This window comes from Neoarius graeffei, chromosome 3 (assembly GCF_027579695.1).
Source record: "Neoarius graeffei isolate fNeoGra1 chromosome 3, fNeoGra1.pri, whole genome shotgun sequence".
NCBI lineage: Eukaryota > Metazoa > Chordata > Actinopteri > Siluriformes > Ariidae > Neoarius > Neoarius graeffei.
The window spans coordinates 103,425,777-103,497,865 of NC_083571.1; the positions used below are offsets into that span (position 1 = coordinate 103,425,777).

General features: G+C 40.5%; 3 protein-coding genes across 3 annotated transcripts; all 3 read right to left on the bottom strand.

Annotated features, from left to right (window-relative positions):
• Positions 1-11,989: 11,989 nt before the first annotated feature.
• foxc1b (forkhead box C1b) lies at positions 11,990-13,868 on the bottom strand. Its single transcript, XM_060916119.1, has one exon. The coding sequence runs from the start codon at positions 13,555-13,557 to the stop codon at positions 12,298-12,300; it is 1,260 nt and encodes a 419-aa protein (XP_060772102.1). The 5' UTR covers positions 13,558-13,868; the 3' UTR covers positions 11,990-12,297.
• Positions 13,869-21,887: 8,019 nt separating this feature from the next.
• On the bottom strand, positions 21,888-24,685 carry foxf2b (forkhead box F2b). Its single transcript, XM_060916120.1, has 2 exons — positions 23,466-24,685; positions 21,888-22,561 (listed from the first exon to the last, which is right to left on the bottom strand). The coding sequence occupies exons 1-2, from the start codon at positions 24,364-24,366 to the stop codon at positions 22,371-22,373; spliced, it is 1,092 nt and encodes a 363-aa protein (XP_060772103.1). The 5' UTR covers positions 24,367-24,685; the 3' UTR covers positions 21,888-22,370.
• Positions 24,686-37,858: 13,173 nt separating this feature from the next.
• On the bottom strand, positions 37,859-39,184 carry foxq1b (forkhead box Q1b). The gene has a single exon (XM_060916121.1). It carries the CDS (start codon positions 39,101-39,103, stop codon positions 38,225-38,227), a length of 879 nt encoding a protein of 292 aa, XP_060772104.1. The 5' UTR covers positions 39,104-39,184; the 3' UTR covers positions 37,859-38,224.
• Between the last annotated feature and the right edge of the window lie 32,905 nt (positions 39,185-72,089).

A 72,089-nucleotide genomic window follows, 5' to 3' on the forward strand; every position in this document is an offset into this window, starting at 1 on the left:
AGTTATTATTTTTATTGTAGGCTACATGCCCGTGATAGAAAGAACTAAATTGGGTCTATTTCCAAAAACATAAACAAATTAGTAATTTAAACCGCAAACCCTTAACAGGAGAAAGTAGATCCAGTACACTCGCATGTTAATGTCTTGCAAGTTTCAGATCTGACCTTTCACTCCTGCACGCCTTCATCTTGCTGTTATGAGTTAAAACTCCATTCTATAGGCCACAACCTATATTTTTTGCTGGGGAGGAAATCACTCATTGGCCTGTGATAACAATTTACCAAGATTACATTGTTCTATAAAATTAAGAGCCACACTAAAGGGCTCGCGTCTCTGATTGGCATCACTCTGTTGTAGAGTTCTAGAACCTATAGCCATGTGGGTTCTCCTAAAGGAATAAACTGAGGAACTATAGACTGTACATTCTCATCTCATCTCATTATCTCTAGCCGACTGTACACTGATTTTTTTTTTTTGCCCCAGTTTTCCTTGTGGCTGCCCTTGGAGTGGTACATTTAGGTCTGAAGGTGTCAAACCATGGCCCGCCACAATATATATATATATATGTGTGTGTGTATATAGGTTGTGGTGGGCCATGAGAAATCACTCATTGGCCTGTGATAATTTATCAAGATTATATTGTTCTATAAAATTAAGAGCCACACTAAAGGGCTTGTGCCTCTGATTGGCATCACTCTGTTGTAGAGTTCTAGAACCTATAGCCATGTGGGTTCTCCTAAAGGAATAAACCGAAGAACTATAGACTGTACATTGATTTTTTTTTTTTTTTGCCCCAGTTTTCCTTGTGGCTGCCCTTGGAGTGGTACAGTTAGGTCTGAAGGTGTCAAACCATGCCTCGCCACTATATATATATATATGTGTGTGTGTGTGTGTGTGTGTGTGTATATATATATATATATATATATATATATATATATATATATATATATAGGTTGTGGCGAGCCATGAGAAATCACTCATTGGCCTGTGATAATTTACCAAGATTATACTGTTCTATAAAATTAAGAGCCACACTAAAGGGCTCGCGTCTCTGATTGGCATCACTCTGTTGTAGAGTTCTAGAATCTATAGCCATGTGGGTTCTCCTAAAGGAATAAACCGAAGGACTATAGACTGTACATTGATTTTTTTTTTTTTGCCCCAGTTTTCCTTGTGGCTGCCCTTGGAGTGGTACATTTAGGTCTGAAGGCGTCAAACCATGGCTCGTGCCAGTGATCTCGGGTTACCGGAGGGTCACCGAGCCTCGCCGTTTCCCCCCTGTGCGTGTGTGCGCGCGTGCTCCCCTGCCTGTCTATGAGCACAATCACGCCCTTGTGTTCTGAAGGAAATGCGTGTCCGCTTGAGCTCCATCCCAAACCGCACACTACTGCACTAAATAGTAGTCTGTCAAACGCCGGCTCTGCTTTTGGACATATGGCATTAGAACCTGTGGTTTTTACCTCCAGATCCTCGAGTCTATAGCATTAGACTGTCAAAACATTTCTTACAGGCTACTTTACATGCAGGTACAATTTTGTTGCAGCCTTAAAATAATATAAATTTACCCTTAGTGGTAAAACAGCTGTCTTTTGGGTCTAATTGTGTACAGAACACAGAAATATGAGCTTTAAATCTGCACTAAATACCTGCTCTTCTATCTCAAGGTACACAGTTAATTTAGTTACAGTGATGGAAATCACAGCCCACTATGATCAAACTTATTATCGAGATTTTATCATAATTAGACTGTCTGACTGATTACTGGAAGACTGGAATTGAATGGTTTTAACCCAAACCTCAATAACTCAAATACAATATGTTGAACTTGAAATTAATGTGTTCTGTCAGTCGAAAATGCAAGGATTAAAAAAATTTAAAAAAAAAAAACAACAAAAAAAAAACATCCGTTGTGGCTCTAATACATGGGCCAATCATAACTGTAGTTACACACTAAAATAAGCAACATTATTATTATTATTATTATTATTATTATTATTATTATTATTATTATTATTTGGAATACTTGTTCATTAAAAACCTTCACTAAGAGGCTGTGTAAAATTTATTCTTAAAGTTACAGAGGTCCCTGGCTGTTAAAAAAAAAAAAAAAAGTCTTAGAACAGTTACCTTCGAGTACCATCTCAACAACTAATGTTTCATATTTCACAGGGTGTCCAACAAGTCAAGAACCAAAGAAAGGAAAAGTACATAAACTCATAACCGACCTAATTCTGTATTTATTATTTACAGCCTTGCTCTGTGTTCACCCTAGTGCTGTGTGTGTGTGTGTGTGTGTGTGTGTGTGTGTGTGTGTGTGTGTGTGTGTGTGTGTGTGTGTGTGTGTGTGTGTGTTTCCCTTGGATTTTGTTCAACATATTCCTATAAACTATTCCTGTATGCTATATTCCCAGCTCTAATACTCCCCTGTTCCAGGCTTCCCGAACCCCCTGTAGTCGGTTATCTGAGTGTCCCAGCAGCGGAACCATAACTGTAACAGAACAGCCTCAACACCACAGAGACCGAACAGTAAGAAACACACCGCTGTGTTTAAGGTTCTTCTATGTTCTTTACACACAAACAGCTTCATAATGGCTTGTTTTTTGTTTACATGACTATCCTGTTTTGTCTAAAGGAGCACCTTCTGTTATATTTGCTATAATGTAAAACGAATTTAAGTGAAAAGGGTTATATTATAGTTTCTGGGAGGGGAAAAAAGAAAAAGCTAAACAAAAGAAAATAAATAATAGCAAGAACAGTTTGGAAAGAAGTTACTGTTTAAGATATTGTTTGTATTGCAGTGAGATTTGGTTTAAACTGCTATTGTTTAGATATTTTTCAGGATGAATAACAATATTACACATTATACATCACCTGGCTATTTTACTGTGCTTTTTGAAATAATGAAAGAACATCTGTGAAACCGAGCACACCAAATGTGCATCGTTCTGAATGTGCTTTATGTTGCCCTAAGGGTGCCCAAACTTTTGCATTCAGCTGTGTAATAATAAGTGGGTAGAGTAATAACACGTTTCCTAAACGATGTGTCTCTCAAGAGACTCGTAGTCCAAGTTCTTGGAAGAGGCGTTTCACATCAGCCTTTTTTTTTTTTTTAAATTAGAGTTCGAGTCCCTTCCTTTAGGGAAAAGTGCTCATGGGCTCTCGACGGAGCCTCGAGTCTGTAGGGTTCTGTTTATGAAACCGGGTTAAACCCAGAGTCGCGTGTTGCGGCCTGATTAGAAGCAGACACCAAAAAACAATACTATTCCACTGTGTTCAGTCTGCAACACACACACACACACACACACACACACACACAGGTGCAGGGGCCACAGAACAGAGTGTGTTCAGACTCTGAGGGTCTGTATGGCTCCGTTGTGTGTCGGTTCTGGAGCTTGGGCATGTGACAGTGAATCGTTCATATGAAACCAAACCGATAGTTATGATAGTTAGTTAAAGCCAAACCGCCAGACGTAATCAGGCTACATAAGAAATAGTCTCCCAAATATGGCAAAGCTGTCTTGGCGTCTGGAACACCCACACATGCTCAAGGTCGAGCCACCTACTGAGATTTTGCACAGAAAGAAAGAAAGAAAGAAAGAAAGAAAGAAAGAAAGAAAGAAAGAAAGAAAGAAAGAAAGAAAGAAAGAAAAATCAGGTTGCCATTAAAATATGTGTCAGCTAGTTGTAGGGCCACACAAAAGGGCCTACAACTGTGTGTTTAGATCACACAACACAAGTGGTCTCGGTCGGCCTGTTGTAAAAATCAGTGTCTGTGTTCTCAAACGTATTTATTAAAAATTATTTCATTAACTCTGTAACATGTAGGGACAAAACGAAAAGGGGAAAAAACTGAAAGAAAATCAATAAAACAAAAATGATATCATAAAATGATAAAATGAAAGTATCAGTGGTTGAGTTAGTTAGTCAGTTAATTAGTTACTGAGTTAGTTAAAAGCAGATATTTACACTTCTTTCTTTCTTTCTTTCTTTCTTTCTTTCTTTCTTTCTTTCTTTCTTTCTTTAAGGCACAAAGTGGATTATTCAGGTTTACAGATTTTCTCTCTGAATATACCAGATTTCTGGCTGGTTAAAGAGAGCCCAAATCCCTGTTCCTAATTAAGTCCAAATTAATCATTCATCATTTGAGCACTTATGGAAACCAAACCTTACAGCAGTAACTCATTGTATACTATCAGCAGTAACTCACTGTGTACTATTATAACAGCAGTAACTCACTGTGTACTGTACTAACAGCAGTAACTCACTGTGTACTATACTAACAGCAGTAGCTCACTGTGTACTATACTAACAGCAGTAACTCACTGTATACTATACTAACAGCAATAACTCACTGTATACTATATTAACAGCAGTAACTCACTGTATACTATACTAACAGCAGTAACTCACTGTATACTATACTAACAGCAGTAACTCACTGTATACTATACTAACAGCAGTAACTCACTGTGTACTATACTAACAGCAGTAACTCACTGTGTACTATACTAACAGCAGTAACTCACCGTATACTATACTAACAGCAGTAACTCACTGTATACTATACTAACAGCAGTAACTCCCCGTATACTGTACTAACAGCAGAAACTCACTGTATACTGTACTAACAGCAGTAACTCACTGTGTACTATACTATCAGCAGTAACTCACTGTGTACTATACTAACAGCAGAAACTCACTGTGTGCTATACTAACAGCAGTAACTCACTGTATGCTATACTAACAGCGGTAACTCACTGTGTACTATACTAACAGCAGTAACTCACTGTGTACTATACTATCAGCAGTAACTCACTGTGTACTAAACTAACAGCAGTAACTCACTATATATACTATACTGACGGCAGTAATTCACTCTGCACTGTACTAACTGCAGTGACTCACTCTATACTATACTAACAGCAGTAGCTCACTGTATACTATACTAACAGCAGTAACTCAGTGTATACTATACTAACAGTGGTAACTCACTGTGTACTATACTATCAGCAGTAACTCACCGTGTACTGTACTAACAGCAATAACTCACTGCGCACTATACTATCAGCAGTGAACTCACTGTACACCTTACTAACAGCAGTAACTCACTGCGCACCACACTATCAGCGGTGACTCACTGTGTACTATACTAATGGAAGTAACTTACTGTAGGGTCATTCCATGCCAAATCAACAAATATCTGACAAATTTATGCTCGACCATCTCAGACTTCAATGAAATTTGGAGGGCTCAGAGATACTATTAAAAGAAGTTAATCCCCAAAATTTGAGCTTCCTATCTCCAACGGTTTCAGAGATACAGGCATTTGAATTTTTCAATTTTTTGCATTTTGCTCAAAACATACATATTTCAAAGTGCAATATAATCTTTATTATGCAAGATAGAAACCTAAAATTTTGCACAGAGAGACTCAATGTCCTGTACTACAAGGTTCAACTTAGAATTTCAGTGGTCATTGTATATTAGATGGTGATTTTAACAAGGAAATTAAAAAGACAAATTTGCATTTTTTGCATTTTTAATTCATTCTGGAAGCTTGCCTGTGGCAGTAATGCTTAAACTAAGAATGTTATTCAAATCTACACAGAAATATCTACCAATTTCAGTTTTACCAAGTCTCCACTATTCCTAGTTTGTCTGTAATAGGGTTTTGAAATTCGCCGATTTCTAAAACATGCCATTTTCAGTAGCATGGATTCCAATGTGGGATAGCAGTTAGGAACTTGTAAATTTTTTTCAGTAATCTCCTAGACCCATATTTTATATTTCCAAGTTTTTGTTCTGTGTCTCTCAAGTATTTCTGAGCTACAGGTGTTTAAAAAATCCATTTTTCAAAATTCGAATTTTTGATATTATTTCCATTTTATTGATGATTAAGGACTGATAAATACAACTTATATATATATATATATATATATATATATATATATATATATATATATATATATACAAGTTATATATAAAAACTAAAGAAGTCAGTCATTTTTCATATAAATCACTTAACTTACAATTTCTGTTGTATGTTAGTTTATGGCAGTCAGAATCTTTCTTTAGTCCAATTCCTATAGAACAGGGAGGAAGTTCAGCCATTTCTAGATGTCTAAGAACAAACTCATTTATACTGATCTCAAATTGAAAGCAACTACAATTAAATTCCCTAGTCAACTATTCAAAATATCCAATCCTTGCAAACACATTCAGTTAATAACATTGGTAAATTTTCTCAGTGCTCTGTATTACAATGTATTTAATATAATCCAAGCAATATAATGTTATCTGAACAAGTATGCAGTTTACAGACTCTAAAACTATAAGATATGAGCCACCTGTTCTGGTATCAAAGGTCACCTATTGTGCTGTGTTGATACTGATAAGGCTGGCTGTTGACTGGTACACAATAGCTGGTCATTGATTGCTAATGTTACACAGTCTTAGATTAAAATCAATTTACAAATAATTAATACTGAGCATTAATTGAAATTTTATTTAAAATTGAGGAAGAAACATGTCTCCTAACCTACTTGAGCCTTATTGAAGCATTTATTAACCCTCAAATATCAGTTATATGAAAATATATCAAAAATTCGAATTTGGTGAAAATTGATTATTTAAACCCCTGTAGTTTAAAAATACTTGAGAGACACAGAACAAAAATTTGGAAATATAAAATATGGGTCTTGGGGATTACTGAAAAAAATTTACAAGTTCGTAACTGCTATCCCACATTGGATTTCTTGCTACTGAAAATGGCATGTTTTAGAAATCTGCGAATTTCAAAACCCTATTACAGACAAACTAGGAATAGTGGAGACTTGGTAAAACTGAAATTGGTAGATATTTCTGTGTAGATTTGAATAACATTCTTAGTTTAAGCATTACTGCCACAGGCAAGCTTCCAGAATGAGTTAAAAATGCAAAAAATGCAAATTTGTCTTTTTAATTTCCTTGTTAAAATCACCATCTAATATACAATGACCATTGAAATTCTAAGTTGAAGCTTGTAGTACAAGACATTGAGTCTCTCTGTGCAAAATTTTAGGTTTCTATCTTGCATAATAAAGATTATATTGCACATTGAAATATGTATGTTTTGAGCAAAAAACAAAAAAATCGAAAAATTCAAATGCCTCTATCTCTGAAACTATTGGTGATAGGAAGCTCAAGTTTTGGGGATTAACTTCTTTTAATAGTATCTCTGAGCCCTCCAAATTTCATTGAAATCTGAGATGGTCGAGCATAACCTCTTGTTGATTTGGCATGGAATGACCCTGTATACTATACTAACGGCAGTAACTCACTGTATACTATGCTAACAGCAGTAGCTCACTGTACACAATACTAACAGCGGTAACTCACTGTGTACTATACTAACAGTAGTAACTCACCGTATACTATACTAACAGCAGTAACTCACCGTGTACTGTACTAACAGCAGTAACTCACTGTATACTATACTATCAGCAGTGACTCACTGTAAACTATACTAACAGCAGTAACTCACTGTATACTATACTATCAGCAGTGACTCACTGTAAACTATACTAACAACAGTATCTCACTGTGTACTATACTATCAGCAGTAACTCACTGTGCACTATACTATCAGCAGTAACTCACTGTAAACTATACCAACAGCAGTAACTCACTGTGTACTATACTATCAGCAGTAACTCACTGTGCAATATACTATCAGCAGTAACTCACTGTGCACTATACTATCAGCAGTAACTCACTGTGTACTATACTATCAGCAGTAACTCACTGTGTACTATACTAACAGCAGTAACTCACTGTGTACTATACTAACAGCAGTAACTCACTGTGTACTATACTATCAGCAGTAACTCACTGTGCACTATACTATCAGCAGTAACTCACTGTGCACTATACTATCAGCAGTAACTCACTGTGTACTATACTATCAGCAGTAACTCACTGTGTACTATACTAACAGCAGTAACTCACTGTGTACTATACTAACAGCAGTAACTCACTGTGTACTATACTATCAGCAGTAACTCACTGTGCACTATACTAACAGCAGTAGCTCACCGTGTACTATACTCTCAGCAGTAACTCACTGTACTCTCAGCAGTAACTCACTGTGTACTATACTATCAGCAGTAACTCACTGTGTACTATGCTAACAGTAGTAACTCACTGTGTACTATGCTAACAGTAGTAACTCACTGTATGCTATATTAACAGTAGTAAGGTCCAGCTTTAATAAATCCCCAGCAAGTGGTCTTTTTTTGTTTTGTTTTGTTTTGTTTTGTTTTGTTTTGTTTTGTTTAATGTGATCATGGCACTTATAATATTGTCTCCGATATGAACTTCAAATTTCATCTTTCTTTTCAGGCTGGTTTGTTGATTTTAGATCATTTTTGATCATGTCGTCTCTGATCATTGCATCACACTTCGAATTTCTTACTCGCGCAACAGGCTCTTTTATTTTATACAAGTCGAAAAACACAGTGAAACATGACATGCATTTTTTAAAACTCTATCTATCTATCTATCTATCTATCTATCTATCTATCTATCTATCTATCTATCTATCTATCTATCTGTGCATAAAGATATATAACGAATGCAGGTCTCTTAGTTGTCAGTAAAATAATAACCAGCAACTTTTTAATCGAAATTCATGAATAAATAATTATTGCTTTTTTTTTTTTTTTGTCCGCGACTGGAATAAATACCGTTCATCGACATGCTTCGTCTTTTTTAAATCATGTGCAACCCGGAGAAATGTTATTAGAAGAAAATAATCGATGATGCAATGCGGCTTATTATTATTATTATTATAATTATTATTATTATTTTCAGGTGTAATTGTTGTTTTTTTAAAGCCCGGGTGTATAAGGACAGCCGACTCTCACTATTCACACAAGGGTTTAAAGCTGGTCTCGGTCGGCCTGTTGTAAAAATCAGTGTCTGTGTTCTCAAACGTATTTATGAAAAAATTATTTCATTTACTCCATTAACTCTGTTATATATATATATATATATCTGTGTGTGTGTGTGTGTGTGTGTGTGTGTGTGTGTGTGTGTGTGTTACAGAGTTAATGGAGTAAATGAAATTATGTTTATATATATATATATATATATATATATATATATATATATATATATATATATATATAAACACTGGACACACCTTAGCACTTTTCTGTGAAGATCTATATAGTCGTATGTATATAGTCGTACAATTTCCTGGGAATATATATATGTGTGTGTGTGTGTGTGTGTTACAGGGTTAATGGAGTAAATGAAATTATGTTTATATATATATATATATATATATATATATATATATATATATATATATATATATATTCCCAGAAAATTGCACGACAAAATTTTGGGTTACATTCTGATCAGGTAACATGAATGAATGCAAGTCGTGGCTTTGTTACAGAAACTATAAAGCTGTATAGAACACACACTGTACTGGTTGAACTATATAGATCTTCACAGAAAAGTGCTAAGGTGTGTCCAGTGTTAGGAAATAATCTGGTGGTGACAGTGTGTGTGTGTGTGTGTGTGTGTGTGTGTGTGTGTGTGTGTGTGTTTCAATATAAAAAAATAATTTGTTAGAAAATTAAAATAATTTAACATGACTACAGTTTCACGACGTGTTCTGCCTCTGAGATGAAAAATACAATTTGTGTGTGTGTATGTGCGTGTGTGTGTGTGAATAGATCTGAAAGCTACTTTTAAACGATTTATTGCTCTCTCAACTAACAAACAGACTAATGCTTAGAAAGTTGCCTATAAATAATTTGGGCTGCTGTATGATGAACAGGCTGCACTGATACCGCCTCCGGGCCTGTTGCTGCGCGAGCATGTGGCTGAAGAGCGTTTGGCACGTGAACTACCGGAGGGCCCCGTGTCGGTGTCGTGTTCCGCTCGCGCTTCACTCAGGCCTAAAACTCTCCAACGATCACAACAAAGACACTTTTCACTGCCACGAGCCCTCATCACTGTCCCTCTCTCTCACCTGCACTGCACAAGCCTAGCAAAAGAGTGAAACAAAAAACGAAACACCCAGCTGAATCTTTCTTTCCTTTGATTGATTGATTGATTGATTGATTGATTGATTGATTCTCATCATGCAGTTCCCCGGTAAACCTCTCTATAAATTACGTGGCCGACTGCACAATTTAACAGCAACCGGACGTGCACGTGCGCACTGGAGCAGAAACCGCGCATGACGCTGTGTTTATGGCGCAGTGCCGCAGTGCCCGCTGGGGTTTAGTGCGCTATAAGACAGAACTGCACTCGCCGTTTATGTTGTCCAACTACATGTGCTTTAGCATGTAATCGCAGCCTACTTTTATGTCACGGTTTGTTTAAAGTTTGTTAAATAACGCAAAAATGAAGTTCAGATGTGACCACAGGGCGCAGAGCATGTGAGCTGCTTTGGGCCATGATGCTAAAAATAGACCTAGCCTAAACGCAGTCATATGATTGGGCTAATTACATTCAGTCCCCACATTAGAAAAAAAAAGTGGTGGCTTGGTGATTCAGCACGAATTCGTAGCATAACTTAAAAGTTTAGGTTTATACACGTGTCTTGTTGAACCCGACTTACTTTTACTTCCATCTTTGGATTATTATAATATTAAACAGTTGTGTGTGTGTGTGTGTGTGTGTGTGTGTGTGTGTGTGTGTGTGTGTGTTGGGTTCTTGGAGGCCCTACATGACATTGTAGTAAAGCACCACGAACATCAAAACTATTTGGGGGTCTTGATTGGGCCTGGGTAATTTTTGCAGTCTGTCAGAAATAGACCTAAATAAATAACATCAATGAAACGAAATGTTTGTGACATTATTATTATTATTATTATTATTATTATTATTATTATTATTAATAAGATAGCCTTTAGTTATCCCAAAAGGGGACATTTACATTGCGGCAAAATATATAAAGAGAAATAGATAAGGCAGTGAAGGAGTAGTGCAAAAGTACTAAAAAAAAGGATATATATAAATAAGAAATAAACTACAAATTTTGAGATAAAAAAATTAACAAATTTGCATAAATTAAATAGTTAACAAAGGTGGTATTGCACGTGTAAGTATTGCACAGGTATTATTACCAGTATTACCCAGGTAGTATCGCACAAGTAACTTCCGGCGCCCCTTGAGAGTGGCAGCCAATTACAGCAGCTCCTCTCTTATTATTATTATTATTATTATTATTATTATTATTATTATTAAGATAGCCTTTTATTATCCCACAAGGGGAAATTTACATTGCAGCAAAATATATAAAGAGAAATAGATAAGGCAGTGAAGGAGTAGCGCAAAAGTACTAAACAAAAAAGGATATATATAAAATAAATAAACTACAAATTTAGAGATAAAAAAAATTAAATGGTTTGCAGATTTATAGTTAACAAAGGTGGTATTGCACAGGTATTATTACCAGTATTACCCAGGTAGTATTGCACAAGTAACTTCCGGCGCCCCTTTTAGAGTGGCAGCCAGTTACAGCAGCTCCTCTCTTATTATTATTATTATTATTATTATTATTATTATTATTGTGATGATAGTCGTATAAGACCAAGGCCAGGTAATATAAAGTTTCTACAATAATAATAATAATAATAATAATAATAATAATAATAATGTTTCCTAATGAGTTTGGTCCTGGTGTCATGACTTGGTGTATAATAATAATAATAATAATAATAATAATAATAATAATAATAATAATAAACAGAAAAACGCTTCTATTTGTGTTCGGTTCTGATGGTGCCACTGACAGGTGATAAGGGATCAGAAACATGAAATTTGTGAATCGTGTAAAACGTGATACAATCCTTTGGGGCGCATTATTGCAGGTTGTAAGAAAGAAGGAAGGAAGGAAAGAAAGAAAGAAAGGCGAAAAATCACTCGATCGTTTTACTTCAAGAGGAAAGGAATTTATTTAACAAATAATATATTTCGAGTATTTTTTTTCATTTAAAAATCGCATATTTTGTACACAGTTTGGTTCTGTTTTGTATAAATAAGATTAACATTTGTTTGAAAAGTTGGTCCATCTGATTCTTAATGAAATAAATTAATCTAGTGATAGAGATAAAGTCCTATTGAGGCGAGAAAAAAAAACAGAAATCTTACACATGTTCAGGCCTTTCAGTCCGGAGCTGCTTGAGCCCCCTGTACTCACCACGGTTTGGTTAAAAAGCTTTGTGTTAAATTATTTCAACTGGGATAAAAACTGCGAGTGTGTGGGCCAGATGTTTTGGCTCGGGTGATGTTTGGTCAGAACTTGCTACAATCATAGACGAAAGTTCCCGAGGCCCGGTAGAGCGGCTGAGTGGCAGAGAAAGGTGTCTGACAGCCTCCGTCGCTTCCGGCCGCCGGTGAGGAGTTGAGCGCGAGCCGCTGAGCCTCGAACGCGGCGTGAAAGCTTGCTTGTTGTGTCCCGTAGCTCGCGCCGAGCTGCGCCGCTTCTGCGCTCTGATTGAGGTACCACGGTGCGAGCCGACTCTGTTGCACGTGCTGGTTCTCTTGGCTCGCGTGAGAGGACGCGGCGACGCTTGTTGCGCTCGTGTAATCCGGTAAGGCTTCGTTCCCGCGGTCACCAGCGTACATGTCGCACTGGTAGACGGCCGGCTGGCCGCACGGAGGACTGTAGTGCGCTGGCTGTGTGGAGGGCGAATAGGCAAGAGGCACCGAGCTCGGTAAAGCAGCGCGCGAGGCGGGCAACTCTGCAGCCTGCGGTGGTGACCCACGGAGCCCGGCGATTATGCTATCCATACTGAAGGCCTGCTGTGCCGTTTGCGTCTGTGGGCTCCCGTCGCACCCGGCCACACTGACGCTGTCCGGGCTTTCGGTTTTCGTCACCGAACCGAGGGCCGGGGTGCCAGAGCGCGGGGGCGTGCAAGCTCCGTTCTCTGTCTTTATGTCCCGGAGTTTGACCGGCTCCTGGTGAGAGTCGCGAGCGTGGGCCCGGGCCTCCTTGCCTTGAAGCTCGCGCTCCTCTCGTTCCTTCAGTGCGTCCTTCTTCTTAAAGCGGCGCCTCCTGCGCAGGAAGCTGCCATTTTCGAACATGTTGTAAGAGTCTGGATCGAGAGTCCAGTAGCTGCCTTTGCCCGGTTTCTTGTCGTCGCGTGGCACCTTGACGAAGCACTCGTTGAGAGACAGATTGTGGCGAATGCTGTTCTGCCAGCCTTGCTTGTTCTCCCGGTAAAACGGAAACCGTTCCATGATGAACTGATAGATCCCGTTCAGCGTGACCCTTTTATCCGCTGAATTCTGGATGGCCATGGTTATCAGTGCGATGTAGCTGTATGGAGGTTTGACCATCTCTTTGGGCTGCTGAGTGGCCGCATAGGGGCCATAAGCGCGAGCCATGGCACCGGGGTACTGCTCGTGCGCTGCGTGAGAGTACATACTCATTGGCGCAGGGATGCCGGTATAACCAGCGCCGTTGGCAGCCCGGTAGTAGCCCTGCTCGCCCGTGATATACGGAACAACACCCAGAGAACTGGGGCTGGACGCAGGGTAGCGCGCGTGCATTGTGCCCCTCAGTTCACGGTACTAGAGCGCGGACCTGGCCACAGTTCTCCCAGCTCCTCTCCCAGGATCCTCTTCTCAGTACCGTGGTCGAGTTTTGCTCAGATCATCCAAAGTCCACTCTGTCTTCACTTGCCTGGATTTGCAGTCTTTGTAGCCAACAGATCACCTTCCAGAGTTAAAAATATATATATATATATATATATCCTGAAACATCTATCTGTCATTGAAAAGTCACAAACTTATGAACTTTCCGTCACTTCAGAGAAACCTTTTGGACCGAAAACTTCATCCTTGGCTGTTTTGCCTGTGTGAGTGCTCCTCCCAGAGAGCAGCCCGTGTCCAATGGGCGTTCAGAGCTGTTTATGGAGCTACAGGATCAGAGTACTTTTCACCCAGTCCATGGAGGCAGGACACTTCATCAAGTCTGAAGGTGTGCGTTCACCTAAACACTTCATGCGCGCACGTGTTGGGATGGATGATAAGAAAGAAAGAAAGAAAGAAAGAAAGAAAGAAAGAATACAATATAAGTGATACGGTTCAACAAGTCAGTGTGCTATGAGTCTTCATGTGTTCACAATCTCATCCCAGTTTCACTATCAGAGAGTGTGAGTGTGAGGTGGCAGCACTATGGGTTTTGTCTCTACAGCTAATTTCACTCCATGCAGCTGCAGTGGATAATCTCATCTGGATTGCACAGCTGTATAGTGATTATAATCGGTTGTATTATAATCGATGCTTATATGAAGACATATATATATATATATATATATATATATATATATATATATATATATATATATATATATATATATATATATATATATATATATATATGACTGTGTTGCACTGTCGAGGTGCCAGAAGAGGATGAACTCTCAAAGCTTCCTGTGGTGTTTTTGGTTGTCATTTTATTTGTCTGGAGCCTCATTTTGAAGACTCTAAAATGGTATCTACTGTACAGACACGGTTGATAGAGATGATCAGGTCACGGCTCGATCTGAGCATGAGGAAGGGAAATAGTTTGTTTTATGGTTGTCATTTTATTTGTCTGGAGCCAAACTGGACTCATTTTGAAGACTTTAAAATGGTATCTACTGTACAGACACGGTTGACCTGTTGCACATAATTATGGATTGGCTTGAGTGTAGTTAAGGGTTGATATTGTTATTAAAAGCCCAAAGGTGGTGGGTGGTGGAGCATCACCTGAAACTGGAGGCTAATAATTTAGATCAATACTTTTATTTATTCTAGCTTAATAATACTATTCTCTAATACTCTACCCTATTAGACCTACTAATCTCTGTCATGTCCGAGATCTTTAATTAGGACTAAACTGATATGTATTTATTTCTCAATTTATTCTGAGAGAGAGAGAGAGAGAGAGAGAGAGAGAAGACTATAAAGCTGCTAAAATATTGGTTCTTGCTTGGAAGAGCTTGGAGTCAGACCTCCAGCTTTCCTCCATCAGGGTCGTTTAGATGTTATTTTTTATCTTCAGCATAACCTTCATCCTCACGTTGAACAAGAAACACTCTTTAAACGGAATGCTGTGAGAAATTGTATTTAGTTTATACTTTAAAACAAGAACTTGATGAGTCTTAGGGTTGCAGGTCCGATGTGTACAATCCCGCTCTGTCATTGGCTGCCCCCTCGTGGCATATATAATGAGCAATATAGAAAAAAAAAAGAAGCAAGATGGAAAATTAAGATGATGTATGTAAAAATGAAAGAAGAAGTAAATAAATAAAAACATGTATGCACATGCCTTTAAAACAAGCGTATTATTATTATTATTATTATTATTATTATTATTATTATTATTATTATTATTCGGTTTCTGCTGTATGAAACCTGGCCAGAGCACGCGCTAAAAATAACATCTAAACGACCCTGATGGAGGAAAGCTGGAGATCTGACTCCAAGCTCTTTCAGTACCTTTTAAAAAGCATTTAAATATTCACTTAATATAATTTTTCCCCCCCGTAAATTAACGATTATATTAGAACCGTCTCTTAATAAGAGTGTGTCTGGTCATAATTAAAGGATTGAAGTTTTTAATAATTGTCGAGTTTAATTAAATAAACACGACATATTGTAATGTAATATAAATGTTTTGAATAAGGTCTTATCTTCTCTTATATATATATATATATATATATATATATATATATATATATATATATATATATATAAGAGATAAGAAGACCTTTATGATCCCACAGTGGGAAAATTTCCTGTTTGCAGCAGCATAGTTGATAGCAGCAGAAAAGGACATTATCAAGCCACACAAATATATATATATATATATATATATATATATATATATATATATATATATATATGCACACACACATACGTTAAAAAGAAAAATATATATATACCTAAGATAAATACTAAATTAGAGGAATTATGAAGTCGATGAAACACACTTATTGCACACATCAGGTGGTCATAATTGCAAAAGATAAAACAGAAAAATACAGAAAAAAACAATGCAACAACTATTGACAGACATACAGATGTGAGTCTACTGTGAGCATATTTATTTATGCCAGTGCCATGGAACAGCTTTTCTGTAAGAAGACTGAAAACAGAGTAGAACACTGGAGCAAGCTCCTCATTTTAATGTAGATTTGATGTCTGTATATTATTTTCTATTTCATGTTCATCTTTTCGATTTCAGTTTAAACTTTGCTCACACACACACACACACACACACACACACACACACACACACACACACACACACACATATATATATATATATATATATATATATATATATATATATATATGCACACACACACGCACATTAAAAAGAAAAAAAAATACACCTAAGATAAATACTAAATTAGAGGAATTATGAAGTAGATGAAACACACTTTTTGCACACATCAGATGGTCGTAATTGCAAAAGATAAAACAGAAAAATACAGAAAAAAACAATGCAACAACTATTGACAGACATACAGATGTGAGTCTACTGTGAGCATGTTTATTCATTTATTTATTTGTGCCAGTGCCATGGAACAGCTTTTCTGTAAGAAGACTGAAAACAGAGTAGAACACTGGAGCAAGCTCCTCATTTTAATGTAGATTTGATGTCTGTATATTATTTTCTATTTCATTTTCATATTTTCGATTTCAGTTTAAACTTCCTGCTACTTTGCATACGAAGCACATTTCTGCCTCTGTTTGTAGTATTTATTTGCTCATGTGTATTATTTTCACAAATACTAAAATGCTAACTCTGTATTAGTAAAGGTGTTCGGCTATCTCCATTGTTCTTTAATTGCAGACAAAACTACTACTATTCATCTGTTTCTACACAATAATAGTAATAATAATCATAATAATTAGTAGTAGTAATAGTAGTCGTAGTAGTCATTAGCTATTATTATTATTATTATTATTATTATTATTATTATTATTATGTTTAAATGCACAGTAATTATCTAGTGGAAAAACTAGGGCTGGCAGCAAGAAGCTGCCTTAGCATTCTTGTACTCTTCTGCCGAGCCCAATAGTATGGCCTTCTGCATTCTATTTGCCTTGAGTCCATCATGGATATCTTCCAAATATCTCTCTATCCTGTCTGTATAGCTAATTTTTTTCCTTGAAAAAGTGATTAACAAAATAACAAGGAATAATTTTTGTGAAGCAAATTCTGAAATATGTACCTTAGCAGTCTAGTGCCTGACCAACTATCTGTCTATAAGTAATAATATATTTGTAAGTAGTAAGTTGTAGTAATCATCTATAACATAATCTACATAATATATACACGCACCTACCCTGGGTGTTACCCTGTCATTAGCTACTACTACTACAACACACACACACACACACACACACACACACACACTGAACCCTTTGTTTGACTTGTTTTCTGACGTCTTAAGGTTCATTTCCAAGGGTTCCTCAATTTATGCAGTTTCCCTAAAGCATTTTAGTTTGTTTGAATCCCTTTCAAACACAGAAACCCCTTGACATTTAAGAGTTGTAGTTAGGAGTTTTATGTCAGTTTATGATATATTTTTTAGCTGGTTATGACCACATATAGTTTTGTTTTCAGCTCTCGATATCATCAGCGAAACAAGTAGTCCTCAATCCAGAAGGATCCCTCAGCCAGCTCCTAAATTTAGTATGTTTTAGCTCCAAACAATCCAGAGCCAGATAGTTTTAGACCGAGCTTTTCAACTCCTGTTCTAGGGAAATTTCAAAACATGCAGGCATTTGTTCTTCATGGCTGGAGTAAAGAAGAAGAAGACTTTATTTATCTCATACACATTACAGTACAGTGAAATTCTTTTCTCCTTTTTTCCTCTCATATCCCAACTTGTGAAGAAACACTGGTCAAAGTTCAGGTGTGTGAGGAGCAGAGTAGAAAGCTGCTACCTGGCTGTGATCTAATTCACCACACTTTGGCATGACCTCCTTCTTTTAGCAGCTTTGGATTTGTTTTCAAGCCTGTTTGTTCTGAAAGATTAAACAGTAAGAAAACTGGGGATGATTTTAACGCAGGTCATTTGTAGCACCTTTAACTCTCTTTTTTTTTTAAAGAAGTATCTGGGGGTTCAGTGTTGGTTTTACTAATTACACACTAGGCCACCTTTATTAAAGGTGAATAATAATGATTAGTTGCAAATATAAGCATTAACTTGAACAGTCTTGCTCTTTAAAATTTTGATAAACTATTATTCACATTCAGCCCTGCGATGCAGAGCATTTTTTAACATAGTAATGGCCAGATTTGGTCTCCTAGTCAATGCCAAACCAGCTTCACTGGGAGACCAAATTTTAAACCAAGTTATGTCTTATCATTTGGTTCAATCAGTTGCAATTAATTAACTAAGTACCATGTAAGTATACATTTAACAAGGAAAACGAAGATCTATGTTATAAGATATACACACAAGATCATGTTCTCATCTCATCTCATTATCTCTAGCCGCTTTATCCTGTCCTACAGGGTCGCAGGCAAGCTGGAGTCTATCCCAGCTGACTACGGGTGAAAGGCGGGGTACACCCTGGACAAGTCGCCAGGTCATCACAGGGCCGACACATAGACACAGACAACCATTCACACTCACATTCACACCTACGGTCAATTTAGAGTCACCAGTTAACCTAACCTGCATGTCTTTGGACTGTGGGGGAAACTGGAGCACCCGGAGGAAACCCACGCGGACACGGGGAGAACATGCAAACTCCACACAGAAAGGCCCTCGCCGGCCACGGGGCTCGAACCTGGACCTTCTTGCTGTGAGGCGACAGCACGAACCACTACACCACCGTGCCGCCCCAAGATCATGTTGGTTAAGAAAAACAAAACTAAAATTTGGTTACTGAGATGGCTGATGTCAGAATCCGATGTCATTACCGTGTAACTTTGAGTGTCTTTGACATAACATTTGTGCTTGGTAATTGCTCTTGATAGCTGTGTAGTCACTGTAGTGTGTTTGTCTGTATGGTGATTGGTGAACCATTTTGCATCACAGAATATGCCGCAGCGGTGCAGCCACATGGACTCTGGGGCCTGTGATTGTATTGCCCAGACCAGTTGGTCTCCTAGTGAAAATCCTTAAAAAATGCTCTGCTGCAATGACCTGGCGACTTGTCCAGGGTGTACCCCGCCTCTCACCCATAGTCAGCTGGGATAGGCTCCAGCTTGCCTGCGACCCTGTCGGACAGGATAAGCAGCTACAGATGATGGATGGATGGATGGATGGATGGATGGATGGATGGAAACAAATTCCTTGACTGAAGTGACTTTAACAGCCTATTGTTCTTACAACTGTCTGACACAAGGTGGCAGTGTAATATTCCTGAAAGTCCAAACTGCATCCCAACGCCACCAAATCCTCATGTGCACTAGTGTATGCTTAAAGTCATATGTTGTGTTTGAAATGACATGTTATATGCTCTTCTTTTATTTTATTAAATTCGAGACATTTATGGTGTGTGTACAATTTATTACCATAGTCACTTACAAACAGGATTCTTTGATTGTTTTTCAAGGATTTTAAAAAATTATTATTTAAAAAATAGTTAAGGATTCTGATGTTTCCTAACAACTCTTTCTGATAGAGAAGCACTCTGTTGTAGGGTTTAGAACCTAGAACCTTTCAGAAGGATAATGTTTTTAAGAGTACATAGACCTAAAGCTATTTCTGGAAATGACTGACGAAAACTTGGCAATAATTTCTACAGGAGACTGGGTATTACTGTATTTATATTTCACTTCTGTTCCAAAATAATGTATTGGGCCTATACCTGCATGCCCTGTTTCTGAAGCTAGAAGTTTGATATTCCCCCCCCCCCCCCCCCCCCACCAAAAGTTTTAAAGCAGCCTACTCAATATATTTAAAGAATTTATTAAAAATGTTTATGAATGTTCAGAACATGAAATTACTCCATGCTGTAATGTGGACATAAAGACTCCTTTCCTTTGAACTAGTTAAGAAAGAAAGCAAGAAAGCACAACTTTATTCATCACACACTTGTGAAATTCCTCTCTGCATTTAACCCATCTGAAGCAGTGAAGACACACATGCCCAGAGCAGTGGGCAGCCATGCTAACAGCGCCCGGGGAGCAGTTGGGAGTTAGGTGTCTCGCTCAAGAGCACCTCAGCCCAAGTCAAAGTCTCTTCCCACACCATGTGGCACATAGGGCGGCACCGATCTCTGTTTCCGTAGCCCTCAGCTTCTCACCTATTACATAGGGTTACAGTGGGGGGCTAGTCCTCTGGTAACCGCGAGAGTTTGACTCCCCACTCGCATCTGTATTGCAGCATGCCTTGCCAGACGGTACCATTTTTATGATGGTCTTTGGTATGACCCGACCATGAGTAGAACTCGCGATCTCCCGATCAAGAGGCAGACACGCTAACCACTAAGCCAACTCGCAGCACCTCAGCCCAAGACCGTCCCACATTAACCTAACCGCATGCCTTTGGACTATGGGGGAAACCGGAGCACCCAGAGGAAACCCATGCAGACACACGGAGAACATGCAAACTCCACACAGAAAGCTCCCTATTAGATACTCCCTATTAGACAGACAGAACTGAGGATGCCTTTTGGACGAGAGGCGAAACGTCTTCAAGACTTTTCAAGCAAGTCCAGTTGCTCTCTTCTACCAACCACAGATTACTATGTACCTGGATGACTGAGTATCTTCACAGATATGTTTCTACGCACTTTGGGATGAGATCCCTTCGACTGGTGCGGAAGTATGAGAGGACTTCCAGAAAACTGGCAGACATCTTAGCCAGAGAGGATCGTTCATTTTTGTCAACCTGGAACGACCATCACTGAACAGAGGTGGGTGTCTATGACATCTATCAGCCACCTACAATGCAGCCATCAGCATTCTGATTCGGATTCTATGATGATCCATGAGAGGATAAATACTTGATACTCCCTATTAGACAGACAGAACTGAGGATGCCTTTCGGACGAGAGGCGAAACGTCTTCAAGACTTTTCAAGCAAGTCCAGTTGCTCTCTTCTACCAACCACAGATTACTGTGTACCTGGATGACTGAGTATCTTCACAGATATCCACACAGAAAGGCTCGAACCCAGAACCTTCTTGCTATGAGGCGACCGTGCTAACCACTACACCACCGTGCAGCCCAAGGTTTAAAGTTTATTTATTCCTGGTAGGTACAGTGATATGTAGGCCGAATGTGGCAGTGTATAATTATTTTTCTCATTTTTTTTTAAACAAAGGAATCAATAAATCAAACAAACAAACAGCAACAGAAGTGTGAAGGTGCAGTGGTAAAATCTGGCCGCTAGATGGCAGTACAACATCACAGTTTGTTCAACACGTGTGGCTTCACAAGTGAATTTTCAAATCACAAATGTGGAAGTATATGTCAGGGTTTTGTTTCTATCCTTCTAGCAAGATATACCTAAAGTTTACATGCAGGTTTTTAGCAAAGGATTTCATTTCAGCTTTTTCCTGTTATATCAGTGATGTGATAAAAGCAACATGTGATAAAACATGGCATGTCTCCTTCAGTAATAACTTCTGTTTTTTACAGTTATTGTAGCTTTCCATTTCCGGTTTATTATTATTATTATTATTATTATTATTATTATTTGCTTTTTATAGAAACTTCAAGTGATGATCAGGCGATAATTTCTAAACTACAAGAACTAAATTGTTAGCTATGATATAATTTTACACAGCTTAATTGAGAATCTCATGTTAAATGTCATTTCTGTTATATTAATGTAATTTATAACAACAACAACAACAACTTTATACTATACATTTTATTATAGAATATACAATTAGAAGGCAAAGCAGCACCACACACACACACACACACACACACACACACACACACACACACACACACACACACACACACACACACACACACTCACAAAGTGACATTATAGTGATGATATCTGTGACCGTTTTCTGCAAGGACTGTGCGTTTACTCAAATAATAAATCTTTGGTTAGGAGATCTCCACTCAGTTCTTCCTCTGCTCAGTTAGATCATCTGACAATGTTATCATCTAACATCTAACTTAGATGTTTCCCCTGCCCTTAATACTTGTGCCATGGATGAAATTATGAATGAACAGAACAAAACAGAATATGTAGCTATAGCATAATACAGAGTTACCTCAAAGCAGCCTGATAAACATCATTGCCTCCACTGGACAAGTCAAAGAAGGATTAAAAACAAAACACTAAGGGCTTGCTAATAAACCGATCGGTTGGCTTGGGTGTGTTGGACTGCAGGATCTTCAGGTTCAGTCTGTAGACATGATCATTTGATGACCTCCTTCACATTACACAAGGCTTGATGTCCTGCTGAACACTCGGGTGAACATGCTGCTGCTGACTGTAATGGGGATGGTGATGAGAATAATATCCACTAGCAGACGGATGGAGAGATCCGAGTCCACTGAGATTTAACATAAAGTCCTTCCGTTCATCCACAGGAGTGGAATGGGCCTGATAGCAAGATACACCCACTGCAAACAAACAAACAAACCAATGCAAATGTGTACAGCTAGATGCATTGGCTTCATAACAGATTTTGTAAAGCAAAACTCATCTAAACGGTGCTGTGTTTTGTTCAAGCAACATACTTTACTGCATGGAAAACCAGACATTGGCACAAGTTCACGTGATCTTAAAATGTCATTATACTTGTACAGTATAGGCAGAAACTAATTGAAACAATGGGGCCATTAATGGAAATCCATTTTGTCAATTTGTTACTTAAATTTGCTTTGAAATTAAATTATTGGGTGTACTGAGGGAAGAATTAACAGGGTAGATATGAGCTAAGTGTCTGTGGAAATGATGTTATTTTGTCCAGAAAATGAAAACTTATTTTCAGTAGCTATTTTTTTTTTATAATTACAGCAATGACACAACAAAACCTATCCAGAAATGAGCAATATTGAGGACTATTTTGCTCACTTTTTCTGATCACTAAATTAGATATACAGTAAATCATGGTTCTTTATATATCTGGGTTATGAATGAATGGGACGGAGGGAAGAAAAAAACTTATAACAGTTCTAGTAAAACGTTTTATAAAAGGTTTCTCTGTTTGTAGACTACAAAAACAAGCAATAAACAAATCCCTCATTTTCAGTAACTCGCTGTAAAGACAGTACTGACACCAGAGAAAGCACAGTACTGACCTTATGAGGTCGGTCTTTTATTTATTAAAACTGTTGTATTCACATGTGGTTCGTGTTCTTAACTGGATGATAAAGAGTGCATTCCCATTTTTTTTTTACAATGAATAATAAGTTATTTGAAAAAGAAAAAAAAATACAAATTATTGTGCATTACTTAAAGTTGCATATAATTTATGTGTATTTTTATTTACATAAAAAAATGTGTTTGGATCATATAACCTACTTGTCATGTCTGCACTGTGTCTGCTGCTTGGCTGCAGATAGGTTTGTTCCATGGAGTAGGATGAAGAAAATGATGGTGCACTTTGCTGTTGTGTAGAGGACCCTGGACTACCAGGGATATGAGTGCGCTTTAGGTAATGAGATGAAGGCCAATGGTGAGCTGTGCCAGAATACTGAGAATGGCCTTCAATCGAGCTCCCCGGAGGGCAAGAAGAGACTGGGCTACTGCTGTTTGCCCCATAGCTTCCATTTGCCGGGAGTGGACAGTTGGCCATGTGTCCATAATGGCCAAGTTTCAGGGGTTCGAACCCGCCACCAGACACAGATCCTGACATGACGTCCAGGTTGTAGCTATTAGCGTGACACGCTGGAGATTGCAGGTCAAAGTTTTGGGGTAAAATGGTGGAAGTGAAGCCGAGGCCATTCATCATGCGGTACATGGGCTTCAGGACTTCACATTTTCTCCGAAACCCCCTTGGTCTCCGCCGGAAGGAGCCTTCTTCAAACATGAACTCACTCGCAGGATCTATGGTCCAGTAGTGGCCTTTCCCAGGGCGCCCGAGACCTTTGGGTAACTTAATGAAGCATTCATTCAGGGATAAATTGTGTCGAACGGAGTTCTTCCATCCCTGGTAAGAGCCTCGAAAGAAAGGGAAGCGCGTCTGGAGGAACTGGTAAATCTCGCTCAGGGTGAGACGCTTTGCCGGTGCGCTCTGGATCGCCATCACAATGAGCGCAATATAAGAGTAGGGTGGCTTTTCTGGACGTCGCATCCCCGAGCTGTTCTTTTTTCCCTTGCTGGGTCCACTACCCAGGCTTCCAGAGCCGGTCGGAGTGTCCATTAATCCAGAATCCGTCCTCATAGTGGGGCTGGTGGACTCCAGAGAGCTCTCAGTGGCCATCCTGTTCAGCGCAGAAGCTCAGGTTTGGCACAGCTGGCCACAGGAGACGAAGCAAACTTCAGCAATGAACAGCAAATCTGTTTATTTTACCTGATCTCATTGAAATCTTTCAAACGCGTGGTGCGTCATTATTAGTTGGAGAAACCTGAAGAGTCAGAGGGGGAAGGAAAAAAGAGACAGACGAGTAGAAAGAGTTAAGCTGGACATCTTCGTATCGTTATCGTTATCGTATGATTCGTATCGTTATCGCGTGAAATGGGTTTGCTGCGCTGATGTTGAGCAGGATATCCATAACCCTCTTCTGAGAAAAGAAATGGACAGTTCCCAAGGCCCTTCAACTAAACAGACCTCAGGAGCTGAAGGATCAGTAACTCTGGAGCTTCCCTCCTCCTCCTTCTCCGCCTTCGTCCGGGGCACCCCCCAACACACACACACACACACACACACACACGTCCCCGACTCACCACCCTCTCAAACTGCTTCATCCTTTGTCAAACCCACAGCAAATAGTTAAGCCAAGCACAGAACCCAAATAACAAATATTACATCATGTTACTATTTTCAATATTATTTTATGCTCGAGTAAAAAGTGTGTTACGCATCACTATAAACAGCCCAGGGGATATATATATATATATATATATATATATATATATATATATATATATATATATATATATATATATGTGTGGAAGAACTCAGTAAAAACACAATCTGGCCACCATGAGACTGAAATGCTGGACTCTATCTGTTTCACAGGGTGGGACAGAATGTTGATTACAAATGATTTTGACATGAGTGAAAACAAGCTTTTTCCAACAGGCTCATGGTGAGAAGCGCACACACACACACACACAGAGAGAGAGAGAGAGTATCCACACTTCAGTCCGGAGGCTAAATCAAGTCCCCTGGGCTTCACATTTATTAAATAAACAAAATCTCAATTAGGGGAATCGACAGAATAATCACCGCCTTTTGGAAATAATCATCATCTCAAACGCACTCAAGTGTGACAGTGTGAACGATCACTGCACTGATAAGGGAGTAGAACCTATGATATTTGAGCTACACATGCTTTCTGGGGAAATTCCTTCCAGACAAAGAGTTATTTTATTCAAAAAAATACATCTAAACATTTCTTTACACATCAAATTATTATTATTATTATTATTATTATTATTATTATTATTATTATTATTATTATTATTATTATGTACAGCTAGAGTCTACAAATAATTTGATTTTAGTTCATGGATCTACAATAGCCCTAAATACAAGAACAAGTAAATGTACATTCAAATGTATGAAGTTTCAAAACTGTTCACATTTCCTGATACCAATTTTTAAAATAATAATAATAATTGTTGTTATTATTATTGTTGGGGCAGCATGGTGGTTAGCACTGTCGCCTCACAGCAAGAAGGTCCGGGTTCGAGCCCAGCGGCCAGCGAGGGCCTTTCTGTGTGGAGTTTGCATGTTCTCCCCGTGTCCGCGTGGGTTTCCTCCGGGTGCTCCGGTTTCCCCCACAGTCCAAAGACATGCAGGTTAGGTTAACTGGTGACACTAAATTGACCGTAGGTGTGAATGTGAGTGTGAATGGTTGTCTGTGTCTATGTGTCAGCCCTGTGATGACCTGGTGACTTGTCCAGGGTGTACCCCGCCTTTCGCCCGTAGTCAGCTGGGATAGGCTCCAGCTTGCCTGTGACCCTGTAGAACAGGATAAAGCGGCTAGAGATAATGAGATGAGATGAGATGCTTTCTGGGGAAATTCTTTCCAGACAAAGAGTTATTTTATTTAAAAAATACATCTAAACATTTCTTTACACATCAAATTATTATTATTATTATTATTATTATTATTATTATTATTATTATTATTATGTACAGCTAGAGTCTACAAATAATTTGATTTTAGTTCATGGATCTACAATAGCCCTAAATACAAGAACAAGTAAATGTACATTCAAATGTATGAAGTTTCAAAACTGTTCACATTTCCTGATACCAATTTTTAAAATAATAATAATAATAATAATTATTATTATTGTTGGGGCGGCACGGTGGTTAGCACTGTCGCCTCACAGCAAGAAGGTCCGGGTTCAAGCCCAGCAGCCAGCAAGGGCCTTTCTGTGCGGAGTTTGCATGTTCTCCCCGTGTCCATGTGGGTTTCCTCCGGGTGCTCCGGTTTCCCCCACAGTCCAAAGACATGCAGGTTAGGTTAACTGGTGACTCTAAATTGACCGTAGGTGTGAATGTGAGTGTGAATGGTTGTCTGTGTCTATGTGTCAGCCCTGTGATGACCTGGCGACTTGTCCAGGGTGTACCCCGCCTTTCGCCCGTAGTCAGCTGGGATAGGCTCCAGCTTGCCTGCGACCCTGTAGAACAGGATAAAGCGGCTACAGATAATGGATGGATGGATTTGATGGATTTGGATTTGAAAGGCACTTTTACACGATTCCTCACTCACCCTCCTCCTGAAAATTTCACAAAGTTTTATTTTGATCATCTAGATCAGGTTTAGCCTCCTAATGGAAAGTCTTAAAGGAAAAGTTAGCCTACAAGAAAAGGTCTGATGATCACTCATACTGATAAAGAGGTAAGTTGGAGATAAATTAAGACTGAGTGGGTTTTATTCCTTTCTGTGAACAAGCCACTAATATATTTTCTTAAAAATACACTTGAATTTATATTAACTGTTAAAATGGATGGTTAAAAGTGGTACACTAGGTCCATGTCGGGGAGAGTGGGGAGACTTGGGACAAGTTTTCAGCTTTTGTAGATTGTGTGAAATTCTTTGCAGGTAGCGTCACATTCATATTGTATTCGAGAGTGTTTCTCAGCTTGTCACATATCCTGACCTTCAGGCTTCATTTTCTCTGTCATTATTTTTTGCAGGGAGACATGAGACACTGATGGGCGATGTGGGACATTATGTTGGAAGACTTGGGACATAGTGTGGAGACATGGAACAAAAATTAAATACCTCAACCTACGTGTTTAATTTTTATTTATTTTCAAAACTTGTAACATATGAGCTGTATGAACACACGATGCTGGTACAGCGATAGAAAAATGTCAGTTTACTCAAAATCTGACTCGACAAAACAGTTCCATTCTCAAGAGGGAATGAAATAAGCTCAATCCTCATGCAGGGACATGCCCACATTTTTAAACAATTTTATATTTGTAAACCTCTAGAAAAAAAACTGGAACATGAACTGTCCCAACTCTCCCCATCTGACCATTAAAAAAAAATCCCCAGAAAAAAAAATTCCCCAGAATTTAAGCTTAATAAATTATATTCTATATGATCAGGGCTTTGAACCAGAATTTTTTTCCTATTGGTTCGTTCCGAACAGAAACGGAATTTTAACGTTTCCTGTTTTGGGTTCCACCATTAAATAGACGTTCCCGAACTGGTTAGAACAAAAAAATTTCGTTCCCGGAACGGTTAATTACGTTCCCTGTCAGCTGTTTAACAAATGGCTATAAAATTATGTCTCTGTCTCATCCAGCTTAAGCCAAATGTAGGCTAATTCTATTACAGCCTTCATTATAAGACAAGAAATAAGACAAGAAATAATTCAAAACAATTATTATTTCAAATGTTGGCGATTTGGATTCTCAGTATGTCTTCCCATCTACACAAACAGAAAAAGTGCCAAAAATGAAAGATAATTCGTTTAGTGTGTTACCAAAGGCTAGTCAGGCCCTATGCATTGATAGGCTAACAGAGGTTAACGTCATTTAATGTTCGCGAGCCTCTCATTAACGTGGACAAATATATTGATATCGTGTTTGAAATTGACGTTTTTGAATAACGATATACTGCAATATTTACCTCTTATTTAAGATGTGAAGACGTGATAGTAGTCCACCCTCCCGCTCTCTCCATTCAGTCAGCGAACGTCACACAGGAAGTGAACCCCAGCGGGTCATAGAAACTTGCGCAGGAGAAGAATGGCTTTTTTATTTATAGGCTACGGAAACTTTGAGGAATGAAATAAAATTTGTTTCTGTTCCATGTGAAATAGAAAAAGTTCCTGGTTTTCGTTTTCGTTCCTTGAACCGGTTCAAAGCCCTGTATATGATAACTTTGGGCTACATACCTACCAAATCCTAAATTCCTAATAAATCCTGAATTCACCAGCATACATGACACCAAAGAATAGAGGTGGACTGAAGTAGAAAATATAAGTTTTGGTTGACAAAAATATTGAACTGCACACACTTTACTGCAGTGTCCAGCTTCAAGGCTCTAAAGGAAGTCAGTTACTCTAAGGGGAAACGTCTAACTTCTGATGTAATCTCAAACCTGATTGGTTGAAATTCATTTATGGGAATACAAACTGTCCCAAGTCTCCCTGCTCTCCCCTATACGTATATTTACATAGAAAAAAAATGCTAATTCTAAAACTCACTGATTGTCCTCTTGGGAAACCAGAGAGAACCAAACAACTATTTCCTTATCAGAAAAAAAATTTAATTATAATTATTTTAGAAAGATAAGAATCTTTGAAGGTTTTTCCCCCCCTAAACTATGTATATTCCTGGGGTGGCACAGTGGTGTAGTGGTTAGCACTGTCGCCTCACAGCAAGAAGGTCCTGGGTTCGCGCCCAGTGGCTGACGAGGGCCTTTCTGTGTGGAGTTTGCATGTTGTCCGCGTGGGTTTCCTCCGGGTACTCCGGTTTCCCCCACAGTCCAAAGACATGCAGGTTAGGTTAACTGGTGACTCTAAATTGACCGTAGGTGTGAATGGTTGTCTGTGTCTATGTGTCAGCCCTGTGATGACCTGGCGACTTGTCCAGGGTGTACCCCGCCTTTCACCCATAGTCAGCTGGGATAGGCTCCAGCTTGCCTGCAACCCTGTTGGACAGGATAAGTGGCTACAGATAATGGATGGATGGATATTCCTTGTCTGGATAAAGGGCACAAAGTATCTCAGGATAATTCTACAATCGCCATGACCACAGTTATGAGTAAAGGCTTGTGAAATAAACAATGTGCAGTAACACTGTTTTCTACACGGCTCGATGAGGATGTGGATGAAACGTTCGCAGATAGAGTTTTTTGGGTCATTTTCCGCCGCCCGTGGAGCCTCTTCCTCCCCCGCTGAGTCCCGGATGTACAGTCAGCCTGAAGGAAGCTCAGCTCTGCGCTACTGTACTTTGAAGCTACAGCTACTGACCAAGACAAAGACTCACCGGTGCTCCCTTACGCACGGCACTATTGTAATGCACACTTCACTATCTTGAACATAGCAAATTTTACTTACGACCTGTCTTATCTATGGCGTGTTCTTTGCATTGCCTTGACCATTTCTGTATTTTGGGTCTGAAGTCCATGTGAAGTGTAATTCCACCCTGGTTTGCCCTTACAAAAAAGAAGTTCATTCAAGTGTGCGTCTAGTATACTTCTTTTAAACTAAAAATAAGACAGTATGCTTACAGTTTACTTTTTATTTACTTATCAGAGATATACTTAATAAAGTTATACATAAGTATACTTGGCTTATACTGAAAAGTATATAGAAAAGTCGAAGTATATTAAGCGTATACTTAAACTTTTGATCAAGATATACTTAACAAGAGTGTAATAAAGTATTAAAATATCTGTGCATTATGTTTAAGTGTACTTGCCCTGTAGTTGTGCTTAGCCTTTTGATAGTAGCCTATAAAATACTTCTTTTCACACATATTGGCTTTTTTGTGATATACGGCAGCATGTTTTAAATCCTATCTTTTAAACCCACATGTGGTCAGCTCTGGGGTGGAATCTTAAGGTACAAAACACTTAAGTTGTCTACTGGTAGTGTGCATGAGGTAAGGGTTAGAGCTAGAAAATTAATAGTATACCTAGAAGGGTAATTGCAGTATACTTCAAAACTAAAAAGTGGACTAGATGTATATAACCAGTAACTCATACAGTAGTATATTTCCAGTATGCTATAAAGTATACTTTTATGAACTAAAAAGTGGACTAGAAGTGTGTAACGAGTAAACCAGTAGTATATTTCGAGTATACTACAAAGTATGCTTTAGTAAACTAAAAAGTGGACAAGAATTATACAACAAGTAAACTCATAGTATATTTCCAGTATACTATGAAGTATGCTTTTGTAAACTAAAGAGTGGACTACAACTATAGAACTAGTAAACTATTAGTATATAAGTTTACTTGTGGTATACTTGCAGTACAAAATAAAAAAATACTAGTTGTATACTCAAAGTTTACTTCCCTTAGACTTAAAGTATACTTTTTATAAACTAAAAGTGGGCCAATTTAGTCCCAAGAAGTATTAGATTAGTTTACAAGTATACTGTAAGTACATTGATATCAGTATACTTGGTACACAAAAGTATACTTAATGAAATATACTTTAACTTTACTTAAGTATACTTAATAAAATGAACTTGACTTCTTTTTGGTAAGGGTGGCTTGGTTTGTCAGCCATGCACCTGGAAAACTGGTGCATTAGAATTAGAATTAGTTATAGTGAATGAATTGAGTCAGATGTGCTTAAAATACACAAATATGAAAATGTGCACAACATAAGGAAGTCAGGAGTTGAGTCATGGCTTTTACCCCAAGTGCAGATCTGGGTCCTGAAACTTGGTTTTATAAACATGTTTCATGAGACACAGTTTTAACCTAACTGGACTGAATTCCCAAAAAGTATAGATTTTCTCTTTTCTACAGAAAAGTCTCCTTTACTTTACTGGGCCGTGATATAGTTTGTTAAGCATGTTAGCTCATACTAAACATCTCATCTCATCTCATTATCTGTAGCCGCTTTATCCTGTTCTACAGGGTCGCAGGCAAGCTGGAGTCTATCCCAGCTGACTACGGGCGAAAGGCGGGGTACACCCTGGACAAGTCGCCAGGTCATCACAGGGCTGACACATAGACACAGACAACCATTCACACTCACATTCACACCTACGGTCAATTTAGAGTCACCAGTTAACCTAACCTGCATGTCTTTGGACTGTGGGGGAAACCGGAGCATCCGGAGGAAACCCACGCGGACACAGGGAGAACATGCAAACTCCGCACAGAAAGGCCCTCGCCGGCCACGGGGCTCGAACCCAGACCTTCTTGCTGTGAGGCGACAGCGCTAACCACTACACCACTGTGCCGCCCATACTAAACATGAAACAAAAAAATGCCCACAGTTATTGATTATGGATGTTGCTTGGAGAAACTTATTTGTTCTTAAATATAAAAATAAGTTATGTTGCAGTAGTCTACTTTCTGTATAATATATTCGTTTTGCATCATTTTTTAAAATATAAAAACATTTGACTATAGCACATGATTATGAATGACTGTTATGATTAGGAAGGGGTAAAGCATGGGTAAAACAGAGAAGTGGCATTTGCAGACTTTCTGGGATATTTTCACTGGCCCTGTTCATTCAAGCTGACTTTGCATTCATAATTCTAGTTCTTTATTCAAGTTAAAGTGAATAAATATTCAAGTTTAACTCCTAAATCCACTTAGAAGATAAAACAAAAAATGCAAGAACGTGTCCTAATTGTGTGGTGAGTGATGGGTGTGAATGATGGGTGTGAGTGATGGGTATGAGTGTGGTGATGGGAGTGAGTGGTAGGTGACGGGTGTGAGTGACGGGTGTGAGTGATGGGTGACAGGTGTGAGTGACGGGTGTAAGTGATGGGTATGAGTGTGGTGATGGGTGTGAGTGGTAAGTGATGGGTGTGAGTGACAGGTGTGAGTGACAGGTGTGAGTGATGGGTGTGAGTGACGGGTATGAGTGTGGTGATGGGTGTGAGTGGTATGTGACGGGTGTGAGTGACGGGTGTGAGTGACGGGTATGAGTGTAGTGATGGGAGTGAGTGGTAGGTGACAGGTGTGAGTGACGGGTGTAAGTGATGGGTATGAGTGTGGTGATGGGTGTGAGTGGTAGGTGATGGGTGTGAGTGACAGGTGTGAGTGATGGGTGACAGGTGTGAGTGACGGGTGTGAGTGATGGGTATGAGTGTGGTGATGGGTGTGAGTGGTAGGTGATGGATGTGAGTGACAGGTGTGAGTGACGGGTATAAGTGTGGTAAAGGGTGTGAGTGGTGGGCAACGGGTATGAGTGACAGATATAAGTGTGGTGAAGGGTGTGAGTGACGGGTATGAGTGTGGTGATGGGTGTGAGTGGTGGGCGATGGATGTGAGTGACAGGTATGAGTGTGGTGATGGGTGTGAGTGGTGGGCGATGGATGTGAGTGACAGGTATGAGTGTGGTGATGGGTGTGAGTATCGGGTGTGAGTGGCAGATGATGGGTGTGAGTGATGGGTGCGAGTGGCAGATGATGGATGTGAGTGGTGAGTGACGGGTGTGAGTGGCAGATGATGAGTGCAAATGGCAGGTAACGAGTGTGAGTGTTGGGTGACTGGTGATGGGTGTGAATGGTGGGTGATGAGTGGTGGGTGACCGGTGATGGGTGTGAACGGTAGGTAACAGGTGTGAGTGACGGATGATTGGCATGAGTGGCAAGTCTTGTGCCTGCTGCTAAACCTGCCACAGTTCTGCAGTAATGGTGCTGTGATGTGATTCAGTAATGCACACTGATGTCTCAGGCTGATTAATGCACAAATTAATTTAAATCACCAATGCAGCATTGTAGATATTTTCATGAAATCACATCTGTATTAAGAACTACATATTGTAATGCTGACTATCTATAAATGCAACCTAGTCTCCTATGTAATTAAGCAACATGATGCCATCCATTTCAGTGCTCTAGCCCATTGGCATCCCATGACATAATAATAATAATAATAATAATAATAATAATAATAATAATAATAATAATAATAATCTCTGTTTGGACAAAGTGAGTTTTTAAAGGTCAAAAGTCTTAAATGAAAGGGAAAAAATGCATGTACAAATACTTGAAAAATATCCTTAATTATTGTAGAGTGTAGTTGATTACATCTCACTTTTGGATTTAGGGGGGTAAAAATAAAATGGCAAGGGTTTTTATTTTTTTTTATTTGTTGGCTGCTGGTATTAGTCATGCATTACAGCAAAAATTATCTTGTAAACTCCTGGAGCTACATGCTATTATTACAGTATTTGATAGGGTTGGTACTGTAGGATAAATTCACTTTGGTCTCCTGTAAATTACATAACTAACAGAATCGACAAACTCAACCCAGCACACAGTTTGGGGCTTTTTATTTATGAAATAAGTCTAGGAATAAAACTGAGAAAAACAGCAATAAAGAACGTTTGTTAAACAGGTGTGTGTGTGTGTGTTCACCATATATGTTATTTTGCTAGTCCACCTGCAGGTCGCAGCATCACACCTGAATATCGGATATGGGCGGAGAATCTCCAAACTCGTGGTAGTTGGTCGCTCTGTTACACTCAATCTCAATCTTACACATTATACAAAGGCTCATGACGATTCCAAAGAAGTTGGGACAAAGTACAAATTGTAAATAAAAACGGAATGCAATGATGTGGAAGTTTCAAAATTCCATATTTTATTCAGAATAGAACATAGATGACATATCAAATGTTTAAACTGAGAAAATGTATCATTTAAAGAGAAAAATTAGGTGATTTTAAATTTCATGACAACAGCACATCTCAAAAAAGTTGGGACAAGGCCATGTTTACCACTGTGAGACATCCCCTTTTCTCTTTACAACAGTCTGTAAACGTCTGGGGACTGAGGAGACAAGTTGCTCAAGTTTAGGGATAGGAATGTTAACCCATTCTTGTCTAAAGTAGGATTCTAGTTGCTCAACTGTCTTAGGTCTTTTTTGTCGTATCTTCCGTTTTATGATGCGCCAAATGTTTTCTATGGGTGAAAGATCTGGACTGCAGGCTGGCCAGTTCAGTACCCGGACCCTTCTTCTACGCAGCCATGATGCTGTAATTGATGCAGTATGTGGTTTGGCATTGTCATGTTGGAAAATGCAAGGTCTTCCCTGAAAGAGACGTCGTCTGGATGTGAGCATATGTTGCTCTAGAACCTGGATATACCTTTCAGCATTGATGGTGTCTTTCCAGATGTGTAAGCTGCCCATGCCACACGCACTAATGCAACCCCATACCATCAGAGATGCAGGCTTCTGAACTGAGCGCTGATAACAACTTGGGTCGTCCTTCTCCTCTTTAGTCCGAATGACACGGTGTCCCTGATTTCCATAAAGAACTCCAAATTTTGATTCGTCTGACCACAGAACAGTTTTCCACTTTGCCACAGTCCATTTTAAATGAGCCTTGGCCCAGAGAAGACGTCTGTGCTTCTGGATCATGTTTAGATACGGCTTCTTCTTTGAACTATAGAGTTTTAGCTGACAACAGCGGATGGCACGGTGAATTGTGTTCACAGATAATGTTCTCTGGAAATATTCCTGAGCCCATTTTGTGATTTCCAATACAGAAGCATGCCTGTATGTGATGCAGTGCCGTCTAAGGGCCTGAAGATCACGGACACCCAGTATGGTTTTCTGGCCTTGACCCTTATGCATAGAGATTCTTCCAGATTCTCTGAATCTTTTGATGATATTATGCACTGTAGATGATGATATGTTCAAACTCTTTGCAATTTTACACTGTCGAACTCCTTTCTGATATTGCTCCACTATTTGTCGGCGCAGAATTAGGGGGATTGGTGATCCTCTTCCCATCTTTACTTCTGAGAGTTGCTGCCACTCCAAGATGCTCGTTTTATACCCAGTCATGTTAATGACCTATTGCCAATTGACCTAATGAGTTGCAATTTGGTCCTCCAGCTGTTCCTTTTTTGTACCTTTAACTTTTCCAGCCTCTTATTGCCCCTGTCACAACTTTTTTGAGATGTGTTGCTGTCATGAAATTTCAAATGAGCCAATATTTGGCATGAAATTTCAAAATGTCTCACTTTCGATATTTGATATGTTGTCTATGTTCTATTGTAAATACAATATCAGTTTTTGAGATTTGTAAATTATTGCATTCCATTTTTATTTACAATTTGTACTTTGTCCCAACTTTTTTGGAATCGGGGTTGTATATATATATATATATATATATATATATATATATATATATATATATATATATATATATATGTGTGTGTGTGTGTGTGTGTGTGTGTGTGTGTGTGAGAGAGAGAGAGAGAGTCTTTGTAATGATGGATGTCGTCTCTCTTCATTTAGTTGTTCGGTTCTTGACATAATATGGATTACTACAGTTGTGGAATAGAGCTATTTACTGTATGTTTATTATTTGTTGTTTACTGTTTGATCTCAAACACATTAAGAAGGCAAGAAATTGCACTAATTCACTTTTGACGAGGCACCTGTTAATTGAAAAACATTCCAGGTGACTACCTCATGAAGCTGGTTAAGATAATGGCAATAGTGTGTAAAGCATCATCACTGGCTACACTGAAGAATCTGAAATCTGAAATGTATTGATTTTTTAACACTGTTTTTGTTTACTCCATAATTTCATGTGTTGATGCCTTCAGCACTGTACTACAATGTAGAAAATAATAAAAGTCAAGAAAAACCACTGAATTAGAAGGTGTGTCCAAACGTTTGACTGGTATTGTACATTATATATATATATATATATATATATATATATATATATATATATATATATATATATATATATATATTCTTAACTTTTATTAATTAATAGACACTTCAGGTCTTACTTTCGAGGTCACCAAGTCCCTGAGCCCTCAACATTTATGATTTCACTGTATTCAGCATCACAGACTGTTTAGTTTTCACTAATGCACTAAACACAACAACAAAAAGGATCACGTGACATAAAATACTGCTATAAGTTTGTAAATTGACGTTTTATGTCAGCTGTGTCTGCAGTCCAGACCTATCGTTCTCTCAGAGCAGATTCCTCACCAAAGCACTTCATCATCACACCCGTGAAGAACAAACCTGTGCCACTGTCCTCAGGGACCACTTCCTGGGCTCCACCTGACGTCATCACCTCGGATCCATTTGATGAAGAGGAAACTTTGTAGAAAGTTAGATTTTCAGGAAGAGGGTTGGTATGCACAAGTGTAGAGGTGTTTTTTTCCCCCAAGTAGAGCCTTTTTTTAATAAATATGACAAAGAGCTGTGAAATATTGTGGTTTTACTTTACTCCATGTATGGCATAAGTTTATTTCAAGGAATCACAGTGAACTTGCAAGTAACTGAAAACTGCATTCCCACCCTGATATTGATGGTCAAAGTTTCAAAGTTAGTATGGCTCTTCAGACCACGGAGCATCCTGGGAGATAAATTATTCAGACATTATGGCAATAAAATAAAATTAAATTAAAATAGACCTTCTCATTAAAGCATGGTATTGGTCAACAGAAAAAAGTAAGCCTAATTGTATGCTTGAGCATACTCTTACATTTATTTGTATTATGTTTAGGCCTAAAATACTTGCAACTTTTTAAAATAATCTGTTAAAAAATTCTATGTGAATAATAATAATAATAATAATAATAATAATAATAATAATAATAATAATAATAATAATAATAATAACAACTATGTGTTTTAGAAATGAGACAGGTCCCAAATACTAAGCCAATCAGAGTAACACAAAATGTTTTAGATATTTGATTAAAAAGGTCGCATTATCACGTTGCCAATAATAATAATAATAATAATAATAATAATAATAATAACAACAACAACACTACTACTACTACTACTACTACTACTAATAATAATAATAATAATAATAATTATTATTATTATTATTAGTGGCAACGTGATAATGCGACCTTTTAAATCAAATATCTAATTAATTTTGTCATAATAAATAAATAAAAATAATAATAATAATAACAATAACACTACTACTACTAATACTACTACTACTACTACTACTACTACTACTAATAATAATAATAATTATTATTATTATTATTATTATTATTATTATTATTATTAGTGGCAACGTGATAATGCGACCTTTTTAATCAAATATCTCATTAATTTTGTGTAATTATAATAACAACAACACTACTACTACTACTACTACTACTACTACTACTACTAATAATAATAATAATAATTATTATTATTATTATTAGTGGCAACATGATAATGCGACCTTTTTAATTAAATATCTAATTTTGTGTTACTTTGATTGTCTTAGTATGTGGGACCTGTCTCGTTTCTAAAACACATAGTTATTAGTATGATGATGATGATGGTTATTATTATTATTATTATTATTATTATTATTATTATTATTATTATTATTATTATTCACATAGAACCTTTTTAACAGATTATTTTAAAAAGTAACAAGTATTTTAGGCCTATTATTATTATTATTATTATTATTATTATTATTATTTCCCTCACATTCGTTCCAAGATTTGCTTCATTTTCATCGTTTACTCAGCAATGATTCAAAATCTTTATTGGCAAATTTTTCATGTTACAGCCTCAGTGTAAGAAACCCGACCTGGAAAAAGACAGAAATGTTTCTCTGGGTTGCATTTCTTTCTTTATTCACAAACATTTCAGTGATACAGTCGTGTCCGTGTGGTGGAGCGCAGCTCACACAAATCATCTCCACATATCAACATTAGCAAAGGTTTCTGACCAAACAGCGTCACTGGCACAAACTATATACACTTCAATACCACATTTCCGAATCGCTTATGATAAATAAAAAATAATAAAAAGAAATTAGTAAACATCAGTAAAGTGAACGCAATGCCTGAACGCTGGTGCCACATTGAGAAGGTCTGGGCTTCCTGTTTGCGTCCACAGTGAATGACAGTTACATTACTTACAGCAAATCACCTAAAAGTTTTCAGACCATACAACAGAAAGAGTGCACAGGACCGGGATGGGCTGCGCGTCTCAGGAAAGTAAAGAGTCAATTCTGAAGGGGTGGTGCCGGGCTTCCTGTGCAGTGTAAAGGGTGATGTGGGGATGTGGCAGATCCTGGAGGTGACTCTGCAAATCAGAAGCGCGCTTCGTTAAGTTTAAGGAGTCGCATCTGGGCCCTTCAGACGCACGTGAGGCTGCAGGGAATAACGGTGCCGCGACCAGGGGGTAACTCACGACCAGGGGCATGAAGTGAGGCAACATGAGCTCAGTGCCGCGACAAACTGCTTCCTTTGCTTCGTCTCGGCATCTGAATGGTTTACTGAGAATGCTGTCGATGGCGAAGGAGCTCGAAAACCTGGTGCTGTTCTCCTGGCGCACAGGCGCGCTGGTGTTTCCAGTCAGCGCTTCCAAGTCTTTTAGAGGTTTTTTACCAATGCGCTTCCTCCTGCGCCGGAAAACGCCGTCTGCGAAAGTGTACTCACTGTGCGGGTTCAGCATCCAGTAGTTATCTTTCCCCCAGGGGCGCGATGGGTCCCGCAGCACTTTCAGAAAGCAGTCGTTCAGAGACAGGTTGTGCCGCACGGAGTTCCGCCAGCCGGTGTAGCTGCCACGGAAAAACGGGAACTTTTTCATCAAATAGTCATTTATTTCAGCCAGTGTGAGGCGGCCTGTGGTCGAGTCCCGAATGGCCATCGCGATGAGGGCGATGTATGAGTAAGGAGGCTTGGGCCTGCGTGTGTACGGCTTGGCCGGTGCGCCGGAAAGGCGCGCCGCGGGGGCCGGGCTGTGCGCCGCGCAGTCTCCATCCGATCCCAGCTCCTCCTCAGCGCACAGCGGAGACTTCACTTCAGCCTCACCGAGCGCATCCTTGTCCTTGATGCGAGTGGTGGAAAAAACCTCCAGCTTCATGTTTTGCTGGCTGCACTCCAGAGCAGAGATGCTCAATACAGTAGCGCAGTAATCTCCGTCCTCCTCTCCAGGTGAAGTCCTCTTGGTGAGAACTGCGCGCTTCAGCAGCAGCAGCTGGGTTCATATAATAACCGCTCCAGGCCAACCTACAGGGGCGGGTCCTGTTTAAAACCTACTGAATTACGGCGTCTTTACCTGCCGTAAACACGTGTGTGTGTGTGAGAGAGAGAGACTAAGTTTAGAAAGAGTAATTACTTAAAGGGGAACTGAAGTCATTTTTAAACTTGCTTTATTTCTTAATTAACATGGTATTCAATTACGTTTTCGGTTTTATTAACCTTACACTACCGTTCAAAAGTTTGGGGTCACCCAGACAATTTTGTGTTTTCCATGAAAAGTCACACTTTTATTTACCACCATAAGTTGTAAAATGAATAGGAAATATAGTCAAGACATTTTTCTGGCCATTTTGAGCATTTAATCGACCCCACAAATGTGATGCTCCAGAAACTCAATCTGCTCAAAGGAAGGTCAGTTTTATAGCTTCTCTAAAGAGCTCAACTGTTTTCAGCTGTGCTAACATGATTGTACAAGGGTTTTCTAATCATCCATTAGCCTTCTGAGGCAATGAGCAAACACATTGTACCATCAGAACACTGGAGTGAGAGTTGCTGGAAATGGGCCTCTATACACCTATGGAGATATTGCACCAAAAACCAGACATTTGCAGCTAGAATAGTCATTTACCACATTAGCAATGTATAGAGTGGATTTCTGATTAGTTTAAAGTGATCTTCGTTGAAAAGAACAGTGCTTTTCTTTCGAAAATAAGGACATTTCAAAGTGACCCCAAACTTTTGAACGGTAGTGTATATACTATGCCAATACGAGTTGGTGTAGTGGTTAGCACTGTCGCCTCACAGCAAGAAGGTCCTGGGTTCGAGCCCAGTGGCCGGCGAGGTCCTTTCTGTGTGGAGTTTGCATGTTCTCCTTGTGTCTACCCGACAGTCCAAAGATATGCAGGTTAGGCTAACTGGTGGCTCTAAATTGACCATGAGTGTGAATGTGTACCCCACCTCTCGCCAATAGTCAGCTGGGATAGGCTCCAGCTTGCCTCCAACCCTATAGAACAGGATAAGCGACTACAGATAATGGATGGATGGAATATGCCAATACGAGTCACCATATTGGTAGCACAGTGGTGTAGTGGTTAGCACTGTCACCTCACAGCAAGAAGGTCCAGGTTCGAGCCCCGTGGCCGGCGAGGGCCTTTCTGTGTGGAGTTTGCATGTTCTCCCTGTGTCTGCGTGGGTTTTATCCGGGTGCTCCGGTTTCCCCGACAGTCCAAAGAGGCTAACTGGTGACTCTAAATTGATTGTAGGTGTGAATGTGAGTGTGAATGGTTGTTTGTGTCTATAGTGTACCCCGCCTCTCGCCCATAGCCAGCTGGGATAGGCTCCAGCTTGCCTGCGACCCTGTAGGACAGGATAAGTGGTTACAGATAACGGATGGATGGATGGAGTCACCATATTACACTTATCAGCCTTTTCGGTTTTTAGCCATGTTGAATGTAGTTCGTTTTGTTCACGGCAGGCGTCACTTATCCGTGCGATCTTCACGAGACTTGTGCAAAACTTCAAGCATGAAGTGTCGGCGCCGCCATTTTGAAAATTGTTTACACTGCGGCCAGATCGCCATTTCATTCCAATTTAGATTCATTTTGAGATTTGCCAGCTTCATCAGTGATGGAGATTATTCCATACGACTTCAAACCAACGTGGAGTAGAGAAGAGTTGGAAAGATGACAGGATAAGGACGAGTCCGTCGTGCTGGTATTTACATCAATACTGTCGCACAATTAAAACGTGCCAGATCAGGTGGCTGGTGGGTTTTCAAAATAATAAATACATGCATGTATTTTTGTGATAAATACATATTATACTGAGCGTATTTCCCACATAATCCTCACTAAGGTTTCGGACAGCACTACAAAATGGCACCACCACTATATAGTGCCCTATATAGTGAGTAGGGAGCGATTTGTCTTTTGACAACATTGGCAGATGTTGTCACTTTGATTTCCGCTGTACGTTTTACTTCTGTCCTACGATGTCTCGCACAGGTCTCAGCGAATCTCGTTTACGGCCATTGCTCTGACATATGGATTGATATATTACAGAGCATATTTCAAACACTCATAACTTGCTATAGCAGCGACAAAATAGCTGTCAGAAATGCATTCCTATATTTAATAAAATGAGATAAATCGAATTTTGATCATAAAACATTTGTCTTCAGTTCCCATTTAACAATTATAAACAAGTCCAGGTGGACTTCCATCAGGTACAGTAATTAATTTATTATCGGTGATATATCCAGGGCTGTTACTTTATATTTGCAGCCCTTAAGCGAGCTAGTCAGGGGCCCCTCAACTACAACATACACAAGAATGAAGAGAATTAATACTTCGTTGTCTTGGCTGAGGGCGGCATGGTGGTGTAGTTGTTAGCACTGTCACCTCACAGCAAGAAGGTTCTGGGTTCGAGCCGAGCGGCCGACAAGGGCCTTTCTGTGTGGAGTTTGCATGTTCTCTGCGTGGGTTTCCTCCGGGTGTTCCGGTCTCTGTCCACAGTCCAAAGACATGCAGGTTAGGCTAATTGGTGGCTCTAAATTGACCGTGAGTGTGAATGGTTGTGTGTGTCAGCCCTGCAATGACCTGGTGACTTGTCCAGGGTGTACCCCACCTCTCGCCCATAGTCAGCTGGGATAGGCTCCAGCTTGTCTGTGACCCTGTACAGGATAAGCGGCTACAGATAATGGCTGGATGGATGTCTTGGCTGAGAGGAAAACAAAAATAAATTATTTTATTGTTTAATAAATAATAAAATTAAACCTCAAAACAAGTAAACTGCATAAATAAAATAAATATAATGTCAACTGGGGGTGGCACGGTGGTGTAGTGGTTAGCGCTGTCGCCTCACAGCAAGAAAGTCCGGGTTCGAGCCCCGTGGCCGGCGAGGGCCTTTCTGTGTGGAGTTTGCCTGTTCTCCCCGTGTCTGCGTGGGTTTCCTCCGGGTGCTCCGGTTTCCCCCACAGTCCAAAGACATGCAGGTTAGGTTAACTGGTGACTCTAAATTGACCGTAGGTGTGAATGTGAGTGTGAATGGTTGTCTGTGTCTATGTGTCAGCCCTGTGATGACCTGGCGACTTGTCCAGGGTGTACCCCGCCTTTCGCCCGTAGTCAGCTGGGATAGGCTCCAGCTTGCCTGCGACCCTGTAGAACAGGATAAAGTGGCTAGAGATAATGAGATGAGATGAGATGAGATGAGATGAGATGAGATGAGATGAGATGTCAACTGTCTACTATTACCATAGCTAGTAGTAAAGATCTAGCAACTTAACGTGTTAGTCTAAGAGTTCTTCCTGTAGTAGTTATCTAGCTGGTTCTCCACTAACTCTTTCCATTTCAATTACACCAACAAATGGGAAAACAAGATATCAAACCAACTGACTAAATCCAATTCATCAGGAATAAATTCTTACCAGAGTTTTGGATCCGTTTCTCCTTCTTCTGCTTTTTTCTTTTTGCATTTTTCTGTTCTAAGCAGGGTGGCATGGTGGTGTAGTGGTTAGCGCTGTCACCTCACAGCAAGAAGGTTTTGGGTTCGAGCCCAGCGGCCAACGGGGGCCGTTCTGTGTGGAGTTTGCATGTTTTCCCTGTGTCTGCATGGGTTTCCTCTGGGTGTTCCGGTTTCCCCCACAGTCCAAAGACATGCATGTAGGTTAATTGGTGGCTCTAAATTGACCGTAGGTGTGAATGTAAGTGTGAATGGTTGTTTGTCTCTATGTGTCAGCCCTGTGATGATCTGGTGACTAGGGTGTACCCCGCTTCTTGCCCATAGTCAGCTGGCATAGGCTCCAGCTTGTCCAGCTTGCCCGTGACCCTGCACAGGATAAGCAGTTACAGATAATGGATGGATGGATGTTTCAAGTAGATAAGAATTCTTTATGATTGCCACTTATTTGTGCTGTTCTGATGTTACTTACCGAATTTAGTTATGTAAACTAACATATCTGGCTTGGAGAAAGCCATGTCCTAATGGTTAGAGAAGCAGCTTTGGGACCAAAAGGTTGCTGGTTTGATTCCCTGGACCAGCAGGACTGGCTGAAGTGCCCTTGAGCAAGGCACCTAACCCTCAACTGTTCCAGCAAGACTGATGGCATACTTTATGTCTGATTAGCCAAAGAAACACTGATGATGTGATTATCAGTTTGGGTGGTAGCCCGGCCAAAACTAAAACTAGTTATGTAAATTGCAGTTCCTACTTAAAGCTTTTCACTCAATGATTGCTTTTTTTTGGGGGGGGGGATATCTTTTTTAAATTATAGGGCCCCCTGGTGGGTTGGAGGCCCTAAGTGATTGTTTATATGGCTTATCACGAGAACCTAGATACGTATATGATCTGTCAGGGCAGCCCGGTGGTGTTGTGGTTAGCACTGTTGCCTCACAGCAAGAAGGTTCTGGGTTAGAACCCCTTGGTTGACTGGGGCCCTTCAGTTTGCAGGTTCTCCCCATGTCTGTGTGGGTTTCCTCCAGATGCTCTGGTTTCCTCCTATAGTCTAAAGACATGTGGATTAGGTCAACTGGCTAATCTAAATTGCCCATAGGTGTGAGTGTGAATGGTTGTTCATTTCTGTGTTGGTCCTGCAATGGATTGGTGACCTGCCCAGGTTGTGCCCTGCTACTCGCCCAAAGACAGCTGGGATTAGCTCCAGCTTCCTTGCGACCCGGATGGATAAGCGGTATAGATAATGGATGGATATTGTCTATCTTGATGGTTGTGAATCTGGACATGCTGAGCACAAGATTAGAGTACGCTCTGCACATCCTACCCAAATCATCCTTAGCTTATATAACACCGTACTGGAGCATGGAGGCACAGTGGGGGGTAGGGTTGCTGCCTCACAGCTCCAGGATACAGGGTTCAACTGAACTCAGCTAACTGGCTGTGTAGAGTTTCTGTTGCCCCTTATTATTATTATATAATTATTATAAATTGTGAAGCCAAGCAGAGTTTGATAAAGTCCCTGCTCAAAGTCTCCTGATGCAACTCACCAGATACAGTGGTGCTTGAAAGTTTGTGAACCCTTTAGAATTTTCTATATTTCTGCATAAATATGACCTAAAACATCATCAGATTTTCACACAAGTCCTAAAAATAGATAAAGAGAACCGAGTTAAAGAAATGAGACAAAAATATTATACTTGGTCATTTATTTATTGAGGAAAATGATCCAATATTACATATCTGTGAGTGGCAAAAGTATGTGAACCTTTGCTTTCAGTATCTGGTGTGACCCCCTTGGGCAGCAATAACTGCAACTAAACGTTTCCGGTAAATGTTGATCAGTCCTGCATGCCGGCTTGGAGGAATTTTAGCCCATTCCTCCATAGAACAGCTTCAACTCTGGGATGTTGGTGGGTTTCCTCACATGAACTGCTCGCTTCAGGTCCTTCCACAACATTTCGATTGGATTAAGGTCAGGACTTTGACTTGGCCATTCCAAAACATTAACTTTATTCTTCTTTAACCATTCTTTGGTAGAACGACTTGTGTGCTTAGGGTCGTCTTGCTGCATGACCCACCTTCTCTTGAGATTCAGTTCATGGACAGATGTCCTGACATTTTCCTTTAGAATTCACTGCTATAATTCAGGATTCATTGTTCCATCAATGATGGCAAGCCGTCCTGGCCCAGATGCAGCAAAACAGGCCCAAACCATGATACTACCACCACCATGTTTCACAGATGGGATAAGGTTCTTATGCTGTAATGCAGTGTTTTCCTTTCTCCAAACATAACGCTTCTCATTTAAACCAAAAAGTTCTATTTTGGTCTCATCTGTCCACAAAACATTTTTCCAATAGCCTTCTGGCTTGTCCATATGATCTTTAGCGAACTGCAGATGAGCAGCAATGTTCTTTTTGGAGAGCAGTGGCTTTCTCCTTGCAACCCTGCCATGCACACCATTGTTGTTCAGTGTTCTCCTGATGGTGGACTCATGAACATTAAAATTAGCCAATGTGAGAGAGGCCTTCAGTTGCTTAGAAGTTACCCTGGGGTCCTTTGTGACCTCGCCAACTATTACACGCCTTGCTCTTGGAGTGATCTTTGTTGGTCGACCACTCCTGGGGAGGGTAACAATGGTCTTGAATTTCCTCTGTTTGTACACAATCTGTCTGACTGTGGATTGGTGGAGTCTAAACTCTTTAGAGATGGTTGTGTCACCTTTTCCAGCCTGATGAGCATCAACAACGCTTTTTTCTGAGGCCCTCAGAAATCTCCTTTCAGTGTTCTCCAGAAGGACTGACAAAACCATGCTGACTTTGTGACAAACTGTGTGACTAAATCATTTTATCAATCCGAAGTATGTGAATTCACATCTGGGTGGAGGTTGTTGACATTTAAAACAATGGTAAACTATTGATAAGAGAGTGGTTGTGTGTCAAAATGTACACTTATCTTCTCGTGATTCGATGCAGCGTTTTTTTTTGTTTTTTTTACAGAGCTTTAGTATGACAATAGAAGTGTATGCAAAGGATTCACTATGTAGGCTAATCCTTGCATACTTGTTACTTTTGGGCATGCCTTTTGGAAAGCTGCCATCATGTACTTTGGATGGCTGCCAAAGTGAAAATCTATGCGTGCAGTTGAGAACAAGTCTAAAGGGGGTAACGATTCTCATGGTACAGGTGAGGACAAGGTCATTGACAGGTCAGACAATTACTGTGTCTCTATTTAATCCCTTCATATTTAAAGACTTAGGAGTCTGGATCGGGGTAGGAGACTACTGTTCTGGAGGGCCACATTACAGAGTTTAACACTGTACCTGATTTAAGGCAGTAGCTCCTCATTAGTTATGATTTTGACTGTGTTAGAAAAGGATAAACAATACTTTCTGCTGTGCTGTGACTACACAACTTGAGTTTGAAGACAAGCATCAAGTATGTATTTATACAAGTATGTACTTTTATGCAAGTAAGTATGTTACTTACTTAAGTTTGTAAGTATGCTGGCACCCAGGTGTTGAAATCAACACGCCCTAATGTGTCAATGTAGATTTCGTCTAGGTTTTCAGATTTTCTTCCCATGTCCTAAAAACATGCCATTAGGTGGCTTGAGTACACTAAATTGCCCCTAGTTGTCTCATCTCATCTCATTATCTGTAGCCGCTTTATCCTGTTCTACAGGGTCGCAGGCAAGCTGGAGCCTATCCCAGCTGACTACGGGTGAAAGGTGGGGTACACCCTGGACAAGTCGCCAGGTCATCACAGGGCTGACACATAGACACAGACAACCATTCACACTCGCATTCACACCTACGGTCAATTTAGAGTCACCAGTTAACCTAACCTGCATGTCTTTGGACTGTGGGGGAAACCGGAGCACCCGAGGAAACCCATATGGACACGGGGAGAACATGCAAACTCCACACAGAAAGGCCCTCGCCGGCCACGGGGCTTGAACCCAGACCTTCTGCCTCTAGTTGTGAATGAGTATATTCATGGTGCCCTGTAATGGACTGGCATCCCATTTGGGGTGTATTCCCAGTTCATGCGAAGTTTTCCTGTGATAGGCTCTAGGATTCACCGTGACTCTGACCAGGATAAAGTGGTTTGAATGAATGAATGAATGGTTATTTAGAAACCTTAGAATCCTTCACTGTCGACAGATACAATCTACAGACCCTTCTTTTCAACTTCAACAAACACCAAACGTGATCTAAACATATCTTTGGCTTCTGCAATAGCATACGTACCAACCTGTTTGTTTTTCACATTGACAACCAAGCACTTCTACCAATTCAGTCTGGATAAGCGTGAATTATCAAATAAGCTTGATCATAGTCTACTATGCTTGTATTACTGTAATTCACTCATGATGAATCCCAAACAGCTCGAAACCCCTCTGTAATGTACTAAACCATGCCATAGACCCTGCAGACTGCATAGCCGATAGGGATTGTGTGATATTCAGCCTTACTAATTCCCCCTCTCTCTTAATTTTTCTTTCATTCTTTATAGAGGTTACATAAGCAGAGGTGAGGTTGCTGTAAAAGGTCATGTAAAGTTAGCCGAGTGTCTCGCGTGCCATGAGGTGAATGATAATCATTAAACTGTCTTCACCACCACCACACCTACATGCAGCCCACGGGATATTTTTTTCCCCTTCATGTGAACCAAATTTTTTTTAGCAGTGTATATTTTACCAGGTTCATCAGGCAAGCAAACAAGCCTCAGCAACTTGTGGCTGCAACAGACAATCAAAAGCACATTATAAAACCACAGAATCAGCCAGTGAACCACTGTGTGCTTTATAATCAAGGTGGTGGCATGAACTCATTTTTGTTTCATTAAAAGCACCTCAAGAAAACACGACTTTCCAAAGATGTCAGTCTTAATAGCCGATAGAGTGAGGTAATGTCTATATAGATGATGACATAAAAATGTCATAACATTTTTGGCACACATATAGAAGTGTGGTCGTGAAAGAGAGAGAGAATTAATGAATAGGTGGGTTTTGATTATTTCATATTTCACACGATGCCAAGAGAGTTACCAAGTAAGTAGTAGGCTGTGGTTCTAAGGTTTTGCAGGTTTTTACTTTGTACAATCCAAATTGCACAGTCAAAGTGCTATTTTCTTATTTTCTTTTCAAATGAATCCACTTTCATTAGTGGTATGAATTTTATCAGGTTTGTTGAGCAGGCAAACAAGTCTTGGCAACTTGTGGCTGAAAGACAGAAACAGACACAATAAAATAAAGACTATAATTAGAGGTAGGAGTAACTTATTATTGTAGAATCAGCTCAGAATGAGCTCATTTCACCGGATACACCTTTAACGGGAATGTACAAATCATTGTACGCTAGCTAGCCAGTTAGCTGATGGGCTACCTGTGGCTTCTTCATGAACTGTTTCTGTTTGTGGAGCAAAAATAAACCTTTTTTTTTTAAATTAACTACACTCTTGCTTGTGCGACATTGCTTAAATAGATATATGCATCATCCAAGATCCTGTTGACTGTAGACTGAAAGGTTGACTTTTTTTTTACTTTAAATTTCTTTCACCACTGTCCATCTATGTTGGTCTATTTGTACACTGGTTAACAATTTCCTACATTAAGCACAATGCCGGATTTTAGCCCTTGCTTCAGCAGCACTTTATTCCTTTACAAGGTGCTTTCAAATGGGGCCATGTTTACCACGTTCATGAGAAGAGTCCGTATGAACACCCTGCTCTTGTTGTATTCATGACTTCGAAAGTGGAAATTATCTGAAAGTTCCGAGTTCACGAGATGTGAGGTTTTTGCTGACATTTTCACAAATGGAACAGCCCATGGAAGTACATTTTTTGGTGGATGATAAGTTGTTCTTAAGTTCTTCTTTTGGCTGCTCCTGTTAGTTCTGTATATTTGATTTGGCATAGATTTTACATCGGATGCCCTTCCTGACGCAACCCTCACCAGTCTATCCGGGCTTGGGACCAGCACTAAGTATGCACTGGCTTGTGCAATCCCAGTGGCCAGGTAGTGGCTGGGTATTTTACCTAATCTGCATGTCTTTGGACTATGGGTTAAATCGGAGTACCCACAGGAAACGCACGCGACACAGGGAGAACACGGAAACTCCACAAAGAAAGGCCCCCATCAGCCGTGAGATTCGAAGCTGGAACCTTTTTGCTGTGATGCAACAGTGCTAACCACGACAATAGCGTGCCAACCCATCCATCCATCATCTGTAACCGCTTATCCTGTGCAGGGTCACAGGCAAGCTGGAGCCTATCCCAGCTGACTATGGGCACGAAGCGGGGTACACCCTGGACAAGTCACCAGGTCATTACAGGGCTGACACATAAAGACAAACAACCATTCACACTCCCATTCACACCTACGGTCAATTTAGAGTCACCAATTAGCCTAACCTGCATGTCTTTGGACTGTGGAGGAAACCGGAGCACCTGGAGGAAACCCACACAGACACGGGGAGAACATGCAAACTCCACACAGAAAGGCCCCTGTTGGACACTGGGCTCGAACCCAGAACCTTCTTGCTGTGAGGCAACAGTGCTAACCATTGCACCACCATGCCAACCCATGATAAGTTAAAATAGTGTAATTATCATCGTATAGAGTTTTTTTCATAGTTTTATATGTCTGAGGAAAATTTTGATATTCCCAGTGGTCTTATCTTTTCATTATGCCTTTTAAATGTCCTACATTAGTCTACCAGCTTGTTAGCTTGCTCAACTGTTCATGTTAGCCTGAACAAGGATACTTTTGGCATCCTTGTTGCCAGTGCCTAGCAGCATCTGTCCAGCTTTCTTACTTCCTCATCTGCACTCTGTACTCCGCTCAAACAGATCTAGTTCTAAAGCTTCAACTTTCATGATAATATCGCTGTCAGCACCATCATTCTTGTTATTTTGTAGATCACTAACTAGCCAAGCCAATTAAGTCTCAGTCATAACTTGGAACAACTGAAGTGTATAGCTGCACTGCATACTGGAACTTTGAATTGAATATTTGCTGTCTCAACAACTGTCAAACTGGATTTCTCATCAATATAAAATTCAATTAAAGCTGACGAAAGGAAAATGGTGAATGAGAAAAGGACGTTATCCTTTATTTGTAATATCCCTCAAACCAGGGATGTACCGCTGTGATATCAACATGATACACAACTGTTAACTTCTCACAAGAATAATGAGAAGCTCAAACGCAGCATCAAACACATTAGCACTAGAAACACACCACTAAACCAAACACAGTCAGTACGTTTACATGCACATCCAAATCGAGCTGCTGTCGGTAATCGAGCTAAGGGTCCCAGCAGGGGTGCCAGAGAAATCCAATCCTACATGCACACAAGGAAATCGAGCTATTGTGTGAGGTACATTGTGCACCCGAGCCACAGGTGGCACTACACGCCCCATCGTGTTGGTACACTTCCGGTTGTCGTCATGAAGAAGAGCTATTCAAGAGTGTAAACAAAGTTATCAGTTCCGTGTTCTCCATTGCGCGTTTTTCTCCCGTCCATGAATTTTAATATATTCAACTCCTTAAGCTGAATGAGCATGAACTCTGTCTCCTCATTGCTCCAGAAGTGCACATTTCTGCTCGCCATTTTCTCTTCTTCGTTTGTTCCTCCTGACCTCTTCTGCTGCTCGCTACTACTGTTGTCATGCCGACCGAGGCTGTCGTGTTTCCCGCTTGTGGTCTCGTCACTCGTCACTTCCGGAAGGGGCAGTGCTGAAGTAAGTAGCTCGATAGGGTATACATGCACTAAGTAGCTCAGCAAAAATCGCATAATCTAGGTCTTGTAGCTCGATTACGAGAAATCAAGTTCGGTTCGATTTCAGCCTAGCTAAGGTGTTTCCATGGCATTTAGAACTTCGATTTCAGTCGAGCAACGGCAGAAATTCGATTTTCTCTATGTGCATGTAAATGCACTGAGTATTTCAATCTAAATATATTTATATTGTTTCACATATTCATTTATATGTGTTTCAGGGTGGAAATGTCCTGTAATTTCCTCAAGTCTAAGGTCTTTCACGTTTGCTTGATTTCCCAAAGAAGAAGACAATATATCATGATTAACATGAAAATTAATATGAAAATAAATATATTAGCATATTAATACAGAAAAGACCTCTGACAAACCTAGAATTTGGCTTATAACCCTTTTGGATTGAAGGCAAAGCCACATTAGCAATGAAAACAAAAGCTAGCTTATTTAGCAAGCTAATTTAAAAAAAAAACCTAACTAGCTGGCTAATTTAAAGCTAAACTGCCTTTTGAGTTCATAAAATCGGTGAAATTTAGTTCCCTCTGAAATTTGGTCATTGTGATATATATTTATTTCTGTAATATCTCACAAAATACCCAGCCATTCTGTGGCTGGGAAGTTATTTAATTTGAGGGGATTCCCGAGCAAATAATGTGCATGAAATCGCTCGCTTCGCACAGTCAAGCAAACAGAGGAAATCCGTTTACGTTCTTCCTCTTCTTCTTTTGGGTTTTATGACAGCTGGCATCCACAGTATTGCATTACTGCCACCTATAGGGTTACCTTTGACCATGCACTGACAGTTCCGTCATTTTGTCGCTAAACAAACAGCTGATCACACCGAGGTGCTCGCTGACCGGCAATATTTACTAGTTTGGTCCTGCGTTTCCTTTCCTTTGCAACATAACGTCTTTTCTTCTCGCTTTGCGTTACTGTAGTCAGTCTTTCACGTTTCATTCGCACACTCAAGCCCACCACGTGATGCATGATGTAGTATCTTGAATTGGGTCATGGTGAAGCAGGAAAAAATAGCGGAGAATTTAGGCCCACGTGACCTTAAATTCATTAATTGTTCTATTAAAAAAAAAAAACTAATAAAATTGGAAGTCTGTGATTTGAATTCGGTAGCTTTCAGTCCACTAAACAAAAATAGTTGGGTGTCTGGGAAAATTCTTTTTATGACGTACACTTGAAAAATCTGAAAGGCAGTCTAGCTTTAACTAGCTAAATTATAAAAGTATCTTACAAAATTATGTGGGAGGCAAATGAGACATCTCATCCTGTATGACTCAGTTACTCCAGTAAAAGATAACATCCTGCTAAGGCCTAATGGTTAGAGAAGTAGCTTTGGGACCAAAAAGGACCAGCAGGAATGGCTGAAGTGTCCTTGAGCAAGGCGCCTAATCCCTGACTGCTCCCCAGGTTGCTCTGGGTATTATTGTATGTCACTTTGGATAAGAATGTCTGCTCAATACCTGTAATGTAATATAATGTAAAGCTAAGAAAAAAAAATAGAAAATGAAAAGAAAATTCGCATTGTGTTTGAGAGTAATTTGAAGAATGAAATGAAAATGAAAGGAGTAAAAAGTAATGTACAAGTATACAATTCCAGTGATGCTTGAAAAAAAATCTTAGCGATTATGTACAGTAACAGGGTACAATTGCTTATGAAAAAATAACTATTTTCAAAGTACGAGTATTTTCCATCCATCATCTGTAGCCGCTTATCATGTTCTACAGGGTCGCAGGCAAGCTGGAGCCTATCCCAGGTGACTATGGGCACGAGGCAGGGTACACCCTGGACAAGTCGCCAGGTCATCACAGGGCTGACACAGACACAAACAACCATTCATACTCACATTCACACCTACGGTCAATTTAGAGCCATCAATTAACCTAACTTGCATGTCTTTGGGGGAAACCGGAGCACCTGGAGGAAACCCATGCAGACACAGGGAGAACATGCAAACTCCACACAGAAAGGCCCTCGCCGGTCGCGAACCCAGGACCTTCTTGCTGTGAGGCAAGAGTGCTAACCACTACACCACCGTGCCACCTCACGAGTATTTTCCATCAAAGAAAATACTTTAGCTTTTAAAACATTCTTTCAATTAGGAGTCATTAAAACTACAGGTGAGATATTTGGACTTTCCTTAAATAACAGCGTACTGTAATCTTTTTTTTTTTTTTTTTACATATGGATACAGTGATGAGATCAGATTCAGTTCTAAATTGTAGCATATAACACAAACCTGGCTAGTTATATCGGCTGATTTGAGTGGGTAATACACTTCTGGACTACTGATCCTAAAAGAACTTTCAGTCCAACTGTCAAGCCCATTTATAAACAGTTCATGTTCAGCTGTCAAACCCTCTTATAAACAACGTGACTTAGGCTCTGTTTCAATGATTCCTTTCACGAATCATTCCATAATAAATCACATCCTGATGTACAAAGCTGACCACATTTTGTTGAGCAATTACAACACATCTGAATAATCCTGCCTGCATGCAAATGCCTCAGCTGCTTCTGATTTCCCAGTCATAACTAAAACAAATACAAATCTGGTCGTTTGGCCTGAAGAACAGCTCCGGACCACTTTAGTCAGATTGAGTTTCGGCTCTGTGTTTAGTCATTTCCCTTCCCTTTCCCAAACAAAATGACTTCCAGCAGCCTAAACATTCAATCAAACTTGACACTGACATTTAAAGCATGTCTGGACTGTACTTTTGAAATTTTATAATCATGTTTAATGCCTGACAAAAGGAGATACATTACATGACATGAAATGAGCTGAAATTTACGAGCCTATAAATCTCAGCGAAAATAAGAAACGTGGCTCTAACTGCACCACTTTGATTCTGGTAACTGAAGCTTATCTTTATTGTGAGAACTTGTACAAACATCTGGTAGTGCAGTCGAAATTAATTGTAGCGAATACATTAAATCTGGTATCGGTAAGATGAACATTAACTCAATCAGTTAGCAGATTTATACCATCCATTTGCTATTTTTTGATGCTATACATCTGGTATCCATAATTTTGCTTTGTGCATGAACCGCGATTCTACCTGTTCCGGGGGCCGAGGCAAAAACACCCAGCATTTATACTGTAGCACGCAGGATAGAATGACATAGATTGTTTGTTCCACATGAGGAATCACAATGAGTATCTATTTTGTTGTGTGCTTTGCAACTCAAACATACATATTTTCCCTCATAGCCCACAAAGACTGTAATTTTACCGAAGGAAACATGGTGTTTAGATTGTAGTTAGGCAAAGCAGTGAATTGAGAATTTATCAGTGATGACTTTGGCATGGATACACTCATGTTGTTGACATCTTTTCAAACCGTGCAAAAACAACATTATTTTTACACAACGGTCTTCGTTCCCAGGCATCTGTTATTTTGCTTTATTAAAGGGAAAATTCAGGTGAAAAATAGGTGAAAACATTTATCTTAATAGTCTTCGTTTTCCTCATAACTCTTCTAGATAAGCTTCTTAAGCAAACATGTAACAATAAAATAGTGCATGTAACATTAAACAACTGATCTTATCCAAGTGTGGCTGTTTCAGCCTGAATTATGTCTGATTTACTGCTGATTTGACCGGTTGGTATTTGGATGTGTCTGTCATGTTTACCACCTGTTCAGTTAGCATGTGAAGACAGCAGCCTTGACGTTTCTGGCATGACGACTGCTCTTCCTAAGAGGTTTGGGACATCAGCGCAGATTAAAATTGTGCAGCTAGCATTTTCATTACCTTACCTTAAACTTAAAAATTTCTTGTCTCCCTGTCTCATCTCATCTCATCATCTCTAGCCGCTTTATCCTGCTCTACAGGGTCGCAGGCAAGCTGGAGCCTATCCCAGCTGACTACGGGCGAAAGGCGGTGTACACCCTGGACAAGTCGGCAGGTCATCACAGGGCTGACACATAGACACAGACAACCATTCATACTCACATTCACACCTACGGTCAATTTAGAGTCACCAGTTAACCTAACCTGCATGTCTTTGGACTGTGGGGGAAACCGGAGCACCCGGAGGAAACCCACGTGGACACGGGGAGAACATGCAAACTCCGCACAGAAAGGCCCTTGCCGGCCACGGGGCTCAAACCCGGACCTTCTTGCTGTGAGGCGACAGTGCTAACCACTACACCACCGTGCCGCCCCTCTCTCCCTGTCTAAGATTTAAAAATACAATTTGTAGATAGGGCGGCACGGTGGTGTAGTGGTTAGCGCTGTCGCCTCACAGCAAGAAGGTCCTGGGTTCGAGCCCCGTGGCCGGCGAGGGCCTTTCTGTGCGGAGTTTGCATGTTCTCCCCGTGTCCGCGTGGGTTTCCTCCGGGTGCTCCGGTTTCCTCCACAGTCCAAAGACATGCAGGTTAGGTTAACTGGTGACTCTAAATTGACCGTAGGTGTGAATGTGAGTGTGAATGGTTGTCTGTGTCTGTGTGTCAGCCCTGTGATGACCTGGCGACTTGTCCAGGGTGTACCCCGCCTTTCGCCCGTAGTCAGCTGGGATAGGCTCCAGCTTGCCTGCGACCCTGTAGAACAGGATAAAGCGGCTCGAGATAATGAGATGAGATGAATTTGTAGATATATACAGTAGGTCTATGTAGCATTGGAGCCAGCCACTTTAATAAGAACAGCTGTACATTATGCACATTCTATAATCAGCCAATCACAAAGCAGCAGCAGTGCAGGGCATAAAATAATGCAGCTACAGGTCAAGAGCTTCAGTTAATATTCAGATCAAACATCCATCCATAGCTGCTTATCCTGTGCAGGATCAGAGACAAGCTGGAGCCTATCCCAGCCGACTATGGGCGAGAGGCAGGGTACACCCTGGATAAGTCGCCAGATCATTGCAGGGCTGACACAGAGACAAACAACCATTCACACTCACATCTACAGTCAATTTAGAGCCACCAATTAGCCTAACCTGCATGTCTTTGGACTGCAGGGGAAACCCATGCAGACACGGGGAGAACATGCAAATTCCACACAGTAAGGCACTCGTCGGCCACTGGGCTTGAACCCAGAACTTTCTTGCTGTGAGGCAACAGCACTAACCACTACACCACCGTGCCACCCTCATAGCAAACATCAGAATGGATGGGGGAAAAAAATTATCTCTGTGACTTTGACTGTGGCTTGGTCCTTGGTGCCAGACAGGCAGGTTTGAATATTTCAGGAACTACAGAGATCTCCTGGGACTTTTCACACAGAATGGTAAAAAAAAAAAATGCTCAGAAATACCTCACTGATGATGCATCATCATCATCATCATCATGTTCCCCTAGTGGAGTATCGTACTCCTCAGGGTGCTCCTGTCAGGACTCGGCCCAACAGTTGCTGGAAGTCTGTCTTATCCATCATTATTTTTATAATTTGCTGTGCGTCTAATCCCAGAAGCTTCTCAAACTTTGTCCATCTAGAAGATCGCGTGTCAAATCGAAGTTGTTTTTGCAGTTCACTATTGTCCATTTGGTAAATGCATGCCAAGTACTTTAGTTGTTGTTCAAAACAAAATAGCTTTATGGGCTGGGTCTTAGTTTTCTCTCGCAAGTCTGCATTAGACAGTTTAAAGCCCCAATCCAATTCCCCATCGAGACCATCATATTCTGGATCATTACATTTAGTTAACCTTTTCCTTTTGTACCCTCCCTTTATCATCTTGCATAAGAAGCCGTGCCAGACTACTTCAATCTTTTGGATTTCATTGGCAGATAACTGCCACGTCTGTACACTATACAAAAGATGGGATCGGACACAGGTCATAAAAAACTTCACCCTTGGTAAATAAATGTGGTGGTTCGTGAGTACATGTATTAATTCGTTCCATTTCTGGAATGCAGATCCAATCCTCATGCCAAGAAGGTGTGTTTCTTCTTCGTTGGAGCTAGTAATCATGTAACCGAGGTATTTAAAGCTTCGCACATTCTTGATCTTGATGGACGTCAGGGAAACTGACCAAACTGGTTTGAAATGATAGGAAGGCCAGTTACTTAAATAACCACCCTTTACAATCGTGGTGAGCAGAAAAGTATCTCAGGATGTACAACCTACCGAATTCTGAGGTGGATGGGCAACATTAGCAGAAGACCACATCAGGTTTCATTCTTGTCAGCTAAAAACAGGGATCTGAGGCTACATCTGAGGAATAGACTCAGAAAAACTGGACAGTTGAAGATTGGAAAAATGCCACCTGGTCTTCAAGTGTACAGTTTTGGTGAGCCCAACAACTGTGCGACAGCCAATGACAGAGATTCTTTCCCCATTCAGATATTTCATGTGAACATTATGTGTAGCTCTTGACCTGTATCCACATGATTTTCTGCATTACCCTGCTGCCACATGATTGGTTAATTGTATAATTGCATGAATGAGCAAGGGTACAGGTATTCCTATTAAAATTACTGGTGGGTGTACAGCTAAGCTTAAAGCGGGGGGGGGGGGGGGGGGGGATGATGATGGAGTAACAAAACAACAAAAAATTCTGGCCAACTGGTGGTGGGTGGTAAGACAGCTTTGTGTATGTGAGTCAGAGAAAGTTCCCTATTTAATTACATCCTTTATCCTAACACACACGCACACTTGCCCAAAACAGAGTTTCTGTGAGAGCTACCACACCTGTTTTATGCATGGCTTGATTTATTGGGCTGTTTCACAATCATGGTTGTCTTTTTGAATAACATCAACTAACTCCAGCAACTAGGTTCAGTGTACATACAGTATGCTGGAGTTTCTTATACCTTATTTTACAGGGACACACCAGCCCCAACTACAGCAGTAATGTCTCTTTAGTTCTTATAAATACAGTGTCTTGCAAAAGTATTCATCCCCCTTGGTGTTTGTCCTGTTTTGTCGCATTACAAGCTGGAATTAAAATGGATTTTGTGGGGGTTAGCACCATTTGATTTACACAACGTGCCTACAAAATTAAAGGTGAAAACTGTTGTTTTATTGTGACACAAACAATAATGAAGATGGAAAAACGGAACTCTGGAGTGGGCATTGGTATTCAACCCCCCCAAAGTCAATGCTTTGTAGAGCCACCTTTTGCTGCAATTACAGCTGCAAGTCTCTTGGGGTATGTCTCTATTAGCTTAGCACATCCAGTCACTGGGATTTTTGCCCGTTCCTCAAGGCAAAACTGCTCCAACTCCTTCAAGTTAGATGGGTTGCGTTGGTGTACAGCAAACTTCAAGTTATGCCACAGATTCTCAATTGGATTGAGGTCTGGGCTTTGACTAGGCCATTCCAAGACATTTAAATGTTTCCTTTTAAATCACTCCAGTGTAGCTTTAGCAGTATGTTTAGGGTCATTGTCCTGCTGAAACATGAACCTTTGACCCAGTCTCAAACCTCTGGCTGACTCAAACGGGTTTTCCACCAGAATTGCCCTGTATTTAGTGCCATCCATCTTTCCTTTACTCCTGACCAGCTTTCCTGTCCCTGCAGATGAAAAAATCCCCACAACATGATGCTGCCACCACCATGCTTCACTGTAGGGATGGTGTTCTCAGGGTGTTGGGTTTGTGCCACACATGGCATTTCCCATGATGGCCAAAAAGGTCAATTTTAGTCTCATTTGACCAGAGAATCTTCTTGCATGTGTTTGGGGAGTCTGCCACACGCTGTTGGGCAAACTCCAAACATGTTTTCTTAAGCAATGACTTTTTTCTGGCCACTCTTCCATAAAGCCCCACTCTGTGGAGTGTATTGCTTAAAGCGGTCCTATGGACACATAGGTGTCTTTGTTGCATCTCTAATTAATGCCTTCCTTGCCTGGTCTGTGAGTTTTGGTGGGTGGCCTTCTCTTGTCAGGTTTGTAGTGGTGCCATATTCTTTCCATTTTGCTATAATGGATTTAATGGTGCTCCGTGGGATATTCAGTTTTGGATATTTTTCTAACCCAACCCTGATCTATACTTCTTCACAACTTTGTCTCTGACCTGTTTGGAGGCTCCTTGGTTTTCATGTTGCTTAGTAGTGTTGCAGAATCAGGGTCCTTCCAGAACAGGTTGATTTATACAGACATCATGTGACAGATCATGTGACACTTTGATTGCATACAGGTGGATCCTAGTCAACTAATTATGTGACTTATGAAGTGAACTGGTTGGGCCAGCTCTTATTTAGGGGTTTCATACGAAAGGGGCTGAATACCTATGCACACTCCAGATTTATTTTTTTTTTCATCTTAATTATTGTTTGTGTCACAATAAAAAAAAATTCACCTTTAAAGTGGTAGGCATGTTTTGTAAATGAAATGGTGCTAACCCTCTAAAAATACATTTTAATTCCAGCTTGTGATGCAACAAAACAGGACAAACACCAAGGGGGATGAATACTTTTGCAAGACACTGTATGTTTCTAAGAGTCGAATGCGGGCTCAGTTTTGACCTTGTGGTTATTTCATTTAATTCTACTTTAAATATTACACTTCGATTTTACTGGTGGGGTGGCACGGTGGTGTAGTGGTTAGCACTGTTGCCTCACAGCAAGAAGGTCCGGGTTCGAGCCCCGTGGCCGGCGAGGGCCTTTCTGTGCGGAGTTTACATGTTCTCCCCGTGTCCACGTGGGTTTCCTCTGGGTGCTCCGGTTTCCCCCACAGTCCAAAGACTGTGATGACCTGGCGACTTGTCCAGGGTGTACCCCGCCTTTTGCCCGTAGTCAGCTGGGATAGGCTCCAGCTTGCCTGCGACCCTGTAGAAGGATAAAGCGGCTAGAGATAATGAGATGAGATGAGAGATTTTACTGGTTAAATTCAGAGTTGCTTTTTTTTTTTAGCATGAACTAGGTTTTACTTTGAGAAGAAATACTTTCGTTCACAACAGAAAGATATGTAAAGTGGAAGTAAGGGTTGGGGTTTTTTTGTAAGCTAAGTGCCTTTGACAGTATCCTTTATCTGTTAAAAATGTCCTCTCTGGAAATCACTCACCATATGAAGAGGGTGTAAATGATCCATCCATCCATCCATCCAGAATCTGGAACCGCTTATCCTGTACAGGGTCACAGGCAAGCTGGAGCCTATCCCAGCTGACTATGGGCAAGAGGCGGGGTACACCCTGAACAAGTCATCAGATCATCACAGGGCTGACACAGAGACAAACAACCATTCACACTCACGTTCACACCTACGGTCAATTTAGAGCCACAAACTAACCTAACCTGCATGTCTTTGGACTGTGGGGGAAAACGGAGCACCTGGAGGAAACCCAAGCAGACACGGGGAGAACATGCAAATTCCACACAGAAAGGCCCGTGTGACAGAGTGCCTGTCACTACGGTTGAGTATGTGCTCTGACTGTCACACCAGCAAGCCTGGCTCTTTGGTGTTGTGGTCAGAGTGCAGGTTTGGCACCCTGTAGACCTGGGTCCAAGGCAGGATAAGGTGACTATTCTCTCAACAGGCATTCCATCACAGCCCCCATCAGCCACTGGGCTTGAACCCAGAACCTTCTTGCTAACCACTGCACCACCATGCTGCCCTACTGTGTTGTTGCACAGTAAAAAAAAAAAAAACAGGACTTGAAACAGATGTGAAACACATTTGCAGCAGAAATGTGAGTCCATCAAAAAGTGCCCTCACTGGAAAGCCACAAGGATCATCACCACTTCAGTTGCTATTACAGTGACTACCATGTACAAACATTGCTGCTCAGTACTTGAACATTTGGACTTAAAATCACAAACATTTCAACAGTTTTTCACTTTATATCCCTGACTCTTATGGACTATAAGAAAGTGGGTCAGTTTCAGAAATAAACTATATGCTGATATCTTCTCACCATAAGTTACATACCCAGTATATGACCTGGAGTTCTGAAATTCTGCAGTTAATTTCCAGCTCAGAAGGTCGTTTTTGGCAGCAGAGAAAAATCTGAGATTAGATTTTTGTACACTTGTGGACCCGAAAAGTACAACCCCGATTCCAAAAAAGTTGGGACAAAGTACAAATTGTAAATAAAAACGGAATGCAATGATGTGGAAGTTTCAAAATTCCATATTTTATTCAGAATAGAACATAGATGACATATCAAATGTTTAAACTGAGAAAATGGATCATTGAAAGAGAAAAATTAGGTGATTTTAAATTTCATGACAACAACACATCTCAAAAAAGTTGGGACAAGGCCATGTTTCCCACTGTGAGACATCCCCTTTTCTCTTTACAACAGTCTGTAAACGTCTGGGGACTGAGGAGACAAGTTGCTCAAGTTTAGGGATAGGAATGTTAACCCATTCTTGTCTAATGTAGGATTCTAGTTGCTCAGCTGTCTTAGGTCTTTTTTGTCGTATCTTCCGTTTTATGATGCGCCAAATGTTTTCTATGGGTGAAAGATCTGGACTGCAGGCTGGCCAGTTCAGTACCCGGACCCTTCTTCTACGCAGCCATGATGCTGTAATTGATGCAGTATGTGGTTTGGCATTGTCATGTTGGAAAATGCAAGGTCTTCCCTGAAAGAGACGTCGTCTGGATGGGAGCATATGTTGCTCTAGAACCTGGATATACCTTTCAGCATTGATGGTGTCTTTCCAGATGTGTAAGCTGCCCATGCCACACGCACTAATGCAACCCCATACCATCAGAGATGCAGGCTTCTGAACTGAGCGCTGATAACAACTTGGGTCGTCCTTCTCCTCTTTAGTCCAAATGACACGGCGTCCCTGATTTCCATAAAGAACTTCAAATTTTGATTCGTCTGACCACAGAACAGTTTTCCACTTTGCCACAGTCAAATCAAATCAAATCAAATTTATTTGTACAGCGCTTTTAACAATAAACATTGTCGCAAAGCAGCTTTACAGAATTTGAACGACTTAAAACATGAGCTAATTTTATCCCTAATCTATCCCCAATGAGCAAGCCTGTGGCGACGGTGGCAAGGAAAAACTCCCTCAGACGACATGAGGAAGAAACCTCGAGAGGAACCAGACTCAAAAGGGAACCCATCCTCATTTGGGCAACAACAGACAGCCTGACTATAATATTAACAGTTTTAACAGGTATAACCCTCAACTGTCCTCATGGGGCCGTCCTTCACAGGAGTGGGGCGATAAAACTCCGACCAGACACAGGGCACCACGATGGATCAAGCAGGTCCGAGGGGCAGAAGAGGCCAGCATCTCAATCCCAGGATCAACATGTAACTCAGAGAGACAGATGGGGGGGAGAGAGAGAGAGAGAGAGAGAGAGAGAGAGAGAGAGAAAGAAAACACGTTGTTAGGTATGCCCTAAAAATGACAAGTATTAAATCTGTGTGGTAGGCTCGCAGAGACGAGAGTCTTTACATCAGGCATAACACACAATGGCATGTTAATATGGTAAAATATATCATGACCTGCTCTGGCTGGATGTTTGATTGGGTGATGGGAGCACACTCCTCAGCAATGATGAGATGCAGATGGGACCCTTAGGGCTGGCCAAGACAATTCAGTTACATTTCACCGGGTCTGGGACATGCGACAGAATGTCTGACGGCCGATTCCCTGCAGGCTACGATAGCCAGTCGAGGTGTCCACCGTCTCCACCAAAAGATTTCCTGTTGACTCCATGTAACTCAGAGGGACAGATTTGGGGTGGGGGGAGGGAAAGAAAACACAGGTGGTTAGGTATGCCCAATGTCACCTGAATAAGTAGGAACAGTATACATATTGCACCGAGTACAAGCAGGGACTCCGGCAACTAACTATGACAGCATAACTAAAAGGGGAGAGCCAGAAGGTAACACAGGCATGAGGGAGCCCCGGGACATAAAGCAGCAGCCACTACCCCGTCAACAAACTCGAGTGAGCAAGCGAGTGGGGACTGACAGCATCCATACATCCCAGTTTACCAAAACACTCTATGTCTGAGGACCCTCCAGATCTACTCCTTTACCTCATAAACACCATTAACAAAAGGCTTGACTAAACAGATATGTTTTCAGCCTAGACTTAAATGCTGAGACTGTGTCTGATTCCCGAACATTACTTGGAAGGCTGTTCCATAACAGTGGGGCTTTGTAAGAAAAGGCTCTGCCCACAGTCCATTTTAAATGAGCCTTGGCCCAGAGAAGACGTCTGCACTTCTGGATCACTTTTAGATACGGCTTCTTCTTTGAACTATAGAGTTTTAGCTGGCAACGGCGGATGGCACGGTGAATTGTGTTCATAGATAATGTTCTCTGGAAATATTCCTGAGTCCATTTTGTGATTTCCAATACAGAAGCATGCCTGTATGTGATGCAGTGCCGTCTAAGGGCCCGAAGATCACGGGCACCCAGTATGGTTTTCCGGCCTTGACCCTTACGCACAGAGATTCTTCCAGATTCTCTGAATCTTTTGATGATATTATGCACTGTAGATGATGATATGTTCAAACTCTTTGCAATTTTACACTGTCGAACTCCTTTCTGATATTGCTCCACTATTTGTCGGTGCAGAATTAGGGGGATTGGTGATCCTCTTCCCATCTTTACTTCTGACAGCCGCTGCCACTCCAAGATGCTCTTTTTATATCCAGTCATGTTAATGACCTATTGCCAATTGACCTAATGAGTTGCAATTTGGTCCTCCAGCTGTTCCTTTTTTGTACCTTTAACTTTTCCAGCCTCTTATTGCCCCTGTCCCAACTTTTTTGAGATGTGTTGCTGTCATGAAATTTCAAATGAGCCAATATTTGGCATGAAATTTCAAAATGTCTCACTTTCAACATTTGATATGTTGTCTATGTTCTATTGTGAATACAAAATCAGTTTTTAAGATTTGTAAATTATTGCATTCCATTTTTATTTACAATTTGTACTTTGTCCCAACTTTTTTGGAATTGGGGTTGTATATCCTGATTGTGAAACAGCACTTTTATTCTCTCTCTCTCTCTCTCTCTCTCTCTCCACGCTGTTTTTCTATAAATTTGTTAAACTTTTTCGAACCTTTGGTTTCTTTGTAATATCTTTGTTCCTACCATCTTTTTTGATATAGGAAATTATCTCATCTCATCTCATTATCTCTAGCCGCTTTATCCTTCTACAGGGTCGCAGGCAAGCTGGAGCCTATCCCAGCTGACTACGGGCGAAAGGCGGGGTACACCCTGGACAAGTCGCCAGGTCATCACAGGGCTGACACATAGACACAGACAACCATTCACACTCACATTCACACCTACGGTCAATTTAGAGTCACCAGTTAACCTAACCTGCATGTCTTTGGACTGTGGGGGAAACCGGAGCACCTGGAGGAAACCCACGCGGACACGGGGAGAACATGCAAACTCCACACAGAAAGGCCCTCGTCGGCCACGGGGCTCGAACCCGGACCTTCTTGCTGTGAGGTGACAGCGCTAACCACTACACCACCGTGCCACCCTCGGAAATTATTATTATTTTTGAAATTTCAGCGTTTTTGTACGTGTCTGTGTGTTCGATGGGAGACAGACCTCTTGTCACACCCAGCTCCACATTTGTGAAAGATACAAGCTAAAATCATTATACACTGTTGCATACTAGACATATTTTTCTGTCAGTAAGACCAAAATAAGGATGGCTTGTTTATTGTTCTTTGAGTGCATTCAGAACTGGTTATTATAGAACCTACAAATTGTATCATGTAAGCAGTGATGTAGTTGTTATGCAGTGAAACGGCACCGCACAATATTGTTTTCTCTGCTCTAACACAAGATTCAACACATCCTGTAATTATCCAGCCGCATAAAAAAATGACCATATGGTTTCCAGCACTTGGTTTGTGATTCACTGTCGAAGGATTTCGCAGAGGATTTTATTTCTCCATATTAAACTATAAATCTTTGTAAAGCTTGTTTTCTAAAACATAACATCATAAAATGTTTCTTAGGACATTTTCTTAGACAGTTATGTTTAATAGTCATCAATTTAATAGCCTTTTTTCCCTTAAAATGACTTAGTCTATATGCCAATTCAATTTTCAGATTGATTTATAGAAAGTACATCTACATACCAGGTATTAAAGCCAGACTTTGGCATTAGGGATTTCTTTATATCTTGAATAGTTTTGACTTGAAGTGATATTTCATCGATAAAACTATAAACAATATGCTTATGATGCTATAAACAATTCCTTGATATAAGGGTCTGTCTCAGAAACTGGGTACTGTGGGGGTCCCCCACTAAATATACTCACAGTCAATAAACTATACAGTTTTGAATGGTGATGTTGGTTTTAATTTGAAATAAAATGATGAAAGAAATAATACAGATAAAACTAAATCTTTGATGTGAATACTCTATTCAGAATTTGGCAAAAATTCTGCAAATTTGTGGAAAAATGGCGGCTTGATCTGGGACATGATAAACGGTTGACTACATCGCATTCCCTTAAAAAGGTTGTAGTCCACTGAAAAGTCTACAGTTATCACTAATTGTATTTTAAGTTGTAACTTTATACACCTAAGGATTGGTGCGCTCACAGAATAATCATAACCGTAATAAAACATCATGCAAAATATTTCATCACCGTTGTAACTCCATTTTCCACATACACAAAACCAATACGATCGTGTGTTTTGATCTAAACAGAAAGCCTCAGGGTCAAGGTCACTACCTCACCAAAAGTAGTAACTTAATTACTATGCCATATAAAAATTTAGCTATAAATCTGCGATTTTGTGTTTTAAAACGAAAGCTGAAAGTTAGGTATAGAATATGTTTCTTACAGAATATGTTACGATGGTAGCTGGTCTTGTATGAATTTCTGAGCTATAAAATGAGTTGTGGTCTATTTTTTACCGTAGCATGTTATTTGTGTGCGGGGAAGGACACACATTAACAATTTGCATGTGTAGAATGGAATTTTCCACTCCAACAGTTAGAAGTTGATCGTGCTTCCATTTGCGGTCTTTCTGTTACGCGAGTGATCTGTTCAGACGTTATCACTGAAAAGGTGAGTTTTGACAGTTTTATTTTGTTTTAGTCTTGCAGTATAAGGCAATAGAATGTTTCTTTTTCATCTTACTTTCATATTTCGTAGTGTTTGCGTATTTTTGGCCAATATTTTGCAACCATGATCAATTTAGATCGAACTTTTGATAGAATCTATGGCCAGACATTTTGCCCCGCCCCTGCCTTGCGCTCCGTCCGGTGTGGTAGTGATGTCCCATTGCTCGTGAGCCGCAGCAGAGACCCGCGCAACCTTCAGCCGGTACAGTCGCTGTTCTTTTACGAGTGCCGTTATTCTCATCTTTCCGGTGTGTTCTTGATTTTTCCATTGTGTCCTATTTCGCCATATCAAATCCCCAAAATGTATCATATTATTCATATTTAAGTGAATAATCAATTCAGTCATCATAACTTGGCATTTTTAATCCAAGCAATCAAAAAGAGGAAATTTATTCAATATTTTCACTCATCTGTGAAGGAGGGGCTTTAATTCTTCATGATGTAGTTATTTTATATGTAAATCAATTTTACAAAAGCATTTGAATTGTAATAAAAAAAAAAATTCCACAGTGGAGGCCAGATAAAGCAAGATGCTATCTTTATTCTTATTAAACATGACAAAAGAAACATTGAGTGTTAGGTGAGTGCAAAAAAAAAAAGTTAAATTAGAAAATGTATTTTTTGACCGTAATGTCCCAAATGAGAGACCAGTTTCTGTGACAGCCCCATAAATGTATTGGGTTTGGACAGTAGATATTTATAAGCCTAGCCTGTGTCAGACTTATTACATACATATTTATTCTGTCCACATTCACTGGATTTGAGCAATCGCGTGCTCTGATTGGCTACTCTACTACTAGGCTATCAGCTCATATACTGTGAGTAGAGAAAAACAAAATGGCGGAGCGTGTTGCTGAACCAACCGAGGGCAAAATAAAAACTCTACTCGAAAACAAAACCCCAAAATACAAATAAATATGCAACAAAATGTGGAATAAATGGAATTAATGGTAAGAACATCTCATCTCATCTCATTATCTCTAGCCGCTTTATCCTGTTCTACAGGGTCGCAGGCAAGCTGGAGCCTATCCCAGCTGACTACGGGCGAAAGGCGGGGTACACCCTGGACAAGTCGCCAGGTCATCACAGGGCTGACACATAGACACAGACAACCATTCACACTCACATTCACACCTACGGTCAATTTAGAGTCACCAGTTAACCTAACCTGCATGTCTTTGGACTGTGGGGGAAACCGGAGCACCCGGAGGAAACCCACGCGGACACGGGGAGAACATGCAAACTCCACACAGAAAGGCCCTCGCCGGCCACGGGGCTCGAACCCAGACCTTCTTGCTGTGAGGCGACAGCGTTAACCACTACACCACCGTGCCGCCTGGTAAGAACATATCTTTTTATTTTTATTTTTCAAGAAGTATTATTATAGGATTTTTCACAAATTGATCCTGTCATTTTGCTGGTTTGTTTACATTCTAAGCGGAAATGATTTTGTTGGACATTTTGCATAACGTTTTTATTTATCGAATTTGCAAAAATTAAAATTAAAAAAATGCTCCGTTTCTCAAAATCCAGTAAAACAGTTATTCCACTCAATCTCATCGTACATGGATTACAGCTATCAGCTCATGTACGACTCAGTTTCACGGCACTCCTTGTAAAGATTAGTTAAAAAAAAAAGTTAGAAAAAAAATCCACCTTTTGGTGAAGTAGCTTCAACTCACACTGAAAAGCTGAAAAAACCCAACCATTAATTGAAATAAATTTATTTAGAGAAAAACAAATCCCTCATCAAGAAATAATTATTTTCACTATTATTCGCACCCCTAGAAATTATAATGAACATAGTGTAACTGAAGCATGTTTCCTATTTAAATGGTACATTTTTGTGATGATTGGAATGTGGAGGAACTTTTAAGCTGTAATCCATGACTTCCTGATTAACTGGGGTACAAATATGAGGTGACACAGAGACCAAATTCCCTTAAGGCCCCGTCACACTTATTTGGAATTAGCAGGAATCAAGTAGAACCAGCCAGAATTAAAAATTTTTCATAATTCGTGCCACATTCGGGTGGGAATTTCAAACTGACCAACATTCTTACAGCTTTGTAAGAATGTCGTTCGAATACTTAGGTGGTGTTTACATTAGAACGTATCCGTATCGTTTTCGTTGCGGATGCACTGTCCGTGCACATTAAAACGCCGGGAAACGACTTCACAGGCGGAACAATTTCAATCCGCCAGGGCCCACGTATTCAACCCAGTACGTATCTGATCCGGTGCTGTGTAAACATTGAGGAACGAGGATACGCAGTGCTGAGCTCTAGCTGACGTCGTCATTGGACAACGTCACTGTGACATCCACCTTCCTGATTCGCTGGCGTTGGTCATGCCACGTTGGTCATGTGACGTGACTGCTGAAAAACGGCGCGGATTTCACTTCCTGCTATTTGTGTGTGTACGCGAATCGTTTTAAAAACGTTAATCTGATGATCCGCTGATTTGAAATAATGCAAACAGGGCCTTAGAATGCACTTTGAACCCACCTCGAATGATTCTTGCACATTCCGGGTATATTAGCTTTCGAATGCAGTTCAAATGTAGTTGGAACACAGTAGGAATACCTAGAATGCTGTTAGAATGCTGTAAGAATATTAAGAATGCACTTCGAATGCCGTACGAGTGCGGTTTGATTGCTGATCGAATACCACCCGAAGTCTGGTCGGAAGGTGCCTCGAATGCTGTATGAATTCACCCCAAATGCAGTCAGACCGCTCCCGGAATAGCCACTGAATATGTTTTGAACGTCTAAAAATTCAAAGAGAATTCAGCTCGAATACTTAGAATGTGCTTCGAATATCCCGGAACATACGAAGAATTTTCATTCCGACGGCATTCTGGCTCATTCGAGGCACATTCGGGACATTCTGGCAGGATTTGAAGTGGCTTGCCATTTCAATTTTTCCCTCGAACACGATCAGAATGTTTCGAATGCTGTTGGAATGCCGTAAGAATATTTAGAATGCAGTCAGAATGCAGTTAGAATACACTTCGAATGCTGTTCAATATTTCTCCTCTTCAAATGCACCTCGAATGTTTTGATTCAGGCCGGCCACAAGAATGGGTCCGAATGTTTGGAATGCACTCAGAATTTTTAGAATGCACTTCGAATGTCCTGGAATATATGAAGAATTTTCATTCCGACGGCATTCCGGCTCATTCCGCCTCTAGTGTGACTATACCCTTATTCATCCATCAATGGGAAAGATACACATTAGTGTCCATTTAATGATGGCTCAAAACATTATAATTTCATTAAACATTACAATTTAATGCAGTGTAAAAGTTCATTGCAATATTAAGGCAGCAATACTTCTATAAAAGTATATTTTCAACAGATTAATTTTCATCTCAGGGCGGCACGGTGGTGTAGTGGTTAGCACTGTCACCTCACAGCAAGAAGGTTCTGGGTCCGAGCCTTTCTGTGTGGAGTTTGCATGTTCTCCCCGTGTCTGCGTGGGTTTCTTCCGGGTGCTCCGTTTTCCCTCACAGTCCAAAGACATGCAGGTTAGGTTAACTGGTGACTCTAAATTGACCGTAGGTGTGAATGTGAGTGTGAATGGTTGTTTGTCTGTACGTGTCAGCCCTGCGATGACCTGGCGACTTGTCCAGGGTGTACCCCGCCTTTCGCCCGTAGTCAGCTGGGATAGGCTCCAGCCTGCCTGCGACCCTGTATAGGATAAGCAGCTACAGATAATGGATGGATGGATAATTTTCATCTTGATATTAATCTCATATTTCCTTATTTGGGTGCGGCACGGTGGTGTAGTGGCTAGCGCTGTCGCCTCACAGCAAGAAGGTCCGGGTTCGAGCCCCGTGGCCGGCGAGGGCCTTTCTGTGCAGAGTTTGCATGTTCTCCCCGTGTCCGCGTGGGTTTCCTCCGGGTGCTCCGGTTTCCCCCACAGTCCAAAGACATGCAGGTTAGGTTAACTGGTGACTCTAAATTGACCGTAGGTGTGAATGTGAGTGTGAATGGTTGTTTGTCTGTATTTGTCAGCCCTGCGATGACCTGGCGACTTGTCCAGGGTGTACCCCGCCTCTCGCCCATAGTCAGCTGGGATAGGCTCCAGCCTGCCTGCGACCCTGTATAGGATAAGCAGCTACAGATAATGGATGGATGGATGGATAATTTTCATCTTGATATTAATCTCATATTTCCTTATTTGGGTGCGGCACGGTGGTGTAGTGGTTAGCGCTGTCGCCTCACAGCAAGAAGGTCCGGGTTCGAGCCCCGTGGCCGGCGAGGGCCTTTCTGTGTGGAGTTTGCATGTTCTCCCCGTGTCCGCGTGGGTTTCCTCCGGGTGTTCCGGTTTCCCTCACAGTCCAAAGACATGCACGTTAGGCTAATTGGTGGCTCTAAATTGACCGTAGGTGTGAATGTGAGTGTGAATGATTGTCTGTGTCTATGTGTCAGCCCTGTGATGACCTGGCGACTTGTCCAGGGTGTACCCCGCCTTTCGCCCGTAGTCAGCTGGGATAGGCTCCAGCTTGCCTGCGACCCTGTAGAACAGGATAAAGCGGCTAGAGGTAATGAGATGAGATAATACATTTGATTTTAATTTTTTAATTGAGAAAATATTAATCAAATGGCCTAGTGCACCCTAAAATGATTATGGTGTTTTGTCTGGGAAAGCTTATTTCCAGATACTCACGCTTTTGACATGCAGTTTTTGTTGATCTAAAACTGAACCAACACATGAAATCTAGGCTAATCTTTCAGTCTGGTATGCAAAGCATAGCTTTAGAACAATTCATGCTTAAAGTTTGGCTGTTTGATGGTTAAACTTACCTGCGTGCATTCATGCAAGAGGAATTTTAAATGCTCTATGTCTGTTAAAAACAAATCTGTCTTCACTATGTTCACCTGCACCACACTGAAAGTTCTTAGCTGACACAAGCAAGAACAGAGGTCATACAGAGGTTTTGTGTGTGTGTGTGAGTGTGTGTGTGTGAAAGGGAGAGAGATTCTGTACTAAGGAATGTCTTTGTGTGTGTTGCTATAATAGCCCGTCAGAGGATAGTCTATGGAAGTTATTAGACTCTACAGATTTGACAATAGATAAAGCTGGCAGCTTCAGACACTTTCTCACCCTTTATCCAAGTTTCTCATGGGCTATATCCACATAGAGTGCAGCTCAGAGAGAGAGAGAGAGAAAAGATTTTCCAAAATATCTGATAACCTACTATCTGATATAAAACCCCACCCACAATGCTATGGCAGACAGATCCACGAAGGTAAAAAAAAATAAATCTATAAAATTATATCTAAATTCTACTCATTACATCTGCAGGTTTTAATAAATGAGACTGATTTTAAAACTTTGATTACGCAGACAAATACTTGATCTAATCAGGCAACCCTGAACAGCAGAGGTCAACAGCTGCTCTGTCGTCTTTTGTCAAAAAATGAGATCAGATCCAGATACTCACGCTTTTGACGTGCAGTTTTTCACACGACACACTCCACCTAGCAAATGCATGCATCTTGGAGAACAACAATTATGTCTACAGGAACAAGTCTCAGTCTGATAGGCTGTGTTTCAAACCACATAGTGCCAAACAAAATCATGCTGAATTAGTATTTAACTGTACACTTGGAAAAAAAAAAAAAAAAGAACAATTCAAGGGTTCTTCAAGAGTTGCTTGTATTGTCAAGGTTTCCCTTATCCTCCTAAAAGGATTCTATTTGGGACCCTTTCTCCAAGGAAATACTCAGTTGTAGGATTTTACATAGAACCTTTAAAGGACCCATGGCATGGTGGTTTGTTGATGCTTTAAACGGGCTCGTGGAGGCTTCCGGATGTTATATCCGCAGCCTTTCTCGAAATGAACCCTCGGCACATAGATATAGCCTCCTGGGAGAAAGCCCCATTTCAGCGCTTTTCCCAGTGCGTTGTTTTGCTAATGAGAAGCATGGAGGCGGGGAAGGGTAGAGGGTGGGGGCGGGTCTTATTAATATTCATGACATGTAAACGTGTTACCTCTGATTGGCTAACAGCACTGTGACGCTACCTCCAGTGGGTCAGAACAAGCGGATGTGGGTGTCTTTCTATGGCGAGAGAGAAGGAACAAACCGCGAAGGGAAAAATACCGCGCGCTGACGTCATTAAGGTGCGACGCGAGGAAATAAAATAAATTCAACAAATGTTTGGGTTTTTACTGAACAAACAAATAAAATGAACGAGTGACTTAAAAAAAAGAATGTGGGTGTCTTTGTAAAAACTGTTTTGATTGGCTATTATAACAGAGCATGCTGCATGCTTTTTAGTTTTGTAGCGCAGAGTACCTGGCTAACTGCAGGAAGCGGTTAGCTGCACAGCTAATGTAGCCATTGCAAGGCTAACGTGGCACCGATTTTAAAACACGGCAAAACGACTTAACAGTTATACACTTACTTGTTCGCTGTTTGTGGCTGATGCGGCAGGGATGCTTGGTACGGACCCAGGCTTCAGTGACAGTTGATGTGCAAAACCTGCCCTGTACTGTCCCAAGTTGTGGAAACATTCCTCAGGAAAATGCTTCCGACAAACATACACCGTCTTAAGTAGACTCAACGGCGTATTATTGGAGTAAATAAAATTAAGCCACTGCGTCTTCAGGGGCTCTCCCGTCGGCAGTAAAAACAGACTCTTTTCTGTGTTGT

Excerpts from the sequence above, each read along its gene's own strand:
- foxc1b (XM_060916119.1), bottom strand. The coding sequence starts at position 13,557 with ATGCACGCGCGCTACCCTGCGTCCAGCCCCAGTTCTCTGGGTGTTGTT.
- foxf2b (XM_060916120.1), bottom strand. The coding sequence starts at position 24,366 with ATGGCCACTGAGAGCTCTCTGGAGTCCACCAGCCCCACTATGAGGACG. Across the intron at positions 22,562-23,465 it reads ACACAGTGCAGACATGACAA|TGGGTGTATCTTGCTATCAG; the intron begins GTAGGTTATATG and ends GTTTGTTTGCAG.
- foxq1b (XM_060916121.1), bottom strand. The coding sequence starts at position 39,103 with ATGAAGCTGGAGGTTTTTTCCACCACTCGCATCAAGGACAAGGATGCG.